The sequence below is a fragment of the Elaeis guineensis genome, chromosome 15, assembly GCF_000442705.2.
Source record: "Elaeis guineensis isolate ETL-2024a chromosome 15, EG11, whole genome shotgun sequence".
Lineage (NCBI taxonomy): Eukaryota > Viridiplantae > Streptophyta > Magnoliopsida > Arecales > Arecaceae > Elaeis > Elaeis guineensis.
Window position 1 is genome coordinate 59,841,498 of NC_026007.2, and position 61,892 is coordinate 59,903,389.

Sequence of the window (61,892 nt, forward strand, 5' to 3'; positions counted from 1 at the left end):
TCGCCGGTGAAGGCCTATGGAAGCGATGGCAGAAAGCGACGGCGGAGCCTGGGAAAGCGACGGTGAAGCCGGCCAATGGAAGCTCGTGAGCGGGGGAAGTCGGAAGAAAATACGAAAACCCAAAATGCACGCAAACGGAAGTGATAGAAATATCTTGATATTTCTTCGACTTTTAGCGATGCAAATCATTTTTTATCGCTAACAATCATTTATTTACGATAAAATATCAATTTTCATCGCTAATAATTTTCATCAAAAAAATAAATTTTTTTCTATAAAAAATGAATAAAAAATTTTGAAAAAATTATTTATGATAAAATTTTAATTTGCATTGCTAATAATTATTATTGGCAATGGAAAGGGTTATTCCATCACTAATAATTTCCACCAAAAAATAATTTTTTTCTCTAAAATTTTTTTCTCTAAAAAATTAATAAAAAAATTTAAAAAATTATATCATATTCAGAGATGGACTTTAAATTCTAAAATTATATCATATTCAAAAAAAATATGAAAAAATTATATTCGATTATAAAATATATTTATGATCAATTTTTTGATTATAAAATATATAAAACTTTATGACCAAAAAATTGATCATAAAATACTTGAATTATTTTTCAACATAAATATTTTTTGAATTTTTTTGTTAATTTTTTTTAGAGAGAAAAATTTTAGAGGGAGAAAAATTATTTTTTTATGAGAATTATTAGCAACAGAATAACCTTTTCCATCACTAATAATTACTATTAGCAACATAAATTAAAATTTTATCACAAATAATTTTTATAAATTTTTTTATAAATTTTTTTAGATAAAAAAATTTTAAAGAGAAAAAAATTTATTTTTTTGATGAGAATTATTAGTGACAAAATAATCTTTTGCATCGCTAATAATCATTATTAGCGACATAAACTAAAATTTCATCACAAATAATTTTTATAAATTTTTTATTAATTATTTTTAGAGAGAAAATTTAAAAAAAAATATTTTTTGATAGAAATTATTAAATTTGCTGATTATTTATAATGAAAAATTTATGTCACAAATAATGAATTATTTATGATGTAAAAATAATTTCTATCATTAATACTCAGGTATTTATGATGGATATTTTCATTGCAAATAAGCTAACATTTATTTATTTTTAAAAAATTTTATTTTTTATTGATTATTTGTAATAAAAAATATGTGTCATAAATAATCAATATTTATGATAAAATTTAAATTTACATCATAAATAATTTATTATTTATGGTGAAAATATTTAGTTATAAATAATTTGGTATTTATGTAGTTTTAAAAAATTTAATTTTTCACTGACTATTTATGATGGAATAGTTTCATCATAAATAATATATTATTTGTGACATAACTTGTTATTTCATCATAAATACTTAATTATTTATAATTTAAATTTTTTATCACAAATAATCTAGCATTTATTTAGTTTTAAAAATTTTGATTTTTTATCGACTATTTATGATGAAATTATTACATCACAAATAATATATTATTTATGATGCATATTATTTTTTAATTACTAATATTTTATTATTTATGATGTAAATTATTCATCATAAGTAATCTGATATTTATTTATTTTTAAAAATTTATATATTTTAATAATTATTTATGATGAAAAATTTATATTGTAAATAATTTTTATTTATAATGTAAATGTAATTTTTGTTGTCAATACTTAATTATTTGAGATATAAAGTTTTCATCATAAATAATCTAATATTTATTTATTTTTAAAATTTTATATTTTTATCAATTATTTATGATAAAAATTTTATATCATAAATAAATTTTATTTATGATATAAATATAATTTTTATCATAAATACTTAATTATTTATGATAAAATTTTCGTTATATCATAAATTATTGATTATTTATGACAAAAATAGTGTTCCATCATAAATATCTTAATTTATGAAAAAAATATTTTCATTACAAATAATTCCATCACAAAAATCTTATTTTCTTGTAGTGCATACTTTCATTTTTCTTACTCCCTTTCCTTTTCCCTAAACCGATCATGGCTTTAAATTACTACACTTTTCATATTATTCAAATAGGTTCCAAATCTGTCCAAAGATGCCCAAGGCATAGCTGATATAGAAAACATGATAACTAATGTGAAAATAATTATCGAGATCTTCTCCTACTATATTCCCAACCCTGCTACCCCCATGTCATTGTTGCCAGCTACGCCCACCTCCTTTCCGAATGCCACCATCCCCTCATCCCCCCCCGATCATCAACATCTCCACCTTTGCCCTTAGATCAAGTGAGTCCGAGCCTCCAAGGGCTTAGATCTTGTGATTTCCTTCAAGAGCTCGCTACTGAATCCCTAGATCCTTTGTAATGGCCTCACATGATTAGTTATTGATATTTATAACTTTACCACCATCTGCATGGGGCTGAGATAGATTGATCTATTTGGCAACTCCCCATAAAAAAAAACCCCTTCAAAGGTGGTGGGTTCTCGTCAGAGATCCTCGACCTCTTCTTTTTTCTTATTAGCTGCCATAATGTTGACATCGGCTACTATGTGGGTATCCTCTGTTGGAAAATTAATATAAACTTAATTGAAATACTTCAGATTTAAGAGTTGTATAGAAATCAAAGTGTTAATGTATATGTTTTCTAGGAGTCAAAGTAGTTAAGAAGTGTAATAGTCATTTTAAATTCTATAAATAGATATATGGGAATGAAAGTAAAGAAGCAAGATTGAAGAAAATTTGAGTTTTAGAGTGTTATAGAAACTTGTTCTTCCAAATTATCTCTATCCTTTTGAGTGTCCATCATAGTTTTATTAGTTTAATTGCCAACAAGTTGATATCAGAGCAAGATCATGGCTATCGGAGTGCTTTCCATTTCTCGTCTTGCCAACAACTTTGAGAATTGAAGTATTCAAATGAAGGCATTACTTGGCTCCCAAGATATTTGGAAGATTGTAAAGGAGTATGTTGAGCCCCAAGATGAGCACAATATCATAACAAATCAAAGGACAACAATCACAGAGCTTCAGAAGAAGGATAAAAAGGCTCTCTTCTTCATCTACCTGAAAGAATAATATCCTACAAGCCAATTACATGTCTGATGTGATGAAATATTTTTTAATATTTTATCTTTTAAATTTATATATTTGATATTAATTATTAATAAAATTAGATATTTTGTTTCATTATATGCAATATCTTAATACTTGTTTAAGATTATAATGAACCCATAGATTAGGGCAATAGTTTAGGACCATGATGAGATTATGCCAGTGAGACCTAAATCTTTGATAGTCTCAATCTAAAATATTCTCAATCGTAGGATCATTGAGTCGGAGATCAATGATACCGATAAGACTGACATATTCTACATATGCTCGACAGAGAGGATGGTTGATCTCACAATTATCTATATAGTGGTACAAAGATGTGGATGCTCATTAGAGAATTAATTTACTGAATTGACTAAACGAGAGAACATCTGATGGAGCTTTATATGCATGTCAGCTGATTGTTCTCTAGTGAGAGTAGTGTAAGTGATCTTTAGACCTGAGATCACCATGGTACCTTATGTATATGAATCTATATTTTGGTTCATTTTCTAGCTTGATTCTCTGAGACTTGTGTGGGGTGTTCTAGACATGGTGAAGTATACATAAAGATTGTAAGTGGTCAATAAAAAATCGATCACTCATTATAAGAAGAGAGAACATCCTATGTGATCTGATAGGTTGATGATTCAAGAAATCTTTGATCAAAGTAGGATGATAATTATAAAAAATTTCTAATGTATCAATCAATGAATCATTACCTTCTAATCAAGATACATATAGATAAGTTATTCAGCTTAACATGATTCTATGCTCATGGCTTATCTGGAATATTGTATGATCGAAGGATTGAATTATACGATAACTTATCATAGAAAGATATTTTTGATATTTCTATCAAATTTTATATCTTTCGGATAGTCATGACATGTTGCTAGACATCAATCTTGACTTGTGGACTTACAAGAATTAAAGAGTTTAATTCAGCGATTAATTAGAAAGTGTTCTGATTAATTGATACATTTGGACTGACATAATCTAATTAGATTGATTTAGGTCATGAGCCTGAGTCTATTGCTAGCTAAATATGGAACCCAATGGGTCATACACTTTAAAATTTGATCATGATCTAATCTAATTAGAATTTATTATATATCCTACAGGTTTAATTAACTTGCTAGTACATGAATTAACCCAAGTTTTTAATCAGATTTAGTCCAAAGGTGTTTGTGCTAACCTTAATCCTGATGTCTTGACTTAATCTAATTAGGTTCAAACCTATAGACATTTCGATGACTGAACCTTATCACATGGAAGAGTTCTTTGTGAAACCAACTCTCCACACCATAAAGCCATGCCAAAATAAATTCACACCTTATTTATTTGAGGTGCCCAGAAGGAAGAGTCCTTCTGGGCTACTTTTCTTAAGTTTGTTGCCTTATCTTCTCGCACCCTTTATCCCACGTGCCATCAGATGACATTTAGGATTTTGTGTGCACTGAAGTGGAGGAGTCCTTCTGCTTGAAGGCTCTTCCACACCATAACTATCACACGATGCTTTAATTATTTATGAAAACTGTTGCCCAGCTATGCAACCCAAAAGGGGGGATGAATTAAATTTTTAAAATTTTAAAGTGAATTTGAAACCACAAAGATTAAGTAATAATAAGCAAGTTTATGTAGTAAGTGATTTAAGCAAAGTGTAGAAATGAGATGCAAGAATGCAAAAAAAATAAAAAAATTTAGATAGAGAGCAAGTAAGCACACCATAAATAATCAAGATTTATAGTGGTTCGGTGCCAACCTTGCACCTACATCCACTCTCCAAGCTCCTACTTGAAAATTTAAATCCACTAAAATATATTCAACAAGAATACAACATCAGTACCTCTGACTCTAGCTATCTCAAGCTAGAATACTAATTTTTTGGGTACAAACCAATCCAATACAATTCGATTTAAGGTTCAGATCAATCTATCCAAGTTTTAGAATTCTTCCAAAACTAAAGATCAAGACAGAAACAGAATATAAGAGTTAATGACAAAGAAATACAAGTTTAGCTCCTTTAATGAGCAAATAAAATTTTAAGTACACTTTATACAACAAGGAAGAAGCTTTTCTAATTTTTCTCAAGATTGTTGAAGACTTGAATGAGCTCTTGAGGGGTTGGTGAACCTGAAATGAAAGCTTCTTTTGCTTGAAGAAAGCTTTTTGCTTAGGGCTGAAATGAATGCTTGAATCTCTTGTATTTTTTTCTCCTTTAAGTGTCTTTATATCTTCAATAGATGCTAGACAGAAATCTGGACAGGTTTAGAACCATTGGAGAGTTTTAAATGAGTATTAAATACGATCAAAATGGACTGAAAACTAGCCGTTACGGAGATTTTTTATTACAGAGGTCGACCTTAGGGTTGTCTTCTACACCGTGATCGACCTCAGGGGTCGACCTCTGTGGCGCAGAACAGAAAGTGACTGTTCTGTATCTTTGACTTGCACAGACAACGGAGGTCAACCCTGGGATCGTCCTCTTTGGATGTGTCAGTCAAAAATAGCATGCCATTCAGTCCCTTTTGATAGGGATCGACCTAGGGGTCGATCTTTTTCTTTAAACTTGATTTTCTCTCAGAATATATATCCAAAAAATATAAAATTACCTCCAATAGATCACAAATCTTCTGTTCTTGCTCTTGAGGCTTTCAAATCAAAATTTAATAAAATTATGATTTTATCTCTAAAATACAATAAATCTTTTTTCAAGCCAAAATCAATAGTAATCTCCTCAAATATTTTGTAATCATCAAAATCAATTCATAGAGCAACAATCTCTCCCTTTTTGACGATGACAAAACACTTGAGCAAAAGTAAAATATAACATATATAAAGCATTAATTAAGAATTTTAAAATTATGAAGATGCATCACTTAAACATTATAGTCAATTATTTGAATAAAATACATCATGAGTAGTTTGAAGATTAGTTTGAAAATTGCTTATAAGATTATTTTTTTTGACACATTTGTTTATTGTCCAATTTTATTTCTCTACTCTTCCTTTTTGACAACATCAATTAAGATCTTAAGGAGTTTTTAAAAAAAATAAAAAAAACTCCCCCGCACCATAGCAATCATAAAGGACATTTCAATTTGCTTATATAGAAGATATTGTCATTCATAATATTTCATAGCACATATATGAGGTATTTTTCATATCACATAATTAAGATATTTCAATTGATGCCATTTATAAAAATCAATCCAAATGACATTCATAGAAGTTAAAAGCATATATATATACATATCCAAAATATGACTGAAGAGTTATCAGATACATAAGTGTTACCATACATAAAAATCAAGTCAAAATACATAGGTGATACAAAAGTCATGGGTAACAAAAAATATAACTATCCATGAGTTAATCAGCCAACAAATACAAAGACCATAAGTTAGATCCTAGACATAAAAGACTAACTATGCTAGATCTAATAAATATTATAGCTAGAGGCATCAGAATCAGAAGAGTCAGAGATATAATGAGGAGATTCATGATCAAAGCCACAGGTACATCCTCGACCACATCTGTCTCAGCCACAGGTAGAAGTACCAGCACGAGCAGAAGGGTGAGAAGGTCCTGGAACCTGGAAAGATATAGGCTGTGCTAGGAAAGCAAGTCTGATGGTGTCCAATTATTCTAAAGCTCTCGACATGGACTGCATCAGGATATCAATCTGAGTAGAGATAGCCTCACTGGAGTCCCTGATCTCTCTCCTCAAAAAATCAAAGCCACTCTTCAAAATACTTCGAAACCTAGCGGTCTCTGCAGATAGGTTGGAGACCTCCGTGATGTCCTCTTGCGGCTGAAAATGAGCTAAGACTAATACATGCCTCTGCAAATCTAAAACTCTGTCCGTCAATCTCAGAATACATCCCTCAAGCTCCTCAGGTCGTATAGACTGAGCTGTAAGCATCTGAAAGATAGTAAAGACATGAGGGATCATAGTCTAATCTGGATCAGTTTGAGATGTCATCCTCTGAGTAAAATCTGAGGTGGCAAACTGCTGGGATAAGATAGAGGCAACCTGTTAGAAAATCAACTGAATTTGATTGTCTGCAAGTCTGATCACTGAAAGATCTACTTTGCTCCCTAACTGTGATACAGAAGCATCCCTCCTCACTAGCTCTGAGGGACCAGCCTCATGATCAGACACGAACTGAATATCAGGAGATGCTCTATGATTACGAGGAGGTGAAGACGATCCCTCCTCCTCTGCTCTCTCCTCAACATCCTTCGACCAACCACCATCAGTCTTTAAAAAATCTATATGGTGCAGTGTGTGGCAGTTGATGGTGTCAGAATGTGATAATCTGATGACTGTCTCCCCTTCAAAATAGACTCTGAACCTCCTAAAGATCAGGGTGAGTGCCATACCATAAGGCAAATGAGCCTTAGATCTATTTAGGATCTCTCTCATGGCCTCAAACATCAGAGTAGGAAGGTTCAAGAGGGTCTCGGTGATCACATGGTACATGATGCATATATCCCTATCAGATAAGAGGTCATGCCTGCCACTCCTAGGGATAAAAAGTTTGGTCACCATGTGATGCAAAAGTCTCATCTCTACTGAAAGTATTCTTGCTTCTAATTTATTTAAATTTTCTGTAAATGCTCTCCCTAAAATAACACTTAGTCCCTCTTCTTTGATTGAGAGCTGCATATGAGTATAACCTTCACAAGGCAAGTGCAAGATTTGTCCCAAAAGTAATGGATCAAGAACAATGTTAACATATTTCACTAAAGACTTTATTATTCTATTATAGCAACTTAAATTTAAATAGAACTCTCTGACCAAATCAACATAAGTATTTTTCTTCAATAGACAGTAAAACTCCCATCCTTGACTTTTAATTTTTGATCCAATTGAGAATCTCTCTTTTTCAAAAAACTTAAAATCTATGTTCTTCCTAGATTCTATTTTTTGATTGAAGAGTGGTACCTTGCATGGACTAAGTGGGGGCTGTGAAGAAGCTGGAGCAGGAGAGGGCTAGGCTATCATTATTTTTCTGCGCACTTCCTCCTCTAACCCACGAGCAAACTTTTTTCTTTATGGTAGCTTCATTTTGGAAGCCATTTCGGACAAGAGAGATTTGCAAACAGCTTAGGAGACCTAATGAGAGGTTGAGTGGAAAGGATTTTAGAAGAAAAATAAAAATTTTGGAGAGATAGACCGTCGGTTTGGAGAAGAGGGTTTTAGTTCCTAAAAGGATGATTTGAAAGAGAAAATATGGTGGGAAGAGAGATTTTAAGAGAGTTTTTACTATTGAGAGAGTGGAGAGGGAGGAGATTTTTGTTCGATGGGATAAGGAAGATGAAAGGCAAAGGGTCGACCTCTTAACTAACGAAGATTTCTCAATAAAACAGAGCATCCGATAGATTTTAATAAAAATTATAAGTTTATCCTAGGGTCGACTCATGGCTAAAAAAATTAAAAAAATGATGAAAAAATTTTGAAAAAAATTGAAACTTGAGAGAAGGGTGTCTATTTAAGAGATTGATTATATAAAGGATAGTTTTGAGCTTTTAAAAAAGAAGAGATGAGAATTGAGCTCAAAAAATTTGGTTCAATGAATTTTTGGCAAAAAAAACTTGAAATTAGAAAGATACTTAAGCTGACAGATTAAGAATTCTTAGTTCTCTACTAATTTCATAAAATCTATCTTCACTTAAGGCCTTGGTAAAGATGTCAGCCAATTATTTTTCAGTACATACATAATCAAGAATTATATCATTATTTTGGACATGTTTTCTTATGAAATGATATCTAATTTCAATATATTTTGATCTAGAATGTTGAATTAAATTTTTAGTTAGATTAATAGCACTAGTGTTATCACATCTTATGGGAGTTTCATTGAGTTTGATGCCAAAGTTCTCAAGTTGTTACTTAATCCATAAGATTTGAGCACAGTAACTTTCGGCTGCAATGTATTCGACCTCGACCGTAGACAGTGCAACCAAATTTTGCTTCTTGCTAAATCAAGAGATTAAGTTAACTCCTAAAAATTGATAAGTTCCACTAGTACTTTTTCTATCTAATCTACATCCAGCAAAATCGACATCTGAATATCCTATTAAGTCAATTGATGAGTCCTTAGAATACCATAATTCTAGAGTTTGTGTACCTTTTAAATATTTAAAAATTCTTTTAACTATATTTAAATGTAATTCTTTTGGATTTGATTGAAAGCGAGTACATAGACAAACACTAAATATAATATCTGATTTACTAGCAGTTAAATATAATAAGGAACCAATCATGCCTCTATAAAGTTTTGAGTCTATATTTTTATCTTCTTCATCCTTGTCAAGCTTACATGATGGGCTTATGGGGGTACCAATTACTTTGGAGCTCTCCATTCTAAATTTTTTGAGTAATTTTCTTATGTACTTGCTTTGGGTGATGGAGATCCCTTCCTTTGTTTGTTTGATTTGGAATCCGAAGAAAAATGTAAGTTTTTCCATCATGCTCATCTCAAACTCCTGCTGCATGAGCTTAGCAAAATCTTGATAAAGAGTTTCATTAGTAGACCCAAATATAATGTTATCAACGTATATTTGTATAACTAAGATATCATCATGATTTCTTTTAATGAAAAGGGTTGTATCTATATTTTTTCTTGAAAAATCATTATTAAGCAAGAATTTACTTAACCTTTCATACCAAGCCCTAGGTGCTTGTTTTAAACCATATAATGCTTTGTTTAATTTGAAAACATGATTAGGAAAGGCATGATTTTCAAAATCGGAAGGTTGTTCTACATATATTTTTTCAGCAATATAACCATTTAGAAAAGCACTTTTGACATTCATTTGGAATAACTTAAAATTCATAAAGCATGCATATGCAAGTAAAAGCCTAATTACTTCTAATCTAGCAACAGGTGCAAAGGTCTCATCCAAATCATTTTTCTCTTCTTGAATATAACCCTTTGCAACCAATCTTGCTTTATTCCTGATTACATTTTCATGTTCATCCAATTTATTCCTATATACCTATTTTGTGCCAATTACTGGATAATTTTTAGGTCTTGATACTAAAGTCCATACATTATTTCTTTCGAATTGATTAAGTTCCTCTTGCATTGTATTTATCCAATTATAATCTTTTTTAGCTTCATCTATGATTTTAGGTTCAAAATTAGAAATAAATGCAAAATGATTATATGCATTTCTAAGTGAAGAACGAGTTCTTACTCAATGTGTAGGATCACCAATGATTAATTTTTTGAGGTGATTGTGATCATACCTACATTCTTTGGGTAGAACATTTGTACCTTGAGATCATTCTTATTGTTCTTCATCTTTATCCTCTTATTTATTTTTATATTTTTCTTCATTTTGAATTATTGAGTCTTTTAGGTTGAGCTCCTTCATCCCTTCTATAAGAGAATCTGCATCATCAATACTTTCACTCTTTCTTGAAGAAAGATCATTAGTCTCATCAAAAACAACATGTATTGACTCCTCTATTACTAAAGTTCCTTTGTTGAAAACTCTAAAAACTTTGCTAGAAGAGGAGTAACCAAGAAAAATAGCTTCATCGAATTTTGCATCAAATTTTTCTAATCTCTCTTTACCATTGTTCAAAACAAAATATCGGCAACCAAAAATATAAAAAAATACAATGTTTGGTTTTCTTTCTTTCCAAAGCTCATAGGGTGTTTTCTTTAGAATTGGTCTAATTAAAGCATGACTTTAAATGTAACATGCCATGTTAATTGCTTCCATCCAAAAGTATCTTGAAAGGTTGCTTTCACATAACATGATACGGGCCATTTCTTCAAAGATTTTATTTTTTCTTTCTACTATCCCATTTTGTTGGAGTGTCCTAAGTGCTGAAAAATTATAGTCAATGCTATTTTCATCATAAAACTTTTCAAAATCTTGATTTTCAAATTTGGTTCCATGATCACTTCGAATATTTTGAATTAAAATTTTTTTTTCATTAGTAACTTTTCAATAAAATTTTTAGAACACATGAAAAGTTTCATCCTTATGTGCCAAAAAAAAAATCCATGTAAAAATGAGAGAAATCATTAATAATTACAAAGCCATATCGTTTTTCACCTAAACTAGTAGTTCTAATGGGTCCTAATAAATCCATGTGCAATAATTCTAATGGCTTAGAAGTTAAAATAATATTTTTAGATTTGAATGAGATTTTTATTTATTTACCTAGTTGGCATGCATTACAAATTCTATCCTTTTTAAAATTTAATTTAGGTAAACCGATAACCAATTCTTTTTTAATAAGTTTTGAAAGTGAATGCATACTAATATGTACAAGCCTACGGTGCCAAAGCCAACTAGGCTCATTAATTTTGGCATTCAAGGCTACTAGGCATTGCATGTTTATTTTAAAAAGATCATTCAAATCTACCATATAAACATTACCATGCCTATGCCCAACAAATTTAATGCCTTCATCATTGGGACTAGTTACTATGCATAATGAAGATTCAAAAATAATTTTGTACCTTTTGTCATAGAATTGACTAATGCTTAATAGATTATGTTTCAAACCATCTACTAATAAAATATTTTTAATATACTTGGAGGGAGTGATACCAATGTTACCTATACCAATGATCTTTTTTTTGCTATTATCTCCAAAGGTGACCATCCCTCCATCTTTTGCATCAAGTGTGATGAATTGAGATTCATCATCGATCATGTGTCTTGAGTATCCGCTATCAAGATACCATTTTTGATTTGTTCTTTAGGATACAAGACACACCTACATACTAAAATCAAGTTTTGACTTTAGGTACCCAAATTTTTTTGGATCCTTTTTGGTTAGTCACAATGGTTCCTTTTGGAACCCATATTTTCTTCACATTAGAATTTTCAGATTTGTTTGAGAAACATGTATAAAATTTGTATCCTACTTTATCACATTTAAAGTAAGTAATATTTGAAAACATATTGCTTGATGAGTTCATAAAGATATTTTTCAAAAAATTTTTGTTTCTTTAAAAGGTTGTAGCCAAGACCGACTTTATCATAAATGACCTTTTGATTATCAAGTATTATTTGAAGTTTATTTGAACTTTGAGTAAACTTTTCTACCATAGGTTTTAGCTTAGCAATTTCATTTTTCAAGTTCAGATTTTCTTGTGTCAAGATCAATTTTTTATTTAAAATAATTTTATTTTCTTTTAGTAAAGATTGATTCTTTGTTCTTTACCTCAAACTTCTTTAGATCATCAATTAGATAATAAAATACTTCTTGAAATTTTTCAAAAGTAAAGTTATTAGGAGTTTCAGCGTTTACCTTATTTTCATGTGCCATAAGGCACAAGTTGGCTTGTTCATGTGAATCTTCTTCTTTGAAGCTTGACTCATCACTATCACTCCATATAGCCACCATAGCCTTTTCATCATATTTCTTGAGGTCCTTCTTAAGTTGTGGACATTCGGACCTAAAGTGCCCCGACTTCTTACACTAATAATAAATAAGGGACTGCTCCTTATCTTTCTCCTTGCTATGCTCCCCTTTTATAAATGGCCTCTTCCTTATCTCTTATTTTTTTTCTTCAAAAATCTTTTAAACTTTCTAGTGATGAGGGCTATTTCTTATCTTGCTTTTCATTTTTTGTTTCATCGGATTCCTCATCGAGTTGAGCAGTAGATTTGAAGGCGATTGTCCTCTTCTTCTTGACATCTTCTTCTTGATGTTATTTCATGCTTAGCTCGTGTGTCATTAGTGATCCTAGAAGCTCCTCCAAGGATAAAATATTCAGATCTTTGGCTTCTTGGATTGCAGTCACTTTGACTTCCCAAGTCCTTAGTAAAGACTTAAGAATCTTTCTCACAAGATCGCTGTTAGAATAAGACTTACCAAGACTTTTTAGATCATTAATAATATCTATAAAATAAGTAAACATTTCAGTTATTGATTCATCATGCTCCATTTTAAAGAGTTCATATTTGTGCACAAGTATGTTAATTTTTAATTTCTTAACTTGATTAGTATCTTCATGTGTTACTTCTAACCTATCCCATATTTTCTTAACCGACATGCATGTTAAAATTTGATTAAATTTATTAGCATCTAAAGCATAATATAGAACATTCATGGCTTTAGCATTGAGTTGAGCCATTTTCTTGTCAATCTCATCCCATTCTCTTTCGAATTTGGTTGATTCTATACCATCAATTATCTTAGTGGGTGTGTGTAGTCCATTAACTATGATACTCCACATATCATAGTCAAGTGCTTGAATAAAAATTTTCATCCGAGCTTTTCAATAGGCATAGTTTGACCCATTAAAAAGTGGAGGTCGGTTTGTGGACTACCCCTTGGCTAGTGAAGCACCAACTTGAGTTGCTATGGATCTTTAGCTCTTTGATGGTTAAATCAAAGTAGGGCTAGAGCACCGTGCTCTGATACCACTTATTGTCCAGCTATGCAATCCAAAAGAGAGGGTGAATTGAATTTTTAAAATTTTAAAGTTAATTTAGAATCATAAGGATTAAGTAATAATAAGCAAGTTATATGTAGTAAGTGATTTAAGCAAAGCGTAAAAATGAGATGCAAGAATGCAAAAAAATAAAAAAATTTAGATAGAGAGCAAGTAATCACACCACAAACAATCAAGATTTATAGTGGTTCGGTGCTAACCTTGCACCAATATCCACTCTCTAAGTTCCTACTTGAGAATTTAAATCCACTAAAATGTATTCAACAAGAATACGTCGGTACCTCCAACTCTAGCTATCTCAAGTTAGAATACTTATTTTCTGGGTACAAGCCAATCCAATATAATCCGATTCAAGATTCAGATCAACCTATCCAAGTTTTGAAACCCTTCCAAACCTAAAGATCAAGACAAAAATAGAGTATAAGAATTAATGACAAAGAAATACAAGTTTAGCTCCTTTAATAAGCAAATAAAACTTCAAGTACACTTTACACAACAAGGAAGAAGCTTTTCTAATTTTTATCAAGGTTGTTGAAGACTTGAATGAGCTCTTGAGGGGTTGGTGAACTTGAAATGAAAGCTTCTTTTGTTTGAAGAAGATTTTTTGCTTAGGACTGAAATGAATGCTTAAATCTCTTGTATTTTTTTCTTCTTTAAGTACCTTTATATCTTCAATAGATGCTAGAGAGAAATCTGGATAGGTTTAGAACTGTTGGAGAGCTTTAAATAAGCATTAAATACGGTTAAAACAGACTGAAAACTAACCGTTATGAAGATTTTTCGTCATAGGAGTCAACCCTAGGGTCGTCCCCTGCACAGGAGAATCGACCTCTGTGGCGCAGAACAGAAAGCGACTGTTCTGTATCTTTGGCTTACACATACAACAGAGGCCGACCTTGGGGTCGACCCTTGACACAAGGGCCGACCCATGGGTCGACTCCTGAGCACAGGGGTCGACTCTAGGGTCGTCCCCTTTGGGTGTGTCAGCCAAAAATAGCGTGTCATTCAGTCTCTTTTGATAGAGATCGATCTAGGGGTCGATCCTTTTCATTAAACTTGATTTTTTTCAAAATATAAATCTAAAAAATATAAAATTACCTCCAATAGATCACAAATCTTCTGTTCTTGCTCTTGAGACTTTCAAATCAGAACTTGATAAAATTATGATTTTGCCTCTGAAATATAACAAATTTTTTTTCAAGTCAAAATCATTAATAATCTCTTCAAATATTTTGTACTCATCAAAATCAATTCATGGAGCTACAGAAATCAAAATAAAACGCTGCATGAGAAAGTGGAACACCAACGGTGGTTTCTTACATCCCTTCCTTTTCTATTTAAAGGGGGGGGGGCGCTCCACTTGGTTTGGGCATGCAATCTTAAGGGGCTTAGGTGTGGGTTATTGTGAAGAAAAGAAGGAAAAAATCAGAAAAAAAAGGAAAGAAAGAAGAGAAAAATAAGAGAGAAAAATAGAAAGAAAAATCAAGAGAGAAAAGAAAAGGCAAGAGTTACTTATTCTAGAGTTTAGATTATCCAAGAGTTGGATATCTAAATCAGATTAAGATGTCCAAATCTTTTGAGAAAAGTTTTGTGGTGTGGTTCTGGTGGAAGATTTGAAGGCTATTAGGCTATGGTGCAATCCTAAGGGGTTTAGGAGTGGGTTCTTGTGAAGAAAAGAAGGACAAAAATCAAAAATGAAAGGAAAGAAAGAAAAGAAAAACAAGAGAGAAAATAGAAAGAAAAATCAAGAGAGAAAAGGAGAGGCAAGAGTTGCTTATTTTAGAGTTTAGATTATCTATAAGTTGGATATCTAAATCAGATTAAAGTATCCAAATCTTTTGAGAAAAGATTTGTGGTGTGGTTCTAGTAGAATATTCGAAGGCTATCAAGCTATGGTATAATTTATTCTTGAGAAGAAAAATTGACAGTGAACTGATGAAGAAGGCTGCAACACTATATCAAATTGGGAAGGACCTTGATTAATCCTGTGTGGATCATCATTGGAGGACATCTACTTTGGTATCATGTGGAGATCATCTTATCACCAGACTCATCATCTTTAAGAAGGTATAATTTCTACCTTATTTGCATGATTGATTTATTTGATTGAATTCATAAAGTAGTTCAAGGATTTGTGTTCCAGTTAGCATGTTTTAAGTGTTAAAACTTATTTTAAAAACATGTAAAAAATTTGAAAATCATATTCTACTGCGCAACTGGAACCCACTACTACTAATGCCTAGATGAGGCTGTATTTGAGAAAGTTGCTAGTGCTACCAACTCCAAGCAAGCATGGGAGATCTTACAAAATTCTTACAAAGGTGTAGAAAAGGTAAAAGAGATTTGCCTCCAAACCTTGAGAGGTGAGTTTGAAACTTTGCAAATGAAGGAGTCTGAAGTTGTGTCGGACTATTTCACAAGGATGTTAACCATTGTGAACAAATTAAGGAGGAACGGTGAGACACTTGATGATAATTGGGTCGTGGAAAAAATCCGAAGATCCTTAGACCACAAATGTGATTATATTGTGGCGGTCATTGAAGAGTCCAAAGACTTGGACATCATGATGGTGGATGAGCTTATGGGTTCGCTTCAAGCCCATGAGCAAAAAATACTGAAGAGAAAATAAGAGCCATTAGAGCAAGTTCTATAAAGCAAGCTCTTTGTCAATGACAAAAATGAGGAGTCAAGAGGTGAAAGTAGCCAAAGAAGTCATGATCGTGGCCAAGGTAGAGCCTATGTCGCGGTAGAGGCCGTGGTAACCATAACAATATTGAGAAAGGCAACCAAAATCATGGAGGAAGAGAACAAAGAGATAGAGGCCAAAGATATGACAAGAGTCAAGTTCAATGTTACAATTACAATAAGTTTAGACATTACTCTTTTAAGTGCTACCCTAATCAATCTAATCAAATTCATGAGACCAATGATGCCAAGAAGAAAGATGATGGAGATGATGTGCTTCTACTAGCACAAAAAGGAGGAGATGCTACCAATCAAAATATGTAGTACTTGGACTTTGGTGCAAGTAACCACATGTCAGGGTACAAAAAAATCTTCATGGAGTTTGATGAATCAATGAATGGCCATGTCTCATTTGGAGATGCTACTTATTCAACTCAAAGATGGAAGCCAATAGTTTATTTCCAATATCTATTATGTGTCTGATGTAAAAACCAATATTCTTAGTGTTGGGCAACCCTTCGAGAAAGAATTTGATATGCAACTGAAGGAAGAAAGCTTCTATCTAAAAAAATAAAACAAACGATTGCTCATGTTCCTATGTCAAATAACCTCATGTTTGTGCTAAATATAAATCATGATATTGCTTAATGTTTAAGTGCATGTATGAAGGATGTTTCTTGGTTTTGATATTTGAGGTTCCGACATATAAACTTCGGTGCTCTAAATTAAGCTTCTTTCAAGTAAGAGAATGGTGAAGAGGCTACTCTATATTGATGCCCCTAATAATATATGTAAGAGGTGTGCTCTTGGCAAACATCCAAGGAGGAGCTTTCCAAAAGAGTCTTACAACAAAGCAAAAATACCACTTTAACTTATCCACATCGACATTTGCGGACCGATCACTCCAAGTGTATTTGGAGGTTGTCATTATTTTTTAACTTTTATTAATGATTTCAGTAGAAAAATATGGATGTACCTCTTGAAGAAGTCAGAAGCATTTTAAGCTTTCAAGAAGTTTAAAGCTTTGGTGAAGAATCAAAGTGGCTATACCATCAAGACATTGCGGTCAGATTGCGGAGGAGAATTCACATTCAAGGAGTTTGAATTTTTTTTAAAATTTCATGGCATTTAGAGACCCTTGACCGCACCATCTCACCTCAACAAAGTAGCATCGCAGAAAGAAAAAATCAGACTATACTTGACATGGTCTAAAGCATGCTTAAAATAAAGGAGATGCCAAAAGAGTTTTGAGGCGAGACCATCAATTGTGCGGTCTACTTGCTTAATAAATATCCTACAAAGAACTTGAAATGGGTAACATAAGAAACATGGAGCGGTTACAAGCCCAATATCTCTCATTTGAAGGTGATTAGGTGCATATGCTGGATCAAAGAAGAAGCAAGTTAGATGATAAAAACCTGTCATTCATTTTCAACGACTACGATGCAAGATCCAAAGCCTATAAACTCTATGAACCAAAGAAAAATAAAGTCATTGTAAGCCAAGATATAGAGTTTCAAGAAGATGATATTTGAAATTGGAGCACTAATATGATGATAATACAAGATGAAGAAATAATTAAGGAGCAAACTAGAGAGCCAACACTACCTTCATCTCCTATTTCATCAGATGAAGATGGTTCAACACCATTAAAGACAAGGAGCATTCAAGATTTATATGAGATGACAACTCTCCTATATCTTATTTATCTTTTTGCTAATGAAGAAATAATTTTTTTTGAAGATGCTATCGAAAATGAGAAGTGGACGAAAGCCATGAATGAGGAGATAAAAGCTATAGAGAAGAATGAGACATGGAAGCTCACTTCTCTACCAAGAGGGCTTGAACTGATTGGAATAAAGTAAATTTACAAAGTCAAGAAGAATGCGTAAGGTGAAGTGGAGAAATACAAAGCATCACTTGTGGCTAAAGGCTATTAGCAAAAGATCAAAATTGACTACGAGGAGATCTTTGCTTCCGTTGCTCGAATGGAGATCATTCGCTTGATGATTTTTTTGACAGCTCAAAATAAATGAAAGATTTTTCAACTTGATATCAAATCAATCTTTTTTAATAGTTACTTGAATGAAGAAGTGTACATTGAGCAACCCAAAGGTTATATCAGAAGTGGACAAGAAGATAAATTGTTGAAATTAAAAAAGATGCTCTACGGTTTGAAGCAAACACTTAGAGCTTGAAACTCAAGAATTGATGCATATTTCAAGACTAATGGATTTGTTCAATACCTCTATGAATAAGTTCTCTATGTCAAAGAGAAGGATGAAAATATATTATTTATCTTATTGTATGTTGATGATTTTATCTTCATCGGCAATTCTACACAATTGATCAAAGAATTCAAGCAAGCAATGATGAAAGAGTTTGAAATGATCGACATGGGACTTATGTCCTATTTTCTTGGCTTATAGATGAATCAATTGAAAAATGAGATTTTTCTTTCCTAAGAGCACTATGCGAAGAAAGTGGTTAAAAGATTTAAGATAGAAGAATGCAATCTTATTAGCACACCGATGGTTTGTGGTGAAAAATTATTCAAGAATGATGAAGGTAAAGTAATTGATCCTACACTCTACAAAAGCTTGGTAAGGTGCTTGAGGTACCTGACATATACAAGACTAGATATACTATATGGCATTGATTTGATGAGTTGATCCATAGAGAAACCAAAATCATCTCATTGGAAGGTGGCTAAGAGAATCCCATGTTACATTCAAAGTATAAGCCTTGGCTTATTCTATTCTCATTCTAACAATTTTCAACTTGAAGGCTACTCTGATAGTGATTGGGGTGGAGATTTGGATGACCAAAAAAGTATTTTCAAATTTGTATTTTTTATGGGTGATACGGCATTCTTATAGATATCAAAGAAGTAATCGATTGTTACTCTTTCAACTTGTGAAGCCAAATATATTACGGCATCTTTATGTGTTAGTCATGCAATATGGCTAAGGAGCTTGCTAAAGGAGATTAATTTTGATCAAAATAAAGCTACATAAATTTACATTGATAGCAAGTCGGCAATTACTTTAAGGAAGAATCCGATCTATTATCAAAGGAGCAAACATATAGATGTTCGTTTTCATTCAATCCAAGAGCATGTGAAGAATAAAGATGTGGAGCTTATTTATATAAAAACTTATGATCAAGTTGTGGACATTTTCACTAAACCACTTGGAGTTGATCTCCTCAACAAATTCAAAACGTCTACTGGAGATGAAAGATGGAAGACAATTAAGTTTAAGGGAGGGTGTTGGAAAATTAATGTAAACTTAATTGAAATGCTTTGGGTTTGAAGTTGTGTAGAAATCAAAGTGTTAATGTGTATGCTTTTGAGGAGTAAAAGTAGTTGAGAAGTATAATAGTCATTTTGATTTCTATAAATAGATGTATGAGAATGAAAGTGAAAAAGCAAGATTGAAGAAAATCTGAGTTTTAGAGTATTATAGAAACTTGTTCTTCCAAATTGCCTCTATCCTTTTTAGTGTCCATCATATTTTCATTAGTTTAGTTGCCAACATCCCCGACAAAGCATGACTGGAACTTAGTAGATTTTGATCCAACTGCTTGAGCAATGTGGAAAATGCAAGAATGGCATTGCAATAATTCAAAATATAGGAGGAAATACCAAACGCCATACAAAATGCATGGAGATATTTTTTAAAACTTTTTTCCTATTCTTCTTCTATCTTATTTCCACCATTAGAAAGCGTAAAGCAAGAATATTTAGATTTGACTTTAGGACCTCCAAGCTAAGGTCCTTGGACTTGGTGAGTGGCTAGAGAAGAAGGCTGCTACTGGGGCAGGCTTGACGCCAATCACCGATGGAGATGCTGTTGCCACTGGCCTTCTTGATGGCCATCCCCTTACCAACACACAGGTTGCTGTTGCGTGACCTCCAACCCCCCCATCTTATATGGCCTCCTCTTCCCATCTCTCCTTCCTACTCTTCTTCCTAACCCCAACCTTAACTGCATGCGAAGGGAAGGAAAACTTGCCACCACCCCTTCTAAGAAGAAAGTTTACATCTTTTAATTGGAGAGTAGTATTTAGTGCATGATATTTGTGTTGTTCATCGCAATAAAGGGAAGGCAAGGGAATAAAGAGCAGAGTAGCTTGATGGGTAAGTGATGCAGTTAGGAAAAATAAAAGAGACATTAGATTTGATGCGAGATCCACTTGAATGCAACATAAACGAAGGCTAAAGCAAAGGGGTTCAAAGTCACAGAGGGGAGAGCACATCGTGGGAGGCTAAGGCAGAGAAAGTAGGAAATGTTGAGGGGTGGGTGGTGTCATTGGATGCCAAGGTAGAAGGGTTCAATGACGGGGGGAGGGTAGGAGACAAGGGCATCTTATAAATTTCAATAGATTTTAAAACTAACATGCGAAAGGTTATTTGAGTCTTTTACCAAAAGACGTTTAAAGAAGTTGGATGGAGGGTGCAACTTTGTTAACAAAATACATCTTGAAAATTTCATCAAAAAATATAATATCACTTGAAAGCCTGTTTTGAGACTTTTTAAAGATGAAAGGTCACACTGCAAAATCGACAAACTTGAAGAGGTATAAATATATTTTTGGAAAACAGTATGAAAGGAATGACATTATTGAATAAATTAATCTATTTGGTATTGTTTTTTCTTGTTATTCTTTCTTATTTTTGGTGGATGAAAAATATAGCAGATCCCATCCATTTCATTTCATTAAGTAAGTGAAAAAGATAGATCATAGGCCACCTAGACGCTGAAAGGAACATTGAAAATAGATTTTTTTTTTCTTTTGAGAATTAAGATTGGTGGAAGCCCGACCAAATACTGCATGGGGAAAATAAAATCTCTTGTATCAACATGAGATTTCATCGACTCGGATATTCGTTCTAACTAATAGTAGATTGAGAGATGATGGATTCACAGTTGTTTCTCAAACTTAAAGTTTCTGACCATAACTAGGCCTCCTTAGTGAGTAATTTGCCTCCAAGATCATCTCCTACCTACCTATGTTGCCTGATCGTTAATTCACAAGCTTTCATCACTCTTGAAATGAAAATCTCAATTGCTTTAGTAATACACAAAAAGTGTTTTAAATTGGTGCCACACTGATATGTGATCCATCTAGATCTTGTTTGTATCACTTAATTGGTTAAAGGAGAAACAAGTGACACAAGTTGAAGGACCACAAAGACATAAGGGACAGCAATGAGCCATGTATATGTTCTCAAAAAAAATTTTATTGCAACGGTGATACCACGTCAAATTTATCACAACCCATGAGAACGCTTGCATTTCATTGCTTGCCATGTATTCCACTGATTCCCATAATGATACCCCATACTACCCCATTGATTTTCGATTTTTAATTGGCTTATTACAAATTTGATGTGGTATCACCATTGTAACGAATATTTACTCTTGTTTAAAGAACCAATGAGCACACCACAGTGACCACCACCTTCTCACTTGTTAGGTAAATGATTGCCTTTATTTTGGACCAATGACCTCTGAGGAACCCATTGCAACACATGGAAGCAACATCTAGCTAGCTTTGTCCCATGCAAGCACGGACTCCCTAGTTCCTTGTCATACATGCACATACACCTCTCTCTCTCTCTCTCTCACACACACACACACACAACACACATTGAGGGGACTCATGAGAAGGATGGTGCAACGGAAGGAGAAAGATCATCAAGGCAATAGACGTATTCAATGCACTCCATGCATATATCAAGAGGAAGGAGATCTGCAAGTAATCCACAAAAAGAAATAATGCAAACTTTGTGTACCCTCTTCCCTACAAGATGTTCATTTCATTTATTCCCTTTTCATCTTCCTTCCACTTATTCAACGATCAGTCATGACCAAACAAAGCAAATGGGCTCCCTAGTCAGGGAATAAATGATGGTAGGGAAAAAAAAGGCATTCTGTTGTATCCATTGAGCGATGATGGCTATATATAGTTTCCTTTAGTTACTAAAAAATCGAGAGCCTAGCCACCCACATACACAGACAGTGGGCACCCTCAGAGAAAGAGAGAGATCAGTGAGGACCGTGTGATTTAATTTAGATTGATGGATGACGTATGGTAGCATGGGTTCAGTTCAAACCTCAATATATTGTTGACAATTTTTGTCATGCAAGAATCATTGATTAAATTCATTCTAAACTGGAGGCATATATTTTATTTGATAATGATATGGAGGCATAAATAAGGCCCCAAACTTACCCTCTCATGGTGTAAACTGAAAGGTCTGCATGCTGCATGCTAGTTGTAAAGATGACACCAAAAGATGCTTCTGATTTTTGTTTAATTCTTACTCTATACATGTAAATTAGACTTAAAAGTTGAGCAATAGTTTCAGTCACTAATATTAAGTAAATACAACAGTTATTTCTCATTTTAAGATATAAAGGTTGAGAGAAGTGCAGAAAAGAAGATTTCAAATTTTGCAGATTGAAAGAGAAATAAATCAAGTAGAAATGCAAACATACAAGAGAAACCACTTACACGGGAGACAATTGTTAACCCCTTCGTTTCAAAAAGTCTAATATGCATAAGATACCCTTTTTGATGTACCTTCATTAGCTTAATGAAACTGCCTACTCCTTGTCCAAAACGTCATTTTACTGTGGTAAATGAATGTCGCCAATCCATTTCAAGTAGATACTGTTACATGAGGGTTGCTATTTTAGCAATGTGAAGTGTTATTTTTTGGCAGCCCTTACTGGATTGGGCTAGCATGTCTTTAAAAGACTCAACAAGGACAGAAACTGTAAGCTTTCTTCAGATTAAATACACTAGGATTGACCAACTCAGCCAGTTAGTGAATGACTACCAATTAACTGCTTTTGGGACCATCATTTCTTTCGGATTAAGGCCTGAGTACTTTGGCATTTCCACACCCCACCTTTCTCTTCAAAGCTTTGCCCTCTCTCTCTCTCTCTCTCTCTCAGTGCAAAAGCATCAGAACTTTGGCTTCCATGTGAAATTCAAAAAAAATCCTAGATATAGATATTGCACAAGCACCCTCAAAAGATTGGCATATGACAACTGTTAAATTATGAAAGCAACCCATCCCTGAGGATTTCAGAAGATGGCCATTTCTTCTCTGCCAACCAGGACAGCAGAGGTGCCTGTTTCTGGGGTTTGGTGATGCAAGGGAGCCTGCAAAAAGGGACAGATAGCATCCGTTTAATTTATATGTAAATATAAAAAAAAGAATCATATTCCTTTATACCGCAGCTTTGAAATTTGAATAATAAGTGGAGTGAATAATAAGTGGCGCGATGATGGTTTGTAGCCTGTGACCTCAGAAATATTTAGAGTCGCAAAGCTGGATATTTTCAAGCTATTGCTCCTGGAGAGAGCTGGTTTGGGGTCGCGGGTAAAGAAGACTAACAACTGTGCCAGAGATCATATAGTTTTGCACCACTCGGGGCCCCTCTTTTTATGCTCCAACTCTTTGGTAGTCTTTGTTGTCTCAAAGAAGAGTATGTTTGTTTAAGAGTGTTATGGATTTGCAGTGCATGCTCGCAGTGGTGTAGCAAGATCCCAGAGAGGACTCGGGAGAGGAAGGAAGAGATTTTCTCTTTGGCGTTTCTAAGCATCAAGTATAATTTAGTCCTTGTAGTAGAATTCAGAAACCTAGAGTAACTAATCCTACGCTGTTTTGTTACCGAATTATCAGATAGAAATATATAGGAAAAGTTTTAGCATCTATAAAATACTTATTCTATGGATGAAAAGCATGTAATGATCTCTCGCTCTCTCTCTATTCTGTGGATAAAAAGCATGTAATTTCTCTCTCTCTCTCTCTCTCTCTCTCTCTCTTGTTTTTTTGTTTGTTTTTCTAGGCGATATTGCATGAGCGAAGAACAGCTTCAAAGAGCCAGTGGAAGGAGATGAGGACTTCTGATATTAATTTGACGAGATGAAACCCACATGGGAACACACTACAGCAGAAGATTATGGTAGCATGAGGCGAACACTTCAGCTTGTTGTTGAAGTATATGATTAATCCTTCGGTCTTTTCTTGAAAAGTAATCTCGTATTCGATTCAAGTGGATTATTTTGCAGGAACAATAGGACTTTTGCCATGCTTTTCTCTCTTCTTCTGTAATGATTGTATGTGCTAGTCCAAGATAGGTAAGCCTATTTCCAAACAGTTTCATTGTTAGAAAACTGACAGGGGGAAGCATTTTAAGCACTAAATTTTGAAGATGCTTTACATGTTGGCATGATGTTGAGCGCGATCGATTATGGTGCATCTATGAGCCATAATGAAGATCCAGGCACTATTACAATATGCCTTTATTTGTTTGTGACCTTCAATATCTGCATTGGATTCATTTTGCTTATTGCCTGCAAAAAGAAGTATTGCAAGTTGTGTGGTCCTCCCAGCATTTGTGGATGTCTTAATGAGCTTATGTTGGTCCCTGGGTTAATATTGTAGCTTCCTTTTTTCTTTTTCTTTTTCTTTTTTTTTTTGAAGGTTAATATTGTAGCTTCCTAGGGCTTCAGGTATACATGCATTTGAGGAAGGTCCTTGTATTTGTACTAATGGACTAAGTATAACTGGGTTCCTTTTCTCTTATATAAAATTATAGCATGTGATACCAAGATATGGATCAATCCTCACCTTGTTTTACACTTTCAATTAATTGATATCGCATGTAAAATTCTTGTTCTAATTTCAAAAATTTGACTATTTCATATAGAGTTAGTATTCTCTTTAAAATTATGATGCACCACTTAATCAAATATATATATATATATATATATATATGATGCACCAGAATGATAAGATAAAGTTCTGATATTGCTAAAAGTTAGAAAATCAGGCTATACCTTCTCGATCTCACAATAGATCTTTGCTTGCTTATGTTCTATAAGTTACTGGTGAGTAACTTGATATTTTTCTTTAAATTGGTCTTGTTTTATACCATGATATTTCTTTTGTATCACATGGATTATACATGATTATGGCTATGTAGAGTGTAATAACATCCATTTGTATGTTTTGTGCAAAGTTGTTGACAAGGATATGCCATCAAAGTTGTAGAAATTAATTTCGATGGTCCCAAGAGTTGAATAAAGCTTTTTTTTTCCAATTTTCTGCTCGTGATTCTCAACTAGCCACCGCAGCATTTCCCTTCTATGACGATCTATACTCTAAGGTACAAAGATTCTCTAATACAAATTATAACACTTATTGGTACATCTACGACAATACCGAATACATATGCAAAAAAAATCTAAGATAAGAGACCAACTTGCCCTTGGCAATAAGGCGGTGGTTGCGCGATCTATGTGATCAGAAAAAAGATAAAAATGATGTCTTTTTTGTCAATTTGATAGGCATGAATGTGCACCACATGTCTGCAAATGGACAACTCCTTTCTCTTTTTCAGTCCTTTCGCAAGCCGAGCATCTTCTCTATCTCAAAGTGCAAATCTTCCTTCAATTGCTTATGAATTCAGTACAAGATCTGTTCAAATTTGAACCCTACAATGAATTTCACCAGCGTAGAGCGAATTTGGAGGCTCACAGTCCCACTCCGTAGCTTTTCATGCTGAACCACTGAGGAAGATAACTTTTCATGATCTTTGCACTTACAGGTAAGCTAATCCTACATTTCTTTCATTGCTATAGTGAATAAAGGAGAGTTAGCTTTCCTCAATTGTCTACCAATAAAATAGAGTTCTTTTTTTAGGTAAAATCAAGAGGGGTGTGTGTCGTTGCTTGTTTGCACATTATTGAAAAAGTTATCTTCTCTTCATGAAGTAGAATTGATTTCATGGACAATAGATTTAAATATGTAGGAACTTTAAAATATCAGATTATTCCAAATTTTTTAGTTCCAAGGACATAGATCTCACACCATCTAACATAAATTGATGTCGCTGAGAATTATTGGATGCAAGTCCAGACAAGTGCAGATTCTCCTCTTGTTAATTCTTCATTTTCTTTTTTAATCTTTGATATGCCCAAAAGATTAACTATATATTACAGATCGTAATGTTTCTCGCAAGTTTCTTCTCAATTTACCATACAAATGTAAAATTGTTTTCATCAAGAATTTTTGGACTTAAATCTCTCCTTCCCTCCCTTCCTCCTGCTCCCACACACACACAGCCCCTCTGCGCTTCTATACATGTGCTCGTGTTGGCCATGAGATTCAAATTTATGGTGCAGATTTGCAGTTTCTGTTGCCTTTATACTGTGTTAACGTGCGCATCTACAGACTACATGAATCATCAAATACCGATACACGAACAAAGAGTCTTTTTCTTTAATAGAATAGTTCCTTTAACGTGTAACTCTTATGAATGAAAAAGAAATTGTTCATAGATCCAACTTTTAAGGACTTGAACTAAGGTGAATCTCCATTTTTCATGAAGCAGAAAGACCACATAATGTAAATTTCTGTTGTTTACTTGATGCTAGAATGATGAAGAGCCCACCATATGCAGGGAATCCTCAACTTCAATTGACTAATTGCTTACAAAGTGATGAAAGTATCACAATGATCAGAGATTCAAGAGAAGAAGAGCTTTTAACTAAGCAAGGAGGAGGCACCAATGATGACAGGTTCGCTGTGAGTTCGAGACTGTGGTCGGCACTGAAAAATCCAAGAATTGTAAGAGTCTCACGCACATTTGGAGGAAAAGATAGGCATAGCAAAGTCAGGACTATAAAAGGATTAAGGGATAGGCGTGTGAGGCTGTCGGTACCAGCTGCCATTCAATTGTATGATCTCCAGGATAAGCTAGGGCTTAACCAGCCTAGCAAAGTTGTGGATTGGCTGCTTAATGCTGCTCAACATGAGATCGATAAGCTTCCTCCACTCCAATTGCCACCAGAATTTTTCATCCAATTCTCTCAGTCCATGGCAACCTCTCATAAATTGGCTCCAAATAAAGCTCCCTCTTTTCTCCCCTTTAGAGATGGTGCTGAGCTTGTTTATGATGATAGAGCTCGCCAATTAGCCTCTTCTTCAACTATGGCAAATGGAGACATGCTTGACAATAATACTGGTGCAAATGAAATGATGGTGCAGAAATCCACATTTTGGAGTTCAAATGTTCTTATGAAGAATAAAGAGAAGGCAACCATGAAAGAACCCAACATTGACAAAGGCAGCATGATCAAAGGAAATGATGTAGGAAGTGATGGAATGCAGAATAATGCTATGTACACCTCCTACCATCACTGGAATCCTCCTAATGAACATATATCCCATTTGGGAAGCCATTTACCTCAAGAAGAAGAGCTCCATAATTATCAGCCAGGATCGATGTTTGCGGCATATATGAATGCCTCAACTGACTTTGCAAAGCAGTACCACCACCTTGATATGGCAAACTCAGCTTCAAAGTTCCTCCCATCAACTTCTCTCAGAAATTCATTGCAATTTACAGGTGATCCAAGCTTGAAACTTCTCCAACCAAACTTCGGCTTTAAACATCACCATCCTCAAGACCATCAAGAAGGCTAGATGATGTGCATACAAGAAGAAACAGTGGCCATTCGGGCGACCGCATACTTCAACCACCTTCATAATAAGGATTCTACAGGCAGTTCTGAGTTTAATGTGCTTCTTTTAGGTCAAGCATATGGTTTTCTCAAGTGTTGGAAATCGCATGAAGTTTTCTATTCTCTTTTGATATATGGGAGTGAGAGATATAATGGACAGTAAATAAGATTTCTTGCAAAGTGCAGTGGCATTAAATTTACTGTAAAGTCGACACTATTATTATTTGTTAAAGATAACTTTTTTTCGGCCAGGAAGGTGATTAATTTTCACAAAGGGTGGATGCTGGATGTCTAGGCTGGAGTTTGTGTCATATTATAGGAGATTGAAACTAAGGTGATGATGTATTTGTTTGGTTTTTCCCGGCCCTCACCATGATGCATCACTTTAATATTGTCGCAAAACAGTTCTATTTAGATATATATATATATATATATATATTTCAATAACGAGATTTAGGACTGTCTTGGAAGTAGGGAGTACTTTAGGATTACATAGTGAAAGGAATGAGTTTTCACAAATATTTCCATTTCCCTCCAGTTCTTGGTTTAGGTGTGTGCCTGTAAGTACTGTTTGGAATCTGTTGTGCCGATTACTTACTCTCGACCTCTTCACCACCAACACCACCATGTAAAATAAAGGGGAAAAAAAAAAACAGGCTTTTGTTCCCTTTTTCTTTCATATGAGTTTGACTTTCATAATTCTGTCATAACTCTAATATTTTTTTTTTTTTAAAAAAAGTTCTTTTTCTAATCTTGGTGAACCAAAGAATTAAAAGAAGGAAAATACTGTTTTTGGTTTCATTCTCATATGTTTTCTTAAAGTGGAGAGCATCGCAAGAAGGCTTTTGGCTTGCAGATCTTAAAAAACAAAGAAAACAGAAAACAAAAGAAAGAAGGCTTATAGGAGATTGATCTGGACCAAGGGTTTGGAGTTCTAAAAGTAGCAACCAAGTGTTGGTGCAAGGAGTGTGCTGGAGAGAGAGAGAGAGAGCTTGTGTTTTAGGTGATGGATTGCTTTGTTTGCTCTAACAAGGCAAAGGCGATTGTAGTAATTATCAAGGCTGCGTAAGACCCAAGGAAATAGAACGAACAAAAGTCTAAATTGGTGGGGGGGGAGAGATAAGTGATGCATGTAAAGCGGCATTTTGCCTTTAGATGGGATGGTAGGTAGTGGTCCCTCGGAGGGGGAAAAAAAAAGGTAGAAAAGGATACGCAGGCCATGACAGGGATTTTGCAGTGTTGTTGTCCGCTTTCAAGTAATGGACCATGCTATGTTAGAGATGGTCCCCTCTTCCTATTGCCACTGGCCCCTCCCTACTCCCTTCTATATCTACTGTTGAGAATAATACATGAGAGTTGCAATAAAAAATATGGATAATATCCATTCAGATTTATTTGTATATCCAAATTTATCGGAACACGGGAGTTCAGGTACATGCTACTATCCATTTTTGTATCCATACCCATAAAAAAAAAAATGAATATAGATATAGATAAAAAACTACTTAATGTATTTTAAATACCCAATTCTATTTTAGCCCTATTTGATTCTATAGCACCAATGAATTTTTAAGAAAAATAGATTATTACGTTAATACACTATTAACTTGATTTATCATCTACTTAATAATATCGATCATAAAATTTAATTATCTAACTTATATCTATATTTATATCTATATTTTTGATATTCAATTTATATTCATATTCGTTTAAAATAAATATAAATATAAATTTTTGCATCCGCGAACATTCGTATCCATATCTACAATCATGAATCGAAACATAAATGGATATAGATACACTGATATCTTATCTATATTCCATCCAATTTCAATCTTACTTGAGGGTTACGAGAAATACATATCTTCGGGAATCATTCGAGATCTCCATCTTTAGCCATTAATTTCCTTGGACTTGACTGCGACCACTCGACCATGAAAACCGGTCCGCTGCATGGTCAGGCCAGAATCAAGAATGGAGGTATGTCGATTCCTTTTTATTAAGTTTGTTATTTGCAGAAGTAATGCTATTGAATGAAGTAAATTCAGGAAAACTTCCATCTAGTTAGCTTGTTAATACAGACCTTTACTGACTGCACCAAGAATCTAGGAACAAGCATCCTCTTGGGATGTTGGTGTATTAGTGGAAGGCAATTCCTAAGTGTCATCCAAAATTGGCTGATGTCAGAGAGACAGAAGGCAGAGGCGACTGATTAATCCAAGCCCACACTGTCTGACATAAAGATCAACAATTAAATATTCTTGATTGCTGCGTCATAAGCTTCTGTTCATTCGTCATACTCCACTGCTTTTTGGTACATTCCAACCTTCCTAGTTTATTGTCTTTTGAGAAAAATCATTCTAGATTACAGTTCTTCTACCAGCTAAACCAAATGAACTTGACAGTATGAAAAATCATGTGATACATACATACAAACATACATGCATGCATACATGTACATATTAGAATAAAGCTACCAAGCTGATATGGCACTCGAGGATTGGTACAGTACATGAATAGGTCAGTGGTGTTGATCAAACCCATCTACTAAATCAATCACCGACTTCTGCATTATATTGGTGAATGGAGCGATGATCGGATGGATGATCTCTAACTTTTTTCCATTTTGATGAGCTCTTTTGTGCTGATAAAGGACAGCTCAACTTAACACCGCCCGCTACAGCCATACAAGAAAGAAGTTGGGATGGCTGAGAACCGAAAACCCTAATTGACTCGCTAATTATACTTGATCATGCTAGCCAAATTGTAACCAGATGAACTGTGTTGGCTCCCTCTACTCCAAGTACCATCACTGCAGCACAAAACTCACCCATCCAGTCAGCTACATCATATTGGCATCCGCTTGAAACAGATCCAACATGAACACCCCTTGCTTCGGGAGCAGGTGGCAAACAACTTCCAACAAGTAGTTAGCCTTTACTAATTAATGTTGTTTATAATTGTGGTAACAAGAAATATGTACCTTACTATGGCTGAGATACAACTTTCGGCAAATCCTTACGACCGATCTCCAAGCTTCCATGCAGAATCTTGACCCTCAAGGCCTCATAAATCATGGGCATATGTTTCACTTCAGGTGCATCTCATGCTTCCCATGAGAATCTTGCCCCTTAAGGCCTCAAAACATTGGCATATGTTTCACTACATGTGCATCTCAAAATCAAAGCCCTCATATTTGATGATAGTGTAAGAACATGAATGAATAAATTGATAAAATTCATTTCAGTGGTCAATGTCCACAATGTGGCAACCCTTCCCACATGTCCACTTGCTTCATAACATATTTTTTAGCCTAATTAGCTATTTTTCAACCTTATACCTTTAATTGCAATGTATTGTTGCCAAGGTTATGAAATAAATGTTAACAACAGAAAATTAGTAGGTTAATAAAAAGCACAGATGTAATTAACCAATTTCTTTTTACATGACCAAGTATTCTTCACCGAGCCTTGCGCAATAGTCCAATTTATATGCAACACTTCAAACTGGAATTTTAGACTAGGTTTCTATTAACAGAATCCAGTTCTAGACAAGGTAGCTATTAAAAAAATACCAATGCATAAAGGACTTAGATTCATCACTTATATATTATTTGATTGTCTATGCACCAAAGACACCCTAGAATATTGGACCACAACCCCTTCTGCCTCAATTTCCTGTTTTTTTAAGAACAGTTATTTTTAGAATTTCGTTTCTTCGACCAAACAAATTAAATGTTTGAGTTGCATATCATATTAAAGTCATACGTTATAGATACATATTATGACCTGTTTCTTTCAACATCTTTAAAAAAAAATAAAAAACATGTGTTTATATATCCCAAAAAATTATGAATTATTATTGGTAATTTCAACAAAAAAAACCAATTAGGCAAATGACATAGTTGCTAAGGAAACATCCCATTGGATATATAGTATCTAGTCATCAAAATTGTCTTACATGACTATGCCTTCTGCATGCATTATTTTGAACAAAATATTTGCTAACTTATCTAGAAGGTGCTTTTGAAACAAACCTAAAACTAGAGAAAAAACAACCAAAAACCCAACAACTGATGGGTCAAATATAAATACAAATCATAGGAACTGTATAGAGTATCACTCAATCTAAAATAATCCAACTAATCTAAACCGACCTAACATCTCTTCTAAGATCTCCACATGCATCACCATCATACCCTAGATACAATACACATAAAAATATCAGTCCCATTATTCCAACTAATATAAAGCAATAAAAAAATACTGGATATCATCCGACATTATAATAAGCATCTCAGCCGACATTCTTTAATCATTTTTTACTTAACTTTTGAGGTAACAAATGTCAAAATCAATATTTTAATATAGTTGTAAATGTCGAATTTACTCAATTAACCGAGGTTTCAATATCTTGGTCTGAGACTATTAGTTAAGATCTTAGAAAATCTTGATTCCCACCAAATTTTTCTACTTGATATATCGACTAAAATAAACCAGGATTTTGGCTCATCTAGCTCACACCTCTTCTCCAATAGATGATAGCAGAAAAGTTGCTCTTAAAGTCCAATATGACCTGCAGGTCCAAGATCAAACAGTCGTCTCAAAAGATAGCCAGGTTTGGTGCTCTTCAATGCAAACCCAAACGTGGACCAACACTGCTAAAAAGTGGGAAACTACGACATCCAACTTGGCAGGTCTCTGTAATTAATCATCTTCGAAAAAAAAAAGACTCTGCAATTATTCTCAATGCTTCCAATAATATTAACCTCATAACATGGGCGCATGTTCCATTATAGATGCACCTCAAAATCCAAGTGCCCACACAACTGAAGATATTAAAATAAGAGATAAATCGATAAGAGTCAATTCAATGTTCAGTGCATCCAAGCCAGCATCCACAATGCAGGGTAGCCCTCTCCCAACTCTCCACCAGCTGCATATCATATTAGCCACATTTCCAGCTCATCCAAATTTAATAAGTGGACCCTTGCAACATTGGTTGCAACGTGCACATACTGAGGTAGAGAGGTTGAGTCAACAAATGTCAACAAAACTTAGCTAACATACCAGAAATAAAAATCCATAAATTTTTCAAGAACAAAAACAAGGAAGACAATCAGCCTTGGAGACTTCGCTGTTATCATTTGCCTCCGTATCACACCAAATGCCACGAGTGGCATCGGCTCCCCTGTTTTTATCCATTATTCCACAAATATTTTGTCAATAACAATACTATTAGCCCAATCAGATAATCATGGTACATCCGATCCACACTCATGACAAGCAACAGCCGGCACAGTACATAGAAACAAAACAGAAAAATTGTAAAGAATTATTCAAACTCACTCATATAGAAAATTGTTACCATGGACTTTGTAAAATTGTTACTATGGACTAATTGTACCTGGTCAGAAGCCATTATTTGTTCTAAAGATTCATGTCTCTGCACATGCTCTTTCTTTCAAATCTTCAATTCATTGCATTTATGCAATTTCCATATCCCAATAAATGAAAGAGATAGATTACTGACAGCAGTAACTACCACACATACAACTAAATGAATTGGTAACATGATCTCCAATTTACATAGAAAGTCCAAAATTACCCAGATTTTATTAAGAAAACAACATAGTAGAATTGATGCAGCTATGGGAAGTAAACGGGCCAGTTGTAGTAGTATGAATACCGCAATGGTTTTCTCATGTACTGGTTCCACTGGAAACATTAAAAAAAAAAAAAAGAAGGAAGGAAATTAGTACTAATAACAGGCAAAAAAAGGTCAGATAAAAAGCCAATGCAACAACAAATACAACTTGACGGGTTGTCAAGTACAGTTTCCCAATCCAATATGTTTTGTGCAATTGCCTAATTCTGCAAACTGGAACTACAGAAACTGGATGAACTATTGACATAATCACTTTATACTATTTCAGTATGTTCTGCCAGTGTTAGACCACTTCCAGCCCATACCGAAAGAACAAGGAGAGCTCCAACGCACTCCAATTCTAAATCCAGCATGGTTCCCCAAATGTTGCCCATTATTTCGGAAAGTATTTGCCAAGGTAAAAAAAGGCAGAAACAGAAAAGAGAGCAAGTTCTGAATGTGATAGCTAATACTAGCAGCAAGAATTTAAAGACGTCACCTTGAACTGGTATGGCTGGTTCTTCTCCATTGCTTTCTTCCAGTGGTAGTGTTCAAACATCATATAGCCTTATCATGCCAACTGCAAACATATGATTCCAGAATGCACAAAGTAAATAAGCTATGATGAGTACTAAAATCTTTGTAAGCTGCAAAACAGATAAAGGAACCAAAAAAAAAAAAAAAAAGTGGATGAGCTGTTAACTATCGAGCAAAAATTTTGATGTGAAACAGTGATCTTTCAAGAAGGGAGGAAAAGAGAAGGTGTTGAGGTGCAAAAAGAATATTAAAACACATCTATACTCGGAAGTCTTTTTAAGACAAGTTTAATGGTGTCAATTGACAAGTTGTGTGGCTCAGGAATTTTCAACCAATCCACAAGTGGGCTAGAACTAATCAAGAAAAGTAAAAGAAAGAAAAGGACATGATGACTGGAAGTATATTTGTTTGACTGTCAACAAACAATAATGATAGCACTTATCAGATATAGTGAAACAAAATACAGAGATTTGGTTTCATATAATAAATTGTGTGTAATTAAGTGCAAAACCAAATAAAAAAGTTAAGTCAATAGGTAAATTTCATCCTCTTAAAAATTAGCCACTACCCAGCTCCTGCTGTACATCCAATTTGATTGACCGTACATCCAATTTGATTGACTCGTGTCTAGAAAAGGAATATCATTTCAAACTTGCAACATGTTATATGCAACATTAAAACCATCAGACTTGATGCAAAGAATATGTTTCCAAAATAAATCAGAATGGACATACAGATAAAACCTAACCCCCCTCCCCCACCAAAAAAATAAAAAATAAAAAAAAAATAGTCCTAACTCAGCAAGGATGCATAAACTATGCTTCAACTCCTTTCACTAGTTCATCCCATAATTGTATCACTTCACAAACTTCTAAATCAAACTGAGCCCCAAAAAATACTTTTACCATGGAAAGAAACCATCCAACCACCCTGTCTAACCACATCTCTTTTTTTAACATCCTTCAAACTGCCGAAAATGTATATTTTAAATAAATCTTCAGGCCATAAAATATAATATATAATGATAGGATGACTAAAGAAATTCCAGGATATTAGCAAAAAGTTGGTGACAGATGGCAGTTCACTTTGGTTTTCATGTTCGATTCGCTAGTCAAGAGATCAACTACATCAGGCAATGTTTCAAGATGCAACAATGCCAAGCATTGAATCTTCTTTCTATATATATTTTCAGATACAGTTTTTTTAGGTGAATCAATAATCAGATATCAAATGGTTAAATTCTTATTTATGTACTCTAATATGACTGTATTTAGAAAACAACTAACAAAAAGGTTACATTAATCATGATAAGTCAGTCAGATCTCTCTCTCTCTCTCTCTCTCTATTTGGCTTTGCATTAAAATTATTCAGTGTAAAGATCTGTATGAGAATTAAATTTCTCTATGTGCAATTTTCAGACTTCTTTTTTTTCCCATTCCCTTTTCTAGACTTCTGGTCTCGAGCTAAGTTACTTCCGACCTCATGATAAAAGCATGTTGAATCAAAGTTGCAAATTTCAAAGACTCCACTTACATGGCTTCTACATTCTCACTGCTAGAACAAGAAAGCAGCTTAACAAAGGCAAGCCCTAAAAATCAGAACTTTAATTACAACTTGATAAAGTTCTGTTCTTGTTGAAGTATTAGTGACTAGGAATTAGTTAAGGGATCTCGATTTAGCAACAGACTTAGATCGGAAAATCTTACAATAATTAAGACTGGCTTTCATCATGATTTACAGACTACCATACTCTAGATTCTCTAGCTTTTGTAGACATCATGAATTGTGCATCAAAGAATTTCTAGTCCTCTTTCCTTTCCTCCTCATCTATTCTCAATTCTTTTATTCTTAGACATGGAAGTAGAAGAGCTAGAAAGCACTGAATCTGCATTTTCTTTTTTGTGGTTTTAATATCTGGTTTCTTAATCCTCTTTTGTCCCCTTGCTACTTCAATTTTGAAACAGATAAAATAACCATATAATAGATACAAACAATGTCAAAGACCGCCAACTTCACTGGCATTCCTTACATTAACTCTTTCCACCCTGTGCAATGTTTACAAGATAGAATGACAAAACTAGAACTTATGCTTAATGCCCGTATTCCATCTTCAGCCATCTACTTCTTTGCAAAGGTGACAGAGTCTTGGAGTAGCTTGCAACCAAATCCAATGGCAGATGGGTATTAATGGATAAGCCTAGCTTACAAAAATTGTCGTTTGACCAAATGTAACAGGATGTGATGAGCCCACTAACAAACTGTTGTGACAATCTAAGACTAGTTTGGATTGCACTGGAACCTCTACACACACGTACTCTAATCTGAAATAGACTTTGCACTAGTGCCATTTATACAATCACTAATAAGACCATGCAGTTTATGTATCTCATATCCAAAATAACCAAGTAAGGTGTATTCATAATTATTATGGATTTAAACTACCACCAACTGCACAATGCAGTTGGAGCTCATGTGACCATATATCCATTTTGCTAGACTAGTATTCTGGTCTAATGAAGCAAACATGTGAAATCATTCCCAATTCATTATCTAGTTAAACTTAAAACATAGCTTTATATGTATGTGCATTTATGACAACAATCTAAACCAGACCAGAGGGAAGGTGAACTTCGTAACCCCCTGAGCCAGATGAGCATGTCTATTAGTTAAGGATAATTATAGCAGAATATAACTATTTTTATATGAATAGAATAATACGACCAGCATGTAACATCGTTCAGCTTATGCTACGCTAACTAAGCTTGCCTAGCCATCCACTTCAATCAGACACTGTACCCTTTTGTCAGAATCAACAATTTGCACTCTTTTCTTGCGATGACTAAGGTGTTCCTAGAACTTCCCTTTCCCTTCCATAGCTCTAAAGCCCTTGTTGTTGTTGGCTTCACAATACACTATCAGCTAACCTTGTCTAGTCTAAAAAATCCCATGTCCCTACATGAGCTACCCCTATAATTTTACATTCAGTTTATACTCCATTCTTTGATAGAAAAAAAGGCCAACATAAAAGTATGCTATACATTTATATAGGAGCTATATAATTACAAAAAAAAAAAAAGTAAAATCCATATGCAATGGTGCAAACTAAAGATAGGAAATGATTAAATATCATATAAAACAAAAAGAAAAGTTTCTAAAGAACTGCTAACAAAGTCTACCTGCATGGAAGACCTCGTAGTTGTGACTCTAAAATAATGCAATATTTTGCCAATTTCCAGTCCATCAGCTTCCATTCTGGCAGCCCACAGGATTTGTTGTTTCTAAATCACCAACATCTCATTCTCCTCAAACTCGACCTATCTATCCACAAAATTACTTATATGAAGATTTACCTGCCCTTCCGAAACTATTTTTTCCCTTTTGCTTTCGTCCTTCAAACTGAACCTACGTTTCCTGATGGCATCTTAAAATCTAATTTTTCCTACGACTTTAACCAACCCCCAAAATCGCATCCAATAACCAACTCTTACTCCAAATCGCATTAAATGACCATCCTCGCCTTTACAAATCGTCATAATCGCACCGGGCGCAATCAAAAAATAAATTTTCCCACTTCTCGACTAACATTTGCACAACTTATCATCTCAATCAACAACCCGATGATTTACTATTAAAAATTACATTTTCATGCATTTCACTTCCATTTAACTTCTATTTTCCAAAGACTAATGCTAATAATCCAGAGAAATCCCCAAAAGAGCAGAAAGAGAAATCCAAAAGCCGGACAAAACCCAGAAACCTTAACCAATGCGCAGAGAGAGAGAGAGAGAGAGAGAGAGGAATAGCTCACTTGAACTGGTTGGCGAGATTCCACATGTAGGGATCGAACCAGGTGAGCGCGGAGAAGGTGAATGATCCGATCCAGATGTTCAGGAACCGGTCCGGGTCCGCGTGAGGGACGCCCGGATCGCCGCGATAAGCGTTTCCCGAAGTACTTCTCCATCGCAGCAGCTCTCTCTCTGTCTCTCTCTCTGCTTCGTTTGGCCGCTCGCCGTTAGCCGGCCTAATGTCTTATCTTATCGTCGAATAGGGTCCGCCGTCGCTGCTGCTCCCTTCTGACCGTCGGATCTGTCGATTTTGTCTTGTGATCTTTGTTTCTGTGTACGCTGCTCCCTTCTGACCGTCCGATCTGTGTCTTTTCTATTGTTATCTTTTTTTTTTTTTTTCACTGTGTATAGCCTAAACACTATTCATGAATTCTCTCTCTCTCTCTCTCTCTATATATATATATATATATCATAAAATGGTCATCTTTTCCTGTAGAATGGGTCATCAATGGCAATGCAGGACTCGATCTCCACTCTCCCCTTCAGATTTAAATTTTTATTTTATTTTTAATTTTAATTTTAATTTCAATCACGAATCAAACACTTTAAAAAATTTAACCATTTCAATTCTGATTCTAATTTATTTTAATTTTCATTCTAATTTCGATTACGATCACGAATCAAACATCTCCTTGAATCCATAGATGAGAGTAAGGATTGAGTGCTATGTAGATTAGATCATTTCCATTCTACTCCGCAATCAGAATCGAAATGGAGCTCCTCTCAATCAAATAGTTGGAATGAAAATCATCAATTTTTATTCTGATTTTTGACCTCCACTTTCTTTCGATCAAACACTTTCTAAAATTTTTATTAAAAAAAAAATTAAAAGTTTAAAATGGTTTATCCGAAGGGAGAAAAAAAAAAAAAAAAGATCATGTAAAGTTCCACGTTTTTTGGCTGGTTCTGACAGCATGACGATTTTTTTTTTTTTCCACGTAAGAACCTAACGTTTCCAATGAATTGGATGCATGAGTTGCATAATTAATAAAAGTTTATCATTCAAATACATAAAGTAAAAATATGTTTTCCAGTCCTTCCCGATAGAAGACTTTCTGAAGGGTGGCACAAGCAAGAATTACTGCAGAAAGAAAATGATTGAAGAGGCTTATATTACTTCTGGGTTTGGGGTTGGCCTTCTCTGTTTATATATTTGGTGTTCTGTGCACTCTTTATACCGTTAAGCCTTTCTTTCTTTATTCTGTTTTAAGCTGCAACAGGTTGTTACTTTAGTTTATTTTAAATTCTAGTAAGCTCTGCTCCTTTCTTTTAGTAAAAAAAAAAAACTTATATTACTTATCATATTTGATTGAATCTGATTAATTATTATCTTTGAATGTAGGAATCTATTGCATAGACGTACTCATTGGAGTTTTAATACAAGCTACAGTGATCATGTGCTCTATAATTAGTGATCGATGTAAATATGGCAATAGATAGGATTTGGATCGAATATTGTACTATCCATCTCCAAATCCAAACTTAATACCCTATACCCAAATCTTACCCGATACCCAATTGGATAAGAAAAGAGATATCCATACCCAATAGATTCAAAGATACCCACGGATAATCCATTTCTCCATATCCAACCCATACCCGCCCAATGCCTATCCCATATCCAAAAAAAATAAATAACTAAAATAATTTTATGTATATTACCAATCAAAACAAAATTATCAATTCAACATATAACATAATTTATAGATCTAGATTTATAAAAATCAAACATAAAAATAGAATTACAATTTAACATATAATATATAAATAATCAAAATAATTTTATGTATATTATCAACCAAAATAGAATTATCAAAATAAAATTATAAATATATATATTCGGGTATGGATTCGGATATTATCCATATCCGTAGGTTCAGATCGGGTTCGGATTCGAGTTCGAATTTGGATAAAAAACAGTACTATCCATATCCTACCCATATCCGTACTATAGTTTTTGGATTTTATCCAAATCCGAACCCAAATCCGATCAAATCCTATTTTGTAGATTTGATCGGATTTGGGTAGGATGCATACCTATCGGATCAGATCAATTTTGCCATCCTTAGATCAATGGCTACTGGGAAAAATCATGATTCTCCTGCTGGTAATGCACTTCATCACAGATTTCTCCTCACTAAAATCTCCGACCACCCAGTTACCTAAAGATCAACTACGAAGTTAGCGTACAAGATGGAGGCAATTGTAATGGTGCGCCATTTGTGATTAGAGGCACAAATGCTTCTTTCATAGCGGCAAGGTGTTTCCATTGTCACGACATTTCTATTCCTACCACTAAACGAGGGGCATGGCATGAGATACACTATCACGATTCTTTGAGCCAACCACATAGTTCCGAAGGGAGATTCCACAACGACAATGGGTTAGGTGGGAAGGCATCATAGTTCGACTAGTACCCACCAACTCTTGATGGATAGGTAGGGGATAGCAGAAGATTTGGTGGATTTCAAGAAAACTAATATCCTTCGAGAGACAAATGATGCTGTGGATTTCATGAACTCTTACATGGTCAATCACTCCATCGACAATTATCGGGGAATTTGTTTGCAGTACCCATTTAGCTTGGGGAAATTTTTACACTCAAGCTCCCCATGCTAGATTTATACTGGTATGAGATGAAACACCTGGTATTTAAATTTATCTAGATTTTTTTTTTTTCTTGGCAAGATCCAAAAACAAGTTATATGATTCCGAAAGGCCCATCATTAACTTTTTGAAATTATTGACTCGAGTTTGAAAGATGGATAATTCTTTGTACACCACATGCAGTGTAAAAAAAATATACTGTCCCATCTGATTGAATGATGTAACCATCGCTTTCCAACCCATATTTAATGTCTACAGTTTTATTTTTTCGTTTGAAATTTTGAACGACAAAAATAATTTTTTTTAAAAAAATTATAATATTTTGTAATCATATTATGACATTCTGCGATCGAACTATGACTTTCTGTTCATAACTTAGCCACGGAATGTTATAAGAAAGAAAGGATTATTTTCATCATTTAAAAATTTATAAATTTTCAATGGCAACAATGCTCTTTCCACTTTATGACTTCTAAAAAAAAAAATTATAATTTTCTGTACACAAGAAATCATAATTTGACTACAAGATGTCATAATTTTTTTCAAATAAAAAAAAATTTATCATTTAAAATTTTAAATAAAAAATAAAATTATAAATATTAAATGTACTATTAAATATACGTTGAAAAATGATGGCTACAAGATCCAAGATAGTTGGATGGTGCACTCCACGCCACTTTTATTGCACCCGATGCACAAGGACTTTCTCTAAATAGATATTATCCTGCAAATACAAAGATGGAATTTTTTGTTTTGGGACTTTCATAGCCTATGAATCTATCTTTAATTTTCTTTCAGCTTAAGACTTTCGCACGTAAGGCTTTTAGTTAACGAAGATTATAAATTGCTAATGGGAGTTAATACGTTGGAATTCCATAAATTTATGGCAAATGAAGCTATATCGGGAGCATTAGGCCCTTAATTTAATTCTATCGGTTTAATTACAAACACCAATTCTCTCCTTTCTATTAGAGGATAAATTGGAGCCTACTTGAATATTAAAGATCAATATGCTCCAAAAAATATTTTCTTTATGATATATAGGAAGGACTGAAAGGTGACTGAAATCCTAAAACTGTTAACAGCTAGTATCATTGGTTTTAGCCTGTCCTAACGGCATGTAAGCTTTACAGGTGAAGGTCATGTCCAGAGTCTGAAACCAATGCTGCACTTTTAGCATTTTAAGGATTTATATGCATTTATAGTATAATAATAAAGACATCCACGGCTGCTACCATAAGCCTTCTCCTCTTTCGCCAGCATTTAAACCCTGCGACTTAGAAATTGGGTAGTATGATTGCCCCAAACCCATTTAAGACCTCCAGTTTGAAAAAATCTAATGTTATCATCGGCAAAAATTGAATAATGTTCTATCAAATACATCCAGCTTTGAAAACTGAGTACTATCAGTAGACATTAAGCTGAGAAAATCAAGGCACAATGTTATCATCAGCAAACTAGCAAAAACAAAAAGATTTAATTCAATGGCAGGTCATGTGGTAGCAGGAAAAAATAGAAGGCAACTGATCCTTGGCAAAGACCTGCTTAAAATTCACTGGTCTGGCAAAAGCAACAAAACTAAAGTAACACACTGTCATTGCTCCATCATGCTCTATAATAAATTTTCTTAAGATCAACAATACAACATCAATGCTGTTTTCCCTTTTATCATCGATACTAACAAGCCATATGTATTTATCCAAAAAAAATACTAGCAGTGATTTCTATAACTGCCTGATCATCCTAGCTAATACCTTCATACTACAGGTTTCAATCACAACAATCAGTGCAACTTTCTTGAGCATATGTCTCTCCTACTATCACATGAGATTTTTTTGCAATCAAAAAATATTTTGTCCAGATCATTCATGAGATAAAAGCATGGCATAGAAATTTCTAGACATATACTGTTCTTGACATCGTTTACGAGCACAGAGCAACATGGCACATGGCAACTGAAAAATTGTTGGTTACCTTGTTTGACAAGCAGGTGGCTCTGCTTACCTACCCTTTTTCTACAGTTTGTCATGTCCCTTAATATAGGATTTGGCTACCAGTTCTTTGTACAAGGCTGCTCCTCTCTTCTTTTTCATCCAGTAACATCTACTTCCATAAACTCATCACATGTATGTAACTGAACCATGATTTGAGCAATATGTTAGCTTTCATAATCTGAATGCAACAGCAACAATCATTCTAACAAGTAGCATACGACACATGCTATGATTGTAACTGGTTCAAGGTCATGAAAAATTTAGCAGATGATTGTTATCTCACAAGCAAAGAGAAAAAATCAGGATTGGGCTTTCTAGCATGAGAATTAATCATTTTATATGTATTTATAAAGATTTACTTCCACTGACGCACAAAAAAGAGGAAAAAATAAAAATAAAAAATGGTGGAAATAATGCCTGCATAAGGTATGCAAATGCCTTATGTAGTGTATCATGTGAGACAGGAAAAAGCTTCACTGTATCATGTTAATGCCTACACAAAGTAGAGATAAATTTGGTCATGTCAGACCTCAGTGATACCCTTGAGGAATGAAATGTACACCAAGTTAAGATGCCTGCTACATCATTGACTCAATTTCAGTCTTCGGCCTTCCCAACAAAAGCAAGAATTTCCATTGCAATAAGGGCCCTGTCACCTGAAGTTGTAGAAGAGAGCTAATACCAGTCAACTCATGGCCACTGTATCATCCACATTAATCAACTGATTAAGTGAAATGAGAATTTAATCAAACATTTCACAGAATCAATACTGACAAGGTTCATACTGATTCTTCAATTTATGCATAGTAATACGAGCCATAAAAAATACTCTTTTTGCTTTTATATCCTTGTTCCACAGAATGCTATGAGTTCAGCTTAATACATACCCATGTGTGCATATCTATGGAACTAAAGTTTTAAATCTTATGGGACGAAGATGTCCCGTTTCTCCATGAAACGGGACGCCCCACTGTCCCATCTCATCCCAACAGCAATCCCAATCATATACCCAAGTAGATATCCTTTATCTTTCTCCCCTTCTTTCCTTTCTTTCTTTCTTTTTTCTTCCTTCTTTTCTTTCTTTTCTTCTACCTTCCTTTTTTTTCCTTTCTTTTTTCTTCTCCCTTCCTTTCCTTTTTCATTTTTCTTCTTTCTTTCATTTCTTTTATTTTCTTCATCTTTCCTCCCTTTCCTTTTTTTTCCTCTTTCTTCTTCTCTCCAGAGTCTCAAACCCGTCCCAGTCCCGTTTTCTCACAAGAACGAGACGGGACCACTGGGACACCCCCAGAACGTAAAACCATGTATGGAACTATCAGTTCCGGGACCACCTCATAAGTCAGAAATGGTAATACCTAATTTCTAGAAAGCATTTAAGGACCTGTGTGAGTGATGACAATCATAAAAGCATCATATGCATACTTCTCATCCTAGAAAAGAATATGCTCAGTCCACTTTATCTTGTGGCAACACTAATCAGAAACATCTAAAAGTTTCAAATTTGACCTAGTTCCTTTTCGTTTACATGTTGTCAAGAAGTACATGGATGTATCCTGTGATCATGACCGAATGTGACTCTTTTTGTTTAATTACAGCTTCATGAGATTAGTGTATATTTTAATTTACTTTTGTGTGGAAAAGGGCATCTAATCAAAAGTTTAGATCTTTAGATTGCTAATGTTGACGATTAACAAGTAGATCCCATGCATGATAATAGACCAATGGTCATCAGATTAGTCAATGTTTATCAAAACTATAGCACTGTTGAGAATGTACTGGCGGCAGCACTCATTTGATATTTTGGTTTACACATGATCCAACCTAGGATGCACTAAATCCATTTAATTTATCCCTGCAGATGGTGAATATGTCACTCCTTGTTTAGAAACCCTCAGGCCTAGTTTGGAAACAAAATTGGAAACTCTGGAATATTTTTTTACCTTCAACTGTATGATTGATTTCCACGCTAAGGCTGGAGAAGTCATCAATTGTGTTCAGATAAATTGATCTAACTCATGACCACATTGTACCATAGTACAACTGACACTACAGTAATTACTTTTAGGTTCAAAGACAATTATGCCCTTCTATTCGTGGTTAACTTTTGCTAATAAAGGGTGTTCTTAGCCTTTTTGATAATCAAAGTAGGATAAAAAATGGGAATAACCCCAGTACCAGGGGACCTAATAAATTGCTGATCCTCCAGGGTTTGACTGAACAGTCAAGAATCAGCTCTTCAATCCCACAAAATGGCTTCTTTGGCACTTATCCCTGGATAAGCAAGGGTAAGTGCCTTATTCTGCATCTAACCCCACTTCCAAACGGGGCTCCTCTAGTCCCACTTCCAAACTAGGCTTCCAGGTGACCAGTGGTGATAAAATTGGTTTACAACCTGATAAAGGTAACAAAATGCTCATTCAATTTATTGTTACACCTTCAGATATATAAATCTTTAAATTCACTTCGTACTTCCTCTTTAACATACAACAAATCATCACTTTAGCACAAAATTTTGTCATCCATTATATTCAATCCCCACATCTCAGTACATTTCAACCCCCACATCTCAGTACATATGAGAGATATCCAAATAAATGCCTTAACTCTCATTGCCAAAGTGTTGATAACAAAAGAGAGAAGTAGGCATTGACCGAATAGAAGTGAAGGGTTCAAAAGAAGTATCTATCTAGAAGAAATAATTTGGAACATAAAGGACTGTGGAGTACCCCATCAGTTCAGATTTTCACACAAGCAGCTCCAACAGTCAAACATATGGATTAATCTTGTGAAACTTCTATCTAAATCCCACAAATCAATGCATATGATTGGAGTTTTCTAGAGAATGTCTTGATTCCATCAAGAGGGCTAAGAGCATAGAATGGACATTGACCAAAGCTAACGAAATGGGTTCAGATGGAATGCTGTTTCTATAGACTTGTATTACTAATAGATGGTGTAATGTATCATATTGGTTTGTACCATACAGTATGCATTGTGAAAACACAGTACTGGCACAATACGGGGACACATGTCCCTGTTTGCTGCATGCCAGCTTCTGCTGGCCCATCTTGTTGGTGCAAACTGGTCCAGCACAGAGCAATTCAAGGAAGGAAAAACCATATTGTTTGTTGGAACACCACTCAGCTTAGACCAAATAGCACAATACATACCACACGAACAAATAAACAGCATCATAACAGGTCATGGCACACTTTAATCCTTAGTTACAAGTCTTGATTATATATAAAAAATGTGTGGTTCACATTTCTAGCTTAACCCCAGCATTTATAATAGACAGCTCACAGTTAGCCATTAAAGCAAAAAAGACATACAGAAGCTTATCTTCTAGAATGTCCCAACTTCTCAAGATTTCACTCAACAAGTGCCTATTCAAATCAAATCTAAAAAAGCTTTTAAAAGTAATCTTGAGCTTACCATTCAAATATGGCTCAATGCATCAAAAACCTCTCAAGGTTGAAATACATGGCAAAAGCTAGAGGGCTTCAACGATGCATGTAAACAACAAAAGTATAAAGCAGACTCCCTTTCAACTTCTTAGCTTAACTGACGAACAATGAGATACAATATCACAATTGACTTCGGCATCTCACAAATAACTAACACATCAAACAAATTCACTCTCCACCTGATAACTACAATCATACACATGCTTTCTTTTAACTCAATTCCTATTTTGCTTGTTCATACTTCTCCCATATGAAGGCACTGTAGCCAATGACTAAAGCCATGAATAACTTGAACAATTTCACACTCAGCTTAGTCCAAATAGCACAATACATACCACACGAACAAATAAACAGCATCATAACAGGTCATGGCACACTTTAATCCTTAGTTACAAGTCTTGATTATATATAAAAAATGTGTGGTTCACATTTCTAGCTTAACCCCAGCATTTATAATAGACAGCTCACAGTTAGCCATTAAAGCAAGAAAGACATACAGAAGCTTATCTTCTAGAATGTTCCAACTTCTCAAGATTTCACTCAACAAGTGCCTATTCAAATCAAATCTAAAAAAGCTTTTAAAAGTAATCTTGAGCTTACCATTCAAATATGGCTCAATGCATCAAAAACCTCTCAAGGTTGAAATACATGGCAAAAGCTAGAGGGCTTCAACAATGCATGTAAACAACAAAAGTATAAAGCAGACTCCCTTTCAACTTCTTAGCTTAACTGACGAACAATGAGATACAATATCACAATTGACTTCGGCATCTCACAAATAACTAACACATTGAACAAATTCACTCTCCACCTGATAACTACAATCATACACATGCTTTCTTTTAACTCAATTCCTATTTTGCTTGTTCATACTTCTCCCATATGAAGGCACTTTAGCCAATGACTAAAGCCATGAATAACTTGAACAATTTCACTCTACAAGTGACAGCTACAACTTATTCAAATTTATCTGAAAACTTTTCATATTAAAATTCAGAATTTTTTCATGGGCATCACATACTTTGTTTCAGTCAAAGGGGCATTACTGAGACCTCATATTAAAACTGGCTACTTCATGTACCATCAACATTCTTCAACCTTAAGTACTAGAAGAATTCAGGGAAATAAGAATCCCTTTAAAATTTACAATTAAGCAAGTCACGCAAGTCCATACTACCATCAGAAGCCTAAGATGCAAAAAGTTTCACGTGGCAATTAGAAAAACAAAAAAAACACATTAACTGAAGGCAAGAAATTAAACCTCGATCGCTTTTAAAAAGAGAGTTAAATACGTGCCAATATCACTCTCAGTGGTTCATAAGAGTAGTCCATGCACTCTTTACCACACTCAATAATATGAAACCAATATCACAATATAACCTCAAACACTATCAAGCCACTAAACTTTGCTTAATTAATACCTACAGGCTTTGGCATGCATCCAGTTATCCCCCATTGATAAGAATTACTAAAATGAGAGCACAAAGTCCAAATTAGGGAAAATTAACTTTCTCGAGTTTAAAAAGAAATGCTGTATCTACATTTGAAACACAAAAAAATCATAAAACTTGGGTACTCAGGCATTGAAAGCTAGAAGTAACTCTATAACATCATGGCTTCTTCAGTTCGAGGCTCCCCATGGGGAGGGGGAGAATCATAACAAAACCAAATTAGCCACAGTAAACTAAGAAATATTTTACAGATCAGATACCTACAATTGATGACCAGGCAGAAATGAGTCAAAAAGCAAACACCATCCAGAGATATGGGTAACATACATATTTGTTGCTTCCCCAGAACTGCTGAGAAGAATATTATCAGCTCAAATCCCGGACTGTGTGAAACAGCTAACTCAAAAACACACCTCGTCAGAAGCCAATCTCTCTCACAAAGCCCTCAATCTCTCCTTAAAAGATTTTCCTGCACCAGCAAGTCTTCGTGCATATGGAGGGTCACCACAAAAGAGAGGAAAGAAGATTGCTCTAGAAGGTACTCCATAGTTATCAGTCATTATCTACATCTTGACATATTTGTCCACATAAGCCTGCAGAAAAAGGAAGCCAGATTTGTCATTAGATTTTAGATTTCTCAATGAAACACCTTAGTTTCATATAAAGAAGGAAAAACTACTCTCTACTAAGCATAGTATTGTTGGTGTGGACAAACAAAACCACGGCAGGACCAATTTTAGACAGCTATCACTAGTGGGGCACATACCTCACTCAAAACTCCATCTAAGCCATACTCTGCCCAAGGCCCCACCAAGAGAGCACAGCCAAATAAAAATATGGAAATTGAACCCAAGACATAAATATGTCTCATTAAGACCCTTAATCAATAAATATTTAATTCAATAAGCAGTATCCTTTTTCTAATCAAATAATTCATGCTCAAATCAGTAGAACACAAAAGAAAGAAGACTGAAGACATATATCATGCTCAGAGGAAAGGCATTACCTTTGGGTGCATAAGCTTGAAATACTCATATAAGATTTTGCTATTTAAATATACACAATGATAAAAAAAGAGAAGAAAAATTTTTGGTATAAGCAATATAGACATACCATCACCAGCTTGGTCAGTTTCCGCTGCGATGACTCTACATACTGATTGATCTTTGCTTGCGTTTTAGGTATCTGATGACTTGGAATTGCACCAGAAACCTTATCCACTGTTTTCTTCACAATGGTCTTAAATGCCTCTTTGCTCATGTTTCCCTGTCTCCATGACGGCTTAAGAACTTCCTTCACAAAATCTGCAAGCGCAATCTTGAGAAGCTTCATTGACCTTGATTCCTTGCTTTTCTTCTTTCCAGGTGATCGAACCTGATCAATCTCAATTTCGCCTGCAGCAGTGTTGCCCGGAATGACTGGGCTCCAGTTTTTTCCATCCACTTGTTGAGGGCTCTCATTCTCAACAGCACCCACTTCTGCATCTGTGGCCACCTCACCAAATTCATCGACTTCAGACTTAAGTTCAGCACCTGTGCCATCTTTCTGCCTATTGCTATCCTCAACATCTGCAGGCCTAGTCAAGCTGTTAATTTTTGGAACCATGCCTGCATCATTAGAAGCTAGGTTGCGCTCTTGAACATGATCTAGCTTCTTGAGCATGTTGGAAGATGTTTCAATGCTGTCAAAGAGTGGATCATATGGGACACCAGATGCAGGATCCCTAAGAAACTGATTGTGCGCATCAGGTAGCACTTCTGCAGAAGTTTCATGGGAATAACCACCACTTCTTGGCAAGAATTGCTCTCCTGATCTTCTCATATTGGGTGGTGAAGCTTTCAACCTTGAATCAGAACCACCTGACGGATCATGGCTTGAACTGAACAAAGAATCATATTTACTGGAACCAAACTTTAAGCTTCCTGGTGCCTCTTCAAAAGTAGATGCAAAAGGGTTGTAGTGGGTTGAGATAGAAATTCTTGGTGCCCCAATATCAGAGAGCTGGTGTGGCAAATTGCTTTCTGAGAAGCTCGATGACAATCTTTGGAGAGGAGGATTAGTCATGCCTGGACCACCCTGGTTTGTAGGAAAATTAGGACTGGCAGAGCGTTGTTGGCCATAGGGAGTATGTGAATAAGGCAGATTGCTGACAGAAGGGAATTCTTCCTTGGAGAAGAATCTAGGGGGCGGACGATCCCCTGGGAAAGACTCAGATCGGTTCGAAAGGGCTGGAGGAAACACAGCGCTGCTTTGGGAATATGACTTAGAGGAACTAGGTCCCTGACTGGGAAATGGAATCCGAACATCATCATGAAGAAGAGATTGATGGTGCAAATGATATTCCTTCTGCTGCAAATCTGAGATGATTCGAGAACCTTCAGGCATGGGAGGGGGGCATGCTAACCAATCTTCTCTAGGAAAAGGTTGATTCTGCTGATTTCCCATTGGCAAAGGCCTCCATTTAAACTCATCCATATGCAATCGAGGATGATGAGACGGCTCCATTGACTGGAAAGGTTGACGATGGAAATCAACTGCCTGTGAACGAGTCAGCTCACCTGGAACGTAGGGCCTTATAGAAGGCTGGGAAAAGTCATTTCTAGGTGGTATAGTGTTTTGCTGAAACTGCATGCGCGAAAATTCTGTTGCAGGAAAGGCAGGCCTGCTGGGCAATCCATTCACATATGAAGGTGGTGGCAGAGGGGGATTGAGCCACATGGAGTTCGAAGGATGAATACTTTGAGGATGGTAATCACCAGCCCCAGGTTGTTGATGGGAAGTTAACATATCTAAGGGTGGATGATGCAAGTGATAGCTTGTGACTGGTGGTAAGGGATTCTCTCTAGGATGTTCTGAAGCACGTGGTGCAGTAGTACTGTCTGCAGGAAAGAACGGAGGATGCCCCTGAGGTGCAGGTGGTAGCAGTTGAGATGGCTGAGATTTAGCATCTGGCACTGAAACTCTAGGTGGTGAAAACTCATCAGGAAGCAACCTTTGATTCCAAGGCTGACTTGCAAGACCACAATCTGAATGTGAATGTCTCACAGAACTTTCGCTTTGACATGTCTGAGATACTAGAGCATGTTCTGAATTTGGCCGAATAGAAGGGACCTGATTTTGAAATGCACCAGCCTGAATAGCTTGACCCTCTGCACGAGAAAAATGAACAACATTTGAGGTTCCAAAATAGAAGTGGAAGCATAAGTGGCTTGAAAAGACTGAGAAAATGTAAGTTTACCCGTCTTAGGTTGACCCAAAACAGTTTCGCTGACCAAACATTCAGATTTTTGAGCCAGTGAAGTCTGGGAGGATTCTAGCAGAGGCTGAGTTCTTTCTTCCTCTGCACCATTAATCTTAGGTGCCTTCTGCAATATTTCCAATTGCTGTGGTTCCTTCACTCGACTAACAATATTTTGAGAACCATGATCAGTGATTTGTCGATCGCCAGCATCATTTTCCAAACTTGGTAATGCATCAGCTGTTACAGCATCCACTGCAACCTTCTCACCCAAAACTCCATCGTGGGTAAGCTTGGTGCTGGCTTTGGACAATTTCTCATCAGTCTGCATATTCGGGCTCTTTGTTGCTTCCAGACCCACATCGTCGCGTTTCTCAACATCCATATTTCTCACTGAACTCTTAGCATGATAGCTGTTTTCAGAAACCAGAGCATCATCATGCACATCGTAGTTGTCAGAACCTTGTGCAAAGTCTTTACAATGTGGCTGCCTGCGCCTGTGGTATCGAACATCACGGTGGAGAAAACGACAAGATGCTCCACGGAAGCACCTGCCTCGAATAAAGTTGAAACATTCAGGAGGCTGATCCCGATCAGCTCTTGCAAACAAGGTAGTCCGCCTATAAGCTTGTGGTGACTTACTCCTCCTCCTAGGGGACCAGCTGAAAGACAAGTGTATGAGGCTTTTTAGACTGCACAGCATTTGCACTTGAAAATGAATGTGCAGTCATAGATGGCATGTGAAGCAAAGCATTTGAAATCTTGAATAGCCAAAAATAAATTGATTTAGCAGGATATACACCAAATTATGTAGAAATTCATGATATTGTACCTGCGAGATCGGCTGCGTTTGTCTCTTCTCCTAGGACTGCGACTTCTCTGCCTCCATCTACTCTGTTGAGGTGATCGACTGCGACTCCAACTCCTCACCCGCTTACCGTGCCTTTCATTGTAGTGTATCCCATCAGAATCGCTGTCACTAATACCTTCCCTTACCAAACGCCCAAATTCATCCACATTTGGTGTAGTAGAGTCCTGCTTTGCATCCTCCAGGTGAATCTGAGTAACTTGAAGGTCAGCATTGATACTTTTGTCTCCCACAACATCATTGTCCTCAGAAAGCTTATGATTTCCAGTCTTATCATGCAATCTTTGATCATGCTGCTTGTGAATACTTAGATCAGTCACATTTTCAATTTCATCAATGGGATTTGAAAAGACAACATCTGGTTGTGCAGACTTTTGAGGCAATGAGCTGCCAGAAGTAGCAGCTTCTTTGGGCAAATGACTTGAATCAGCACGTAGTCTGGATCTTTCAGGCTCAGGAGCACTCTTAGGGCTCAAATTTGAAGGCATTTCATATCCCTCATCCTTTTGCAAGCCTGACCTGGCTACTGCAGCTGATGGGGAGGTCCAAACAGGGTGGATGCTGTCCACATGATCTTTCTTATCATCATCTTCTCCGCTGTCATCCGAAGCATAGCCTTGTATAAGACGGAATGGGCTTCCATCTTTAACAAATACCCTTGGAGTTTCTGCAGTCTTGCCACAAGCAGCAGTTGGCATAACATTGACCCAGCTAGAATCTTGAGTTAGTGGCCTCACAGACTGTTGCAAGTTGCCATCTACAGCACACTCAGCAGCACTAGGCAGAGGCCTGACTGGGCTAACATCTTCAATAAATGATGAATCCTTGTCATCTGAAAATAATATCAGATTGATAATTTGTCTGAAAATAAAGTTAAATACCAACTTAGGTGGAAAACATGGAATAACCCCAGCCAGAGGCAGACAAACCACAGTGTAACCATCATACAAACACTTTAAATATTCAAATGTCTAAATATATGCAAACATACATGGTGGTAGGAAGCAAAAACAATTTACTAGAGAAATACATAAAATATCTATCTGAAAAAAAAAAAAACTAAGATTTCCTCAGAAATTAATAAAGTTGTTCCCCACCGTGAAGCTCATGAACAGGTGCAACCACACTGCAGCATGCACATACAACAATAGAGAGTTGATGTAAATTGTGTGCATATTTCATGCCACTAACAGGAAACATAGACATTATTCTTAGATTGTTTACACAATAAAGGGTAGAGATTGAACATGTTTTCTTATTTATCATTGCATTCCAAAATTGTAACTAGAAGTCATTATGGTAGACTTAATCTTTCAACTGATGTTAAAAATACAATGATATTGTCTTCCAAGATTCTCAATTACTGTGGGCATAAAGCAGCAACTTGGGTAACTCTAAGGGTGCATGAGGCATTTAAAGAGTGTTTTTGATACTACTGAGATGTGAAATAAGCATGATTATACATGTACTGCTACTGCTAGTTAATAGCAACATTCATGTTCTGACAAATGTTGCAGAAAGGTCAAGTAAGACATGGGTCTAAACCAAGTATTGAGGTGACTTTCAGATGATACAACTGTGGGCCAACATCGGTCATATATGAGGAATAAGAGTTTAACAAGTTATGTGGTAACCAGGTGACCTGTTGACCCATTAGCATTGGCTGCTTGAGACAAATAAGGATATGAAGGAGAAAATAACAAGAGACACAATGAAGAAAAAAAGAACAAGAAAGAAACAAAGAAAGAAAGAAGCAACTGGCCCCTATACAGCTATTAAGACAAACTTTCTTATTTTTCTTGTTCATTTATTGAGCCCCACTTCTCTGCTTCTTAACTTAGGGAGATTTGAGGATCCAATTTCCTGAAGAAAAACCATGATCAACATGGGTTAGCCATAGGATTCACAAATACAACAAAATATTTAGTATTTATAGAAGAACAATGAGGACCAAAAACATGCTCACCTTCTCTTTTCCCATGGAGCATGGCAGATCTCCACATTGTTGGTAAAGTTGGTCTTAGGGCCCAAGGACATGTCTTTGCATTCATTCGCATCTTTGATGAAAAACCCACATTCATCAATTGTCCTATATCCAATCTAAAAATAAGCAAAACCCCTCTGATATTCAATAACATAGATCAGTCCTTGAAAAACCATGACAAACCTTCCTTGACACACCTACAATGGCAAATGCTATGTGCTCACACAAAACCAAACAAAAGTGGAAAACCATAATGATAATCAAAGACGACCAAATGCAAGGATGAAGACAAACCATTCAAAAAGCTTTTAGGGCCTAGTTTGGAAATGGCATAACGATAGGACAAGGAATTTATCCTGCTTTATACTTGGGATAAATGCAAAACATGCCAAAAATAACCTAGAATTACTTATCTCCAACACCTCAGTCATACCAGCATTACCAGGACCCATGATACCCTAGGATACAACGAACCAGGTTAACCCCATATTTATCAGACCTTAATTATTGAAATGACCAAAAAAACCCATTTATGAGCAAAAAGGAAAAAACAAAAAGAAGGGCATATTTGTTTTTTAACCCCATATTTGTTTTTTAACCCAACAGTAATTATTGTAATGTCAGTTGTACCATGGTACAGCCTAATCACGACATGTGGATAAAATTGATTTATTTAAACAAAATGAAAGGACTTATCCCACCTTGTCTCGCCTTATCCTGGGATTTATTATACCCAGGAAGGATACCTAAAACTTGTCCCCAAATTCCCTTTCCCCATTCCACCTCTAAGCTAGGCCTGAAAAAAAGCACATAAATAAAATAAAAAATAAATAGTCAATGTACAGCAGTTGCTATTAATTAATCAAGAGTGGAAAACATGTTCCATTAGACCATACAGCATCAGAGAGAGGAAAAATTATAAATGTGCAATTAATTTGTCTCTCAGCTGAACTTGAGAAGACCACCACTGTTGTTGGATAATCATTTACTTTTTCCTTAATGTTAACCGTATCATTTTGTTATCCTCATAAAGTATCCACCATCATTGAGATATATCAGTTGTCCAATGTAAGGTGCCCAAAATGATGGCATCTCCAAGAGCTAAGTCATTTTAAATATAGCAGACAATCATAACCAATTTCATGCAACATAGGAATGAATTATCCAGGAATAAATAGACAACATAATTACTTTGTAATGGAACAAATTTATTGTCAAAGCAGAATATCTAATGATGAGGGATAGAAAGGGCAATAAGTGGAAAAGAAAGCAGAATAAAGAGCTTCAAACCAATACCTTCCCTTTTGTCTTGCTTAAAGGATGAAGGCCCTGAACAGGATACAGTGTTAGGCACTGCACCCTCCTGAACATGCTCTGTAGTACTCCGAGGTGCTGGCTCTTCAACAGCATCTCTTCCATTACTTAGAGAAGCAGACTCTCCAGTTGGCTCTGCATTCGATTTGATGAGACCAGCATCACCGCCAAGCAGGCCAACATCATCTAGATATATACCCCATATGGCAAAAGTTCATCATCAACGTAATACAGAAAGACCATGTTATTTCTGACAAATGAAATAATATAAAAAAAAAAAGCATAAAACAGAAAATCATTTGAACTTTTTTGGTCCATGAGAGGACATGTAATAAGAAACACAAGTTAAAAAAACATTCCCACAGCTGATTTGATTTGAGCAATTGGACGAAAGTTAACAAGGCAAAACAAAAAGTACATGCAAAAGGGCATCCAAAACACAGAAGCAGAAAAAACAGCCAAAGGCCAAACCAAAGTACAGAGTCAGGAGATCAAGTTTAGCCAAAATAAATAATTAACGATGAGATGCAACCAAGAAAAGACTGAGAGCAGTGGTGAGAACTCAGAAAACATTTGAAGGTAAAGAAGAAGCTTTTCACACTCCAAATGTTACTATGCTGACAGCATGGAACAAAGCAAAATCAGGGTCCATGGTAAAGAGGCAGAAACGAGCTATACCACCTTGGCACTAGTTGTTCCCGAAGAAGCAACATGATGGTGAGAAACAGTCAACTGCAGAACACAACCATGCAAGGGAACCAAATATTATGCAAATAGGTTGCCTTAATAGTGTCTGCCCACTTTCCTTGCAAAATATTACCACACAGAAAGGATGGAACAAAACAAAAACCTGGGTCCCTCTTATCTTTCAAAATGTGGGCAGTCTTTTCTTTGCCTGGCATCCCTCAATTGCACAAAAGTTGCATGTTTCCTTTACATTAAAGAAGAAACCAGCTTACTAGATGACAAAAATAGTTGCTGAGTGCTGACAATTTCACAAAAAACCATATGTTTAATGACAATTGTCAAAAACTTAAGGAATAAAATGCATATCTAGAAACCCATCGCCCACCCACCCAAAAAAGAAGGGTGACCAAGAAGCCAAGATATAAGAGAAAAGAGGGGATAAATAAAGTCAATGCAGCAGATGATGTTGATAGTAATCATCCACAGCCACCTTACCGAGCCCTCCATGCTTAGAGAGAAATAAACTTGAAAGGTTTAGTAGTTCCCCTGCCCCCCAACCAAGCACATGCCCAAATAGATGCACATGAACACACCTTATGCTAAAGCAAGGATGTAAAGCGAGGTCTATGACAGAGGTTTCATGAAGTGACAGACCACCTATAAATCCACCATGCCATTCCCTAACAAGTATGGTATTACATTATCAAAGATTCTAAACCCTTCCCCAACCTCGTCCAACTCACAATCTTTTGAGTTACATGAATCTTAGGACATGAAGTCACAATCTAAAGACATCAACAACAACAACAGAGAATCAAGATCTTTATTGTCAACAATCCTATACCAGAAAAAATCCAGCAGCGGACCATGTCCAATCTGAGATACATTCAAATGAAATTCCTTATCACTTCAACCACCATATCTTCCTCCCTCAAAAGAAATTTAGGGTGGGAAGATAAGAAAAAAATAAATAAATAAGCTTAAAGAGTCTCGTCCAGAGCTACAGAACTCATACATACAAGCAACGATGAACACATGGGAACTATTCATCTCCCTCCCAAAACACACCAAGCACAAATGTTAACCAGAACGAATGCACCACCATCCACATTCCAAATGGCCCGCTGGGAAGTTTTCAAAACCAGCTCATACCCTACATAACTCAAACTAACAAGGTCTTCAACAAATTTGACTTTTTTATCCAATATGGCATAAACCCATAGAAGAACCAGACCAAAGAAATTCACCTTGTACAAATGCAGCTGTTAAAGAATTTTTTTTAGGAAATAACAGATCAGACATGCCCCACAAGCAACAGTACTCGAACATACAAAATTCAGGGTAAGGTGCAATTTGTATGTGCTAATAATTAAATTCTGCACCGATCCAAGTGGACCAGGTCAAGACAATAAAAAAAGTGGGAAAACTTGACCAGTTACTTGAATAGTCCTAACATATCATCAATCAATAACAGTCATGAACTGAAGACGCCAGGAAGATCTTCAATATGATGCTCTTCGGCAAATAAGGTATAAGCATGACAAACCCATTGACAAAGAATCAGGAAGAATACAAAACACTAACCAAGAAAGAAAAAGAGCCAACCACTGATAATTTTAATTAAAACATAATGGCATTCAACTGTAACATCAATATTCATATAAAGCTGCATTAAAAAAATTCTAATATGTGAAGCCAATGTGAACCTGTTGATCTCAATCAAGTTAGAGCAATAAGTAGTGGCTAGAGAGCACTGGAGCTAGTGCAGGGAGCAAATACAGAGGATTTAAGTGGGTGTGACATCAACTAAGCTAAACTAATATATTTCTTAAATTACTTCCTAATAGAATAAGATCAGTTACCATCGTCGGTCCAAAGGGTGACCTGATTAACATCAGACCAAACAAGTCACTAAGGTACCTACACCTTTCTGGCAGATCATAGTAAAAAGTTAAAGAATTTGGAGAGTAATCTAAAAAATTACAGATCAAAATTTGATATGGAAAAGTTTTTAGAAAACAGTACTTCAGGTATGCATTAAATTCTAATGTATAATGGCAATCATTGAAGTGTCAAAGTTACAATTCTCACTATTAGGCAAACTTAGAATTGTCAACGGCCATTGCATAAATAAGTTGAGCTTTTAAATTAGTTTAAAATTTACATTATTCAAATGTAGAATTTTAGAATTGTCAACGGCCATTGCATAAATAAGTTGAGCTTTTAAATTAGTTTAAAATTTACATTATTCAAATGTAGAATTTTATTTCTTATTTAGAGACACAAAACGAGTAAATAAAATGAAAAGTCCTTCTTACAGCAGATGTTGGTCTAAAGGTACTTATAAAGCTCCAAATTTTGTTCAGGCGATTGAGATTAGAAAGTTTGTTAGTCATCCTTTCATATCATCTTCTTCATCATCCTCCCTTAACCTTTACCTTTGCTTTATCATGCATGAGTTAATAATCATCCTTATTCTTTTTTTTTGATAGATGAATTTTTTGAGTTTGAGCCATGATATAACTAATCCAAATCAAAAGAATGGATTTGAGCTCTTGAGGCATTCTTGTGACTGACTAGTTGCCATTTCTGCATTCATCAAATGAGTTTGCCACTAGGAGAAACAAGCATGCCATTGTTAATAAGAAATGGAGCAGGAAAAGACATTAACATGTCTAATTTGGTTAAGAATGATTCTTCCAATATCCATTTTCAAACTTCTAAGAGGAAAGCCCATCCATAGGTAGACAAGTTCTGAAGATGGCAAAAACAAGATTAGATGTATCAAAACAATTCAATGACTTTTGAAATGAAAGAAGTAATGCTTACTAATATGTTCATTCAGCCTCACACACTCAGAGATTATGTGTCAAGATGGAGAAATGATAGCACATTGCCAATTATAAGATTGCTCAATTTTAAGAGAAATGAGGCATAAAAATAGCAACAAATCATCTTGAAAGATCATAACAAGGAATACAAGCAACAATCTTGCGAGAAATTCATCACAAGCTTAAAATTTCAATATTCACACGACCATGTGCACAAAAAGCAACATATCAGTATAAAAGAGACTTGCAACAAGCATGGAGATGAAAGGCAGCCACACTTATTAGTCAATGGAACAGCAAGTAAGAATGCATGAAATAGCAATTTTTTTCCATTAATTTCTATGACAACTAAGGATTCATGAATCCATAATGTGCAAGAGGAGTGAAGTATGAAAAGACTGAAAGATGTTCACTGACCTTCCATATCCATGTCTGACACAGAAGGTGAACTAACTGCAACTTCATTTTCCAAATCACCAGATTGCAAAGAATTCTCCATTTCAGATGTCCTCACTGGATCTTTATGTGATTCCATTTCAAAACGATATTTCCCTTTCATCCACTGAAAATACTCATACCCAACAGCAGCAGCACTCCCAGGTGCACCTCCAAACAAGAAGGCAAATTTTGGATTCCCAGCCTCCTTTGTTCGAGCCAAGTTTTCAAATTCAGGCCCAACCTTTGCAATGAATTGACACAGCACCTCGATATTGCGAACAACTTCTTCTTCAATTGGCTTGAGTGGAGGTGGAGGGACATCTCCTGAGACTTCTCTTTCCACCAGTGGAACCTTCTTTCCAGCATTATCAACTTCGCCAATGTGTGAACTGCCAGATACAGGGGCATTATCCACTGACTGTGCCAGAGCAACTGGATCATCAGTAGTAACATGCTCAAAGGAATGGTTCCTGTCAGCTCCAGAATCCACAGATGGTGCCAAAGGAACAGTTGGAAGTTCCTCCATTGGAGGAGCTGGTGGAGTTGGTGAAGGTGGAACGGGTGGAGGAGAAGCCGGAGGAGGGGGAGGTGGCGGAGGTGGGAGGGAAGGCGGCTGGGCATCTCCAAGTGAAGCACTTCCAAAAGGCACAAACGGGGCCGGTGTTACCGAGACAAAATTTGACGGGGGAGGGGGTGGAGGTGCAGGAGGCACATGTTGAATCCCCAGAGGGGGTGGGGGAGAGGTTCTATACAGAACTTGTCCCTGTGAAGGAGGAGGTGGAGGCGGAAACATTCTTGGAGGTGGCGGCATTTGTTGCGGTACTTGATGGGCATTCTGGCTTAGCATTGGTGGAGGGTACGAAGTGCCCGGCGGAGCATAGGAAGGATACACTTGGGCACTTTCATGGGGGTGGATGTAACGCTGCCCCATGTTCACTGGTGGAGGAGGTGGGAAGTGGAGAGGCTGCTGAGCCGGTGGAGCAGGTCGAGCATGCTGATAGGGAACAGAGGGCGGGCCGGATGGAGCTTGGTGAATTTGTGGTTGAGGTGGGGGGCCATGCTGGATAGCTGGAGGGGGCAGACCAATTGGAGATTGCTGGAAGGGGGCAGGGTGCCCTGGAGGGGCTTGCTGCAATGGAGGTGGCGGCGGCCCATGCCGAAACTGGGGGGCATAGCTCCCTTGTCCATACATCTCACTTTTAGTAATCTCTTCTTCAAGGTTCAAACACTATTTGGAGTTTCCTACATCATTCAAACTAAAAACTTTGAGTTGCTTCATTTAAAAGAAAAAGGATGGAAGGGGGAGAGAAAGAGAGTTCTGTTTGCTATCATAATAACTGCATAAATCAAGAAAAATCCACCAATAAGGAGTTCTAAATGTATCCAAAACTACTCGAAAAGCGACAAATTTATAAGTACCTCCGATGACGAGAATTCAGAAAACGACCCAAACCCTCTCTGTAATCACAGAAGTGTTTGATTGACAGGATCTCCACGAAAAATCCGATCAAAAGCCATTCCTTTTGCCTCCAATGAACGGAATCCAAAACCCTAGCCGTCGAAGCCGCATCAGATTCCAAACCTAGGGCAAGCACCAATCGTAGTATAACAACAAACAAACTCCATTTCTTCACAAATGGAACCCCATCGAATCCTGCAACCAAAAGAAAATACCTTTTTCGATGGAGAAGGCGTGCAAATCCGCTATCACAATATCTCCGCTCGCGATCGCGGAAGATTCATGGATTGAGAAGCGAACCCGGGGAATTCCGATCGAAGAAATCGAGGGTTTTAGGATTTGGAAGCGAAGCGAAGATAGACCTCGGAAGAGTTTCCTTTAATTATTTTTATCACGCTCTTCGTCGCAGCGGGGGTCCAACAGAGGAGATGGATGAGTTTGGTTGGTTCTATTGAAGGAGCCAAGGGTGTCTCCGTGGGGGAATAAAGCGTGGAGTAGAACGTGGAGCGACGAGATGGACAAAGAGGACCGTCCAAAATGAATCGAACGGTCTAAGATCCTCCGATCGGAATAAATTTAGGTTAATTTTATTTTTTTGGTCTGGACATCGCTAACACCTTTATACTTATTCTCGACCTCCATTGCATAACTAATATAAAAATCGCTGCGCACCGCGGCTTCCTTATCATGGGCATGCACATTAAAAAAATAAAAAATATATATATGATTATAAAAGTAGAATAGAGCTCATTGAAAATGTTAGATTTCATGGATGTTTGAAATTTTTCCCATTAACTGCTTTTATTGCCGCTAAAAACATAGCTTTGTTTTTTTTTTTTTTGGTAATCAAAACAAATATTTGTTGCTAAAATAAAAAGTCTTGGGAAAGGATGTTTAGGGTTGGCCTCTTAAATTATATTAGGATGTAATCTGTGCCGTACAGTGGGTTTTAACTCAAAAAAAAAAAAAGATAAATTCTTGATCATATCTTCGTTTGGCATCGGCATCGGATTCTTTACTTGAACTAAATAATAAAATAAAAAAAGTTATTAAGATTTAATTTAATCTAAAAGATTATTTGATACAATAAAAATAAAAGTAATTACAATGATGGGTAAATAATAAAATAGATTATAGTATCTCAACTTTAATTTTTTTGTGGATAAATTTGTTGATGATTTTCTTCACTATCAATAAAAAATTATTTTTAAAAAAAATTAAAAATATATGAAATAAAATATATAGTAAGCATATGATATCGTCTTATGCTGGGCAATATATTCAAAGGACTACTTTGATGAAAATGATCATATTGAATTCATCTTTTGGGACTTATAAAGATGGATCTTCTCAAGTTTGAAACGAAAGAGGCTAAAGCTGTTATCACTAAAATTTTATAAATCAAAAATTACTTGGAAGATATATACATTGCCAAGAATCATTTTGATAACAGCCGAAAGAACAAATCTATCACATCTTGCATCAGTTGCAAGATTGAGTGCTCGAATGTCAAATAATTGTTATGCCAATTTTTTAAATATAATAAAATATATTATATCAGTATCATCATCAACAATGATGTTCAAATTATACCTAATGAAATTAAATACATCATCATTATTTTTGTTCTGCTAAGAAATTTATTTATTCTATAAAAAATTAATTAGAAAATTTAAAAATGCTATGATCATACCATAGTATTAGAGACTAATCATTTTTGCTACATTGGTTGCACCAAGAATTATC

The 61,892-nt window shown here is 35.5% G+C and overlaps 2 protein-coding genes and 1 pseudogene across 6 annotated transcripts; 1 reads left to right on the top strand and 2 right to left on the bottom strand.

Annotated features, from left to right (window-relative positions):
* The first annotated feature begins 25,613 nt into the window (after positions 1-25,613).
* Positions 25,614-28,031, top strand: LOC105058094 (uncharacterized). Of its 2 annotated transcripts, none has more exons than XM_010940887.4 (2): positions 25,614-25,862; positions 26,692-28,031. In XM_010940887.4, exon 2 carries the CDS (start codon positions 26,693-26,695, stop codon positions 27,740-27,742), a length of 1,050 nt encoding a protein of 349 aa, XP_010939189.1. In that variant the 5' UTR covers positions 25,614-25,862; position 26,692; the 3' UTR covers positions 27,743-28,031. The 2 variants fall into 2 exon arrangements, with proteins under 2 accessions (XP_010939189.1, XP_010939190.1); XM_010940888.4 differs by having other exon boundaries at positions 25,615-25,862; positions 26,718-28,031.
* A 5,253-nt stretch (positions 28,032-33,284) lies between these two features.
* Positions 33,285-38,092, bottom strand: LOC105058096 (uncharacterized; annotated as a pseudogene).
* A 4,181-nt stretch (positions 38,093-42,273) lies between these two features.
* On the bottom strand, positions 42,274-60,613 carry LOC105058097 (uncharacterized). Of its 4 annotated transcripts, none has more exons than XR_012137186.1 (9): positions 60,362-60,613; positions 60,107-60,269; positions 58,667-59,929; positions 54,714-54,917; positions 51,398-52,265; positions 50,566-51,227; positions 48,441-50,476; positions 47,655-47,920; positions 42,274-42,552 (listed from the first exon to the last, which is right to left on the bottom strand). XR_012137186.1 is itself a non-coding variant. In XM_010940889.3 (8 exons), exons 3-8 carry the CDS (start codon positions 59,877-59,879, stop codon positions 47,891-47,893), a joined length of 5,013 nt encoding a protein of 1,670 aa, XP_010939191.1. In that variant the 5' UTR covers positions 59,880-59,929; positions 60,107-60,269; positions 60,362-60,613; the 3' UTR covers positions 47,436-47,890. The 4 variants fall into 4 exon arrangements, 2 of the variants coding, with proteins under 2 accessions (XP_010939191.1, XP_073105512.1); XR_012137185.1 differs by lacking the exon at positions 42,274-42,552 and adding an exon at positions 42,869-43,068; XM_010940889.3 differs by lacking the exon at positions 42,274-42,552 and having other exon boundaries at positions 47,436-47,920.
* Positions 60,614-61,892: the final 1,279 nt, after the last annotated feature.

Coding starts and splice junctions, on each gene's coding strand:
- LOC105058097 (XM_010940889.3), bottom strand. CDS start 59,879: ATGTATGGACAAGGGAGCTATGCCCCCCAGTTTCGGCATGGGCCGCCG. Junction 51,228..51,397: donor AAACGCAGCCGATCTCGCAG/GTACAATATCAT, acceptor CTTGTCTTTCAG/CTGGTCCCCTAGGAGGAGGA. Junction 47,921..48,440: donor AACTGACCAAGCTGGTGATG/GTATGTCTATAT, acceptor CTTTTTCTGCAG/GCTTATGTGGACAAATATGT.
- LOC105058094 (XM_010940887.4), top strand. CDS start 26,693: ATGATGAAGAGCCCACCATATGCAGGGAATCCTCAACTTCAATTGACT.